The sequence below is a fragment of the Lolium rigidum genome, chromosome 2, assembly GCF_022539505.1.
Source record: "Lolium rigidum isolate FL_2022 chromosome 2, APGP_CSIRO_Lrig_0.1, whole genome shotgun sequence".
Classification (NCBI taxonomy): domain Eukaryota; kingdom Viridiplantae; phylum Streptophyta; class Magnoliopsida; order Poales; family Poaceae; genus Lolium; species Lolium rigidum.
Window position 1 is genome coordinate 276,593,839 of NC_061509.1, and position 71,567 is coordinate 276,665,405.

A 71,567-nucleotide genomic window follows, 5' to 3' on the forward strand; every position below is an offset into this window, starting at 1 on the left:
CATTAGAATTGTTGCTATATCTAGTAGGAGATTTTGCAAAAAAAAAAAAGTCACAGACTCACAGGTGCACTGCGCATTGTATAGGTTGCCCTTGTGGAGTGAGCTTCATGGTCCCATGTGGACCAACAGCCAATTGAAGATTGGCCAGAAGGCACCGATTGGTTGAGCTGAGGTATAGGACGAGTACTCGCTGGACCTGGATTTGCTTTGGCCCACAACGTTGGGTTTTTTCACGGTACAGTAGTTTTTTTGCTACAGTAGCAAGAGTACTTTTCACGGTACCGTGCTGCTATTTTGAGCTCACGACCAAAAGTAAAAAAGCAAAGGAACAAACGTCACAGAAAAGAAGCTCGCTGACTATAAATGCAAATTTTCTTTTATTCGGCTGAGCTGAAGATTCTCCTTTTTTGTTGGCTGAGGTGGACAGTTAGCCTTGCTGATTCCCTTGGTGGTCGTCACCTCTCACGTCAGAAACTGTGTGCGCGGTGGAGAAATTTCCTAGCCCCACACATGTGAACCCGGCCAAAGCCAGCTGACACGTGGGCCAGAGACAACAACTACTCGTGACACGGCGCAAGGAAGAGGTCGGGTAGATCTGGTTGGTGCACGGCTGCTGCATGCTACTGTATTTTACACCGACTGTTTACCATACTGGCCACCACCAGGTCGTGCACCAGGTCCCTGCTAATTTAAATGTGGTGGCCGTCGAGTACCCGAGACAAGCTGCGACGTGATGCCAGGACTACCAGCTAGATTTAAACATAAACAAAGGTTTGCCAAGATGCAATATAAAAGATGTGGAGCGGGCTCGATGGGTAATTATTCGTCACCCCACTAGAACATGGTCACTGTATAACATAATTGTTGAGAATAAGCGTCTCGGTAACCGCAATGAAGGACATATGAGATTTCCAAGGTGAGTTGGTTCTACCAGACCCTAAGGCAGTAAGCTGGCAACAATATCTACCTATGAATGTTGAAGTCATTGATCGCAACATATCCAAACACCTACATAAGAACCGTTAGTTCAGCGCAAGCTGAAACCTTTGATAGGGGCGAATTATTTGTTGGTGAAATGAGTATACTTGATTGTGTAGCATGGTTCCAAGTCTATCAAATATAAGAGGGATAAAAGACACGTTAGTTCGAAGTATATGGATAATTTTAAGGACATGGAGAATATTTGCCAGGTAGAGTTTGTCCAGTTTTCAGCTGAATATTGTGTTCAAGTCAGTTGAACCCGAACTTGGTTTTTGTAACCGAGGTGCATAACTATGGTTATTATAGTTGGTGTTTTATATGATGTCAGAAAACCACATCGTGTAACGCATCCCGACCAGATAGATAAATGTGCAACGGAGCAAGCGACGGGTGTTAGGCTATTGGAGAGCACCATCCGTAGTGATGCCTTACAAAGTAGGAGTAAACGGGATTACCAAACCTCGTTAACAATTCTCGAAGTCGGTGTTGTCCTGGGATTGCTTGGTTGTGTAAGGAAAAGTTTTCTTTTTGGTTTCGAATCTCTTTGGATTCAGTCGAAGTTCCCACATATTTGTAGCACTCCGATCTATTGACCATGGGGATTCCTCGAAAGAATCTGGTTAAGCTTTCTGAGCTATGAGAATATTGGTCGGATCACTCTTCACTTCACCTCATGTAGATTGAAGAATTGCCGCTAGACGAGTTGCCTCGGAATCGCCATGAAGTCCCACGTGGCCCCATAACCTACCCTGATGATGTTTTTTCTTCTTCTTATAAACGTACGCAATTCTGCTCCATCCCTAAGTTTCAAAAGAAAAAAACTACCGATCCCTAGTGTCTACACCTTTCTTATTCAAAGAGATCTAAGAAGGGATAGGGTGTTTCTGCACCCGGGTTCATATGCACTCTTTATTTGTAATGTATATTAAACATATTTAAAAATGTCAAAAAATACAAATAAAAAGTCTCGTGTATACCTTGACATGTTACATGCTCACAAAGTTGTTTTATCAAAAAATGATATGTTTTGTGCCTTGTGCAATAAAGACAAAATTTTGGTGCTAAAATAGTATATTTCTCGAGGCATTATTTGTCTTTTTTATACAGGGTACAAAAATTGTCGATTTTATGTGAAATTTTAGGTGCACACATAGAACATGTCCCTCTACATGCTAATTTTGTTTCCTAATTTTTATCGTTTTTGAAATATATTTTGTACATATCAAGTGCATATGCACCGGGCTCAGTTTTGGTTTTCACCTTTTTTATGAAAGCCCATCGAAAGCCGTTCTTGAACTTTGGAAAAGAGCCCATCAGCCGGGCCCATCGGCCCTCCCTTCAAAGCCCAAATGACATCCACCAAACCCGACCGCTCCGGCAGCAAAACCTCGTCGCCGATGATTCGCATCACCGCGCCGGAGCAGCCCCCTCGCCGCCTACCGTCCTCTGCTCCTCGCCGCCGGTCCCCCCTCGCCGGTTCCTAGTCTCCCCCATCTCCGGCTTGTCCCTCCTCGCATCCGCCGGTCCCTCCTCTCTCCGCCACCGGTGCGTAACTGCAGCAGATCGACGCCGCCGGCGGCCCGCCGCCATCTCCCTCCGGACCAGCAGGGTCCCGGCCCGCCTCCCCTCTTCCCCGTAGCATCCTACTGCGAGGGAGGCGAGAGAGGACCCGTCTCGTCCTCGCGCTCGGGCCTGTGGCCTGCGAGACAGCGGACGACGAGGGGCTCTGGAGCTCGCGGCGGCGCAGGAATGGAGGCGCCGAGGATCTGCTGCTGCTGCCGGCCTCGAATCCGTCATGCTCCTGCTGGCCACCTCCCCTACCCTGCTGCAGCCCGGTGAGCTCCCTCTCCTCCTCCACGCATTCCTTGTATTGTGGTAGTCAGTTAGTCAGTCACTATAGTTACACTAGTACATAGCTTCATTACATGCTTCCAACCATGCCATCTTATTTTGTGTATTAATAGCTAGCTCTTCATCCCTGACAAAACAAACTATCCGTATGCTTTGTCAAAGCGTGCTCACCGAGTTTCCAATAAAATGACTCATTCTAGTTGTTTTTCTCTATGCTTAAGCATACCATGTTTGTTCCAGTTAAGTGCATTTTACTTTCTAAATAATTCAGTACCTGTCCCGTGTCTAGTTGTTTGTGTTTGCTTAAGAATTACCGAATCTAAACTCTGTGTTTATGCTTTTGTGTTCGAGGTGATTGTCAACCAACTACAACATGGCATGGTGACGTGGCCCGTGGGTAGTTGCTGCGGTGGAACGAAGCCCCATCGAATGGGGGTTTCCAAGTCTGTCCTTGCCTGGAAGCAGCAGCTGCATCGGGTGATTGCCGGCTGGCCGTGGCAGCCATGACGGCGGCGGCAAGGTGCCCTAACAGCAGCAGTGGCATAGGCTGAAGCCGGCGCTGGAGATGGAGGACCTCCTCCATGCCTTGGATCCTCCCCGTCAAGCTCACATGCCATGGTAAGCTCTTAATCTGTTCTCCTATCCGTGTTTAGACCTAAAAATGCAAGGTTCCAGCCTCCTCATGCTCGTGCTTGTGCTTGTGCAGATAAGGAGAAGAGGTTTGGTGACACTCCGTTTCATGTCTTTAGTTGGATTAGGGTTGAAGATTCTAGGTTCTGTTTACGGGAGTTCATGATTTTAATGGTTTCTAGCTTCTGTTAAATATTTGTGCTACAACGCTTGTATATACACATATCATGATCACATAAATAGAATTTTTCATATATTGGAATCTGTCCATTTCCTTGTGTGGAAGAACAAGCAAACACATTTTTTCCTTTTTAGCCTTGCATGAGTATTTGTTCAAACCGAATGCCTGCATTATGTGTTAATACCTATGCTGCAGTATATTTCAACTTTGTACACCTTGTCCCGGTTATGCTGCACTTTGTTGTGCTATTGTCCGCATCTACGTATTTGTATCATTTTTTACTGGAAATTGCATTTCATTTAGTTTGAATCTTTTAGAACATTTTGTATTTTGCAAGTTTATCTTGGTAGATTAACCATGTGTTGTGTCTCTTGTAACTATAACTCGCTTCTCTACGTACTGAAAAGATATGCTAAGCTTCTGTACGTTTGGTTGCAACAGCTCCATGGGTGAGCTGATGTGGGAGACGGAGAGGTTGAGCCGGAGGAGCTGCGCAGCTTGCCTGCCTGTGGCGACCACATGCAGCAGTGCTATCTTGCCGGCGACGACGGCCAGCAACGCCGCTACACCGTGCGCCCTCCTGCTCAGGCCTTCCCGCCACCCTGACTGAGAGGGCACCCCTGCCCCAGCCTATAGCTGCAGGACGACACAAGGCAGCAGCAGCTGCTGCTGTATGTGTTCATTGATGGGCTTCTGCCATTTGGAGGTATAAATCCTTCGCTTCAAGTGTATTTTTGTTGTAATCAAGTGTTGTTTTGGCAAAGCACCAAATGGATAAAATACGTAGCATGTTTTCACCACTGTGATATTAAATCTATGTTCAGCGTCCACTTGCCATATGGTATTAAGTAAGTGCTCAAGTCAACATCACTTATGATATTTGGATTTCTTTGTTCATAAAACCCAGTAGGTACTCTTCATATTTATGCTTCATATAAATTATCAACCATGTGGTGTTGTATAGTATACTGAAAAATTCGTTTCTGCAAGTTGACAATGAAGTAGTAAAAAGAAAATTTAACTTCTGAACATTCATAATCTTCGCTCGAACTATTTCCCCACATTAAAGAAGTTATAATTCGTCATCCATTTAATTCTGGAACAACTCAGGAACCATTCGTGTTAAAGTTTGGTTGCCATGGCTGCCATGAGAGTAAACCCTCATGAGCAACACTACCTATCTGGATGATTATGCATTTTTTGCTCTTGGTACAATAGAAGCCAGCATTTAGAACTAGAATTTCGATCTTAAGTATTCAGTTCTAGGTTTAAATCATTCATTTAGTTCAAGAGTTGATTGAAGTGTTGATGCTCACTAGTTCTAGGAACCGACCGTCTAGCCGTCCTATCTCCTGATCGTGCTTTCTGTAAGTGTTAAAGTTTGGACTAATGCATATGTTCAAATATTTTGGTATTACTTGCATATGAATTGATCAATGACTCCATATTTATTCTGTCGCATTATGCCTTTAGAGGTTATATTTGTGATTGTTTAATTGGTTAGAACCTAAATTATGGTCCAGCTACAGTGATGAGCTGCTGAGTGCTGTGTTATAATGCTAATGGTAGTCATAGTAATAACTTAATGATACAATTTGTAGAATCACTCATGTGAGACTCTGATCAGCAGCTGCAACCTCATCATTTCTTAAATGACTTCATGCTTTAATAGCATCCTATGAGATGGGTGAGATGGTCACGGTGAATGCAATATTTGTTAAGATTTTAGATCTTTAGAGTCGTTTAGGTAAAAAAGTCTTCTCAAGTTTCGTACCTCGTTCATGCAAATCCTTACAGCTTTGTAAAAGATGGGCATGGCAGGAAAATAGTAGAATTTAGGAGGGAGAACAGAATTGGCTGTGTAACATGAGCTTTTTATCTCTTAGCTTCTTTAACCTTGACCTTGCTGAAACACTATAAGCCTTATAGTTTTAGTGCACTCATCTCTTACCTCTTTATCTGTTGTAGCATATTGTTAGTGGTTAGTTAAATTTTGTTGACTGGTTCTGTAATCGAATTGAATCGGATGGGTCCCAGTGGCACTGATTAAACTTGCACTGAACTACTTCATTTATTTCCCTTTTCTTAGTCGCTGGAGATGCTGATTAAAACCTGTGGAGATTTTGTTCAGATGCATGTTGCCGAGAGGGATATACTCCATGAAATGGTGAAGATAGTTAAGAAAAAGGTATGTCCACACAGTTCTTGTCCTTCCATTTAAATAATAAGATTTCAGTTTTGATTTATTTTTTGTTTTGTAGCCTTGATTATCCTGTAAAAGAGAAGATACCCAGTCTGATAGGCGCATGGCAAGAAGCTTTTGGTGGTGCCCGTGCAAGATATCCACAATATTATGCGGCATATGAAGAGGTGCTGTTATTATTCACGTCACATGTATTTACATTTTGTTTATCTTTCAACAGTTTTCACCATCTGTAGTACTTCTTCCAAAAAGTATGAACAAAATAATACAAAATTCTTGTGTGCATGCTGCTAAAGTTTGCTGAAGTTTGTTTCTTTTGTTCAGTTGAAGGTGTAGGCAGTAGAAAGAAGCATATATGCATGTATGGATGCAAATTTGTTGGAGTTAGATGAGCTGTTCATCATGTTTATGTTTTCCTCCATGCATTTAGTTGGGTGGTCCGAGCTAGCACACACCGTAGGCTGCGGCAGTCTGTACTGACATACAGATGATCAGATGCTAGCTAGTAGTGTGTTAGCTAATTAGGAATAAGAGCATGCTAATTAGAGTGTATGTGTTCATGGAGGTTAGTCATGCCAAGCCGTTAGTGTCGCATGACAACATACATGTGTAGCAATGGCACTAACATGTGAATGTGCTGTTGGGCTGGTCTCATGTCTGTGCGTGGGTTTTGTTACAAAGCATTGTGACCAGTTTGTTTATTTTGACAAGTTGAAAAACAATAGCTGCTGGATTTAGTTTCGCACTTGACAAAATTATATTGATCTTGACTCGACTTAAATAACAATACTATCTGCTAGGTATACATATAGTCAATAGCAGTACATCCACATTCCACAGTATATATTTATTCATAGTATTACAGCAACCACAAGTGTAATATTTTGGACCTGATTCCATAGGCACTAAAATGCTTCCACTCTATTTTTTTTTTCATACTTCTCGTATTATTCAAGTCAAGATTGTTGCCTACAACTAAAAGATTAGTTGTGCATGTTTGATAATTTAAGTCAATTGCTGCAGCTTATTGTTGGAGCAAAATAGATTCAGAATGGCGTGTGATCGCTCCCGCCGAGAGTGGCTCGCCGTGGCGCAGGGATGGCGTCGGGAGGCACGGTGGAACGAGCCTGTGGCCGCTTGACCAAGCTGCTGCTGTAGGCGGTCCAGCTGGAGCTTCTGCCTGGGCGACCTCGCGCCCAAGCTGCTGCCGCCAGCCATGTCCCTAAGGTGCTGCTGCTTCTGGCCACCAATCCGAGCTGCTACTGCCTGTGAGGTATATCTTCTCCCCCTTCATGTGTGTAGGCAGTAGATGTATGCTTTTGCCAGCCTTGACGGATGTAAATTTTGTTATGCAATGCATAGGAAATAAATTAGTGTGAAGTGCTATTATCTACCGTTTGTTCTGGATCGTGTTTTGGTTTGCAATTGGTTGCCGAATTGTGGCTGAGAAATCGAATTCATTGTGACTAACACGTGGGATGCAACAGTTTCGAAAACGTTGATCATACTAGCTGGTATCCTTTGTCAGTTCCGCATTTTTCAGTTGGTAGACGATTGGAGGTTCAGGGGTCAAATGTAAAACTATCAGCACTGACTCTTGCAAGCACTAGTCATTTTGTTTTCTACTACCTCTGAAACTCTCTTTTTTCAGATAGGTAGTAAAACTGAAACCCCGAATGAAGGCTTCTTCTACAGCTTCTACATGTTGTTTCCCGCTTGAATATTGCTGATAGATTCCCGAGTAGTTACATGCTGTCTGACCTAGTAACCTAATATAGTGTTATTTCACGGACTGCAGCAAGCCAATTGTAGAAGCACTTGTTAGTGCAGGTTATTGCGCCCAGCTGCTCACATTCAGGCAGACTGCCCAGTGTCCATTTTCTGTGGCTGTCATGGCATGTTCGGTGAGGAGTAATAAACTGGATATTTGGAGCACCTGCCTTACATTTTTTTCTACTACTTTAATCAAATTGGCAAGTATATGCAATGCAGAGTGTATATAAGCAAGTCTCTTTACCTTAATGAATCAAACTATATCTTGTTCTCTTAGGTGCAAGCTTTGCATTCTTCCTGAGGATGCAGTAATCTCAGCTTCACCATGGGGGAGTAGTTCTTAATTAGGGTCACGATCCCATTTGTACTCAATTCAACAATGGACAACAGCTCAGGGTGAAGTGCTCTTCTTATCTGTTTTTTTTTTTTGTGATCGTGTTTGCTGTGAAATTGGTAGCCGAATTGTAGCTGGGAGCGGAAGCCATATTCATTGTGACTGACATACGTGTCAACTTGGGATGCAACGGTTTCGCAAACAATCTCCTTTCTTGAAATATCTCTATAGCTACTTCCGGATTTATCTAACTATGTCAGGAGAAGATATTAGGCCATCGAGGATTGTTCAGTGATGCCTATCATGGTTTTAAAGGCGCTAAGGCGTCTTAGAGTGGTTGGGGGCGCTCTGACACCTAAGCGATGAACGCCTAGGCGCCTAAAGCGGTTGATTTCCAAAGCGGGGGGTGGGGGGCACCTAGGCGACGCCTTGAAAACCATGCTGCCTAGGCGATTAAAGTTATCCGATTAGCGATTCAGTGAGTGCATGCAATATTTCCATACTTTTTAGAGGGTTGCTTCTCCCTGTAGAGGTTTGGACGGAAATTATTCATGTATGTTTGTTAATTGTGCTCGTGAAATTGGTAAATGTTGTGTAATATCTGAGTTATATCTTTTCCTTCAAAATATCATGTCTTCAGAACTCTTACCAGAGTCAGACTTCAACAGATTATGGTGTTAAGACAGTTTGCACTGATCCAATTGTAGAATTTTGTTAAGCCCAAGTGTATTAGTATGCACTAATGCACATGTCAACTCGAAGAGTACAAAATTGTACAATTCTTCTTTCATTTTTTTGTTAGAAGTACTTCCCTTGCACTATGTTGCAGGTATTTTATGATTTTGATTTACTGTATGCTTTTGTCTGAACTCTGAATAGACTTATTGATGCTTTAAACTATGAATAGACTTATAGATGCTTTAAACTCTGAATAGACTTATTGATGCTTTAAACTATGAATATATGTTATTATTTAGTTTTGTTTATGGTTTTGGTTGAACTATGAATAGACTTATTGATGCTTTATTGCTTATGTGGCATTTGGGTGGGTGGGTTGTTTAAACTTTTGATCAATGACTAGGAGTTTGTGGACATATCAGATATGCACTGCCTATATTGTGGTTAAGAAAACGAATCCCCGGAACCATAGAATGTGGGCATACTTTGGCAGGTTCTTTGTGAAATAGATCTGAAAGTATCTGGGTTTGATGAGTAGGAAAAGGGTTGGATTTTAACCGTTGGACAATTTTTTTGGCCGTGCTTTTCTCCATTGGCTGGTTATATGCTCTTAAAGCATACTGCCTGTTCCATAGATATCACCCGCTTGAAAGTATTGTTAGGTAGGTTACTGTCAGCCATTTTGATTTGATCACATACAATACTTTCAGATTAGGAGAGACACCGATGCCCATTTTACATAAATAGTTGTGATTGTTCTTGTACCTTTGGCATTTGCAGAGTATCTCAGCCATGCAAGCTTAAAGGTTCACCAAGTTTAGCGGAAAAAAGACCTTATTGACAAAGACATGGCAATTGTAAGTTTCCTCTTATTCTTTCTGCTAGCCGCTTATTTATAGTTCTGTACTATTTTCACTTACATTTTGATGCTTCTTTTTCTGTTACTGTGAAGGAAATGACAATCGGAATGTTGTAGTTATACGTAAAATCTTGTTCACAAATTCCTTCTATAATCTTGAGCTTGGTTATTCTCAAATGTTCCCTCACATATGACCTGCACTGCACGCCATGTAATGAAACTGTCTGGTACTTAACTGAAGTGTTTACTAGCTGTCTTGGTTATTATTAGCTACTATCTCTTGGGCTTAATGCTTGAAGATATTTTTATTCTCATGCTTGTTTAAGATAACAGCATTAGAGCTAGGTAGTGAATATACTAATGCCCTTGCATATATTTAGTTGTTTATATACTTCCAGTTTTAGATCTAGTAGTTTAAGTACAAGTATTGAGAGAGTTAGGCATGCCATCATATGTCTATAGGCGTGAAAATTTCGTTGACATTTGTCAGTATTGTTGCTGTGTTGACACATACAGGGGCTTCATTGTCTCTTTGGTAATTGATACTCGATAGTATATACTAATCCAGTAAACCTGCATGTTATTAACTGCTAAATCTATAAAACAACGTGAGAGCTTGTCCTCTTTTATGGCTCCCATACATGATGATTTGCCTGCAGCGCAAGTATGGTTGTATAGTGAAGGATAATGGGAGGTTCTGTGCTTGGAGGTGTACCTATACTTGACTAACTGAAGTAGTGAAGTGTAACTGGGGCAACTCCATCTGTTCCGCCATCCGGCGTCTGCGACACCTTTGACTCCATCTCCATCCGTAACACCCGGAGGAACCCAAGCAGAAGCGGCAGCAGGCATGAAGCATATCATGTACAAGGAGCCTATGTGTTATGTGCATTGTGTGTCGAATATATCATGAATTTTCGTGGTTATTCTTCCTGTGGCTTGGGCTATGTATGTATTGTGTGTGCTTTATGCTTGTGTGAGAGCAGCCCACCATTGATGTAGCCGGTACAGATAACATGTGTGTGTGAACTCAATGGTTCTTTTTTTGTTGAATGAAAGCTATAGTATGTACCTTTGTATAAACTCAATCAGATAGCATGTACTCCGTCTTATTTGGTTCAAACCATTCTCTCTCTAGCTGGTGTAAACAATGTATTCCTTAAGTCGGGAACAAGTTTTATGAGTAGGAAAAGGGTTGGATTTTAACCGTTGGACAATTTTTTTGGCCGTGCTTTTTTCCATTGGCTGGTTATATGTTCTTAAAGCATACTGCCTGGTTAATGGAATGACATGTTTCCAGTTTTTTTACTACGAAAGATAACCAAAGGTCAAAAGGTCTGGTTGGACTATATGTTTTGATGCAAAAAATACTAAGCCCAAGTACGTGTTTGTTCAAGGATGCATGCTTGTATTTCATATTTGGAAGCCAAACCATTCTCTATCTACACAGAAGCAGCAGCCACATTCGTACTCCCTCCTCAAGAACTCCATGGATATGGTGATGATGTCGCCTCTCCGCCCCATGTGTGTCGACAGCGACATGGCCACCGGCAACCTCACGATCAAGTGCTCTGCCGCCGTCATCGCTTCCCTCACCGATGGCACGCTTGCCTCCCCCGTCGTTGTCGCATGCAACAACAGCCGCGCGCGCCCTCGCCTTCCTTCTCCGCGCGCGCGCTCCGTCAGCCAGTGGTGATCGCCGAGATCGTCGTCGACATCCTCCACGCTCTGTCGCAACAAGGCGCCGGCCGCCGCCTCGTTTACCGACATGGCCGCGTGGGTGCTGCTGTCCCTCGTCATCGCCATCTCCCGGAGCGGAGCGCCTCTCGCCTCCCTCTGGGAGCTCCTCTCCAGCGCGGCATGCGTCTTCGTCCGGCGAGCAGTGAGACAGTGAGAGTGAGACCTACCGGCGTCGCTCTGCCCGACCAGGTGTCGCCCAGCTTGGCGTAAGACATGGATGTGACCACCATCCGCGGAGACGGCACGCTCGTCATTGCGCTCGTGCTATCATCCTCGGCATGCTCACGCCAGCGAACCCTCTTCAGCCCTACCACGCCCACGGTCGCCCCGGTAAGCCCGCTTGCAGCCTCGCAGCGACCGGCATGCCCACGCCCGAGCTAGTACGGCTTCGCCGCGAACGACATGCCCAAGATTCCAAGAACCCGTGGCCGAAGCTGGCGGAACCGCTACCGCGGTCAGTGAGAGCGAGACATGTGCTCGTGCACGCCCTCGGCGGCGCCATGCGCGTCCTGGGCGATGTCATTGCTTGCAGCTCTGTCCATCCATCCACGGCAACAGCTGAGCACGACAGCTTCTCCAACATCACAACAACAAGGAATGAAGCAGACTGGATCGTTAGCTTTGTCTTCAGGTATTTTGTCACTCGGTTGTGCCACGAGCAACGGCAGTGTCATGCCCGTACTTGTACGGTTGTACCTCGCTGGGCTTGGGTCCATGACCAGAATCGGTGACTGGGCTGGTGGCTACAAAACCAGCGATGCACAACAAGATGACTGAGCGTCGTGTCGAACAGAAAGAACTGAACCTATCATCTCTTTCCTCTATCCTCCTTCTGTTCTTCTTCCTCAAGGAGGTGTAGCTACTCTCCACAAGCGGCCTGTATCCATCTCACGCCCCGGCGATCACCGGCGGCGAGGTCCAAGTACGGACATGACAGACTGCAGCTCTGCAGCAATTTTTTCAGGGAAAATCTCTGCAGCTGCATATACACAAACAGCAATCAAAGCGGCTCGTTTTAAACCAGTTGCAGCCCGACTTCAACCCTCTTTCGGTTTAGATTTTACAAGGAGTTCAAATCCTTCCCGGTTTCAATCTCTGACTTGGTGCCCTGTAAATTGAATTCCCGAGTTGCAGCCAACCAAGAACTCCAGGGAAGCCGCCAGTTTTCAGCGGAAGCCAGGGATTCCTAGGATATCAGTTTTTAAAGAGGAGCCCAGCAACTCGCGAGTCATCCGCGAGCCATGGGGGTGAGTTCCTTGAACTGTAGTTTCTTTTCCTCTAGTTATTCTGTTTGTGGAGAACCCATCCCCTAATCAAAGTTGCTTCCTTAAACCTGTTTATGGGGGGAAAATCAAATATCTCTTTGGACGACATAAAAAATTGCATCCTTACACGAATATGGAAACTGTAACTCTGAGCTGGCTGAATCAAAATTGCTTCTTTCTTAATTGCAATGTTTTGATTGTGAAAAAATATCACCAAGTCTGTACCTCTTGTACTACATGGAAATTACATCTTTGTGATCGTATAGAAATTGCAACTCAGAGCCAGAATCAGAATTGTAAAATATCATCTATTTTGTACCTCTTGTACTATATCGAAATTGCATCTTTGACTGTATAAAATTTGCAACTCTGTGGCTGAATCAAAAAAGCTTCTTTTGTTCTCAATTTGCATTGTTTTGTTTGAAAAAATATACATCATTATGACTAGTGTAATTGCATATGTGAGATTCTCAATGTTTCATCTTTGAGTAGTGTGAAACTAACTCTTATTTGCCTCCATGCGAAATGCAGAAAGGCAGTAGAGATGATAGGATCAGCGCATTGCCTGATGACATTCTGGTCAACATTATTGACCGACTCAATGTCCCAGATGCTGCAAGAACCAGCATCCTATCCAGGAGGTGGAGTCAGCTCTCTGCTAAACTCTCTCGGCTGATAATAAATGCTCAGCACTTCCTACCTGAGGGCGTGTCAAACGTCAACGTGTCTGATGATGAAATGGTTCGGGTGAATGCTGCTGCAGTTGAAGCGACAAAGAGCATACTGACAGGCAGAAGTCCAGGTGAACACACCATCCGCTTCCTGTCTGCTGCGTTCTACTTGAGAGATGATGTCCCCATATCCATTGGACAAGCTATTGGTCATGTGATGGAGACACACTTGGTTGAGATGGTCCAGTTCAGTGTTATGACAGGGAAGGTTGGCACCGATGACCTCAATGATGATGAGCTGATCATATGTGGGAGAGAATTCATGCGGTTCTTTGATGCCTGTCAAAATGCATTTGGTGGTCTCACTAGTCTTGACATAGAGAATTTGAGATTTGGCGAATCAGACATACCCAACATCCTCATCACTTGCAAGCGGTTGAAGCATTTGCGCATGCTCAATTGCGACTCGGGTGATCCCAGTGCGCTGAAAGTTGAGCATGCTCATCTAAGTGAACTCAGTATCATCAATTGTTTCTTCGAACAAGTTATGTTGAACTGGCTCCCTCAACTCACACAGATGACATTTGATGGTTGGATAAATTACCAAGATCCACTAGTTCTTGGCCATGTCCCATTGCTCGAGACTTTAAGCCTCACAAATACTGGCTATAGTTTTCACAACCTGGTCAAGTTGAGTGAGTTTATTAGCAGTACCTCTATACGGGATTTGAAGTTGGGATTTAGATCCGAAAAGGTAAGGCAGCTATTGTCACTTTGCTAGCTGAGGCTTCATTTATTCTCCCCTCATCTCATCATGTGTTCATTTGTTACAGATTTGGGTGCAGCCAGAATGTCCAACGGAAAGTCTGGCATCTGTTTTCTGCCAACTAAGGTTTGTGAATCTGGTTAATCTTCCTGAAGGGTGTGATCTCACATGGACAATGTTTATTCTTGAAGCTGCGCCCTTACTGAAGGAGCTATACATGACGGTATGTGCTTTACCTTGAGATTTCTCTTTGCCACATGGACAATTTTTGTAAGATTTTCTCACCACATACATATATCTGCTCAATTGACAAATTATTTTTTCCTTTGTCCTATTGCTGGTATGCAGGTATGGGACCATGCATGTATGATGGAAACAGATGAGGAGACGAGGAAAGAAGAAATGTATAGCGAGAACAGGGGTGTGGAGTGGGACTCATCTGCATCTGATTTCAAACACCACAGTTTGGTCACACTCATCATCTTTGGCTTTGAATCTGAAGATTACATGGTGAGTTATCTCAAACGTGTTATGGAAGCAGCGGTGAATCTAGAAGACGTGTTCCTCTATAGTAGTTTAGAGTGCAACCACTGCGATGCTAAGCCGGCCAGGTTCCCTCGGACTAAAAGACAGAGGATGTCACTGAAGAAAAGAGTTACCGCAGGAATTGAGTCGTTTGCCATCATTCACTCTAGTCCAACGTTGAGGGATGATCATCTAGCAAAGATTGTGTACCCGGAGTGTTCACTAGAAATATCGAGAACAATGTTGCTAAGGCAGTAAGGTGTTGGGCATGTTTCTTATGTACTTTGAATAAGAGCTCCTAAGTTATTTTTTGTGTGGGTTATGTAACTTCTTATGACAAAAAGATGATGGTTATTATCATGAATTTAAATCGTGTCTCTCCACCCTCTAGATATGAGTAGATGTTAAATCTATTACTCCAGTATAACTACATATATCAAAGCCGTACACTTTTGATGAAACCACAAAAATTTGAGTTAATGTAGATATATTATACCCTATATCAAACTGGACTTCGAAAAGGCCTATGATAGGGTCAACTGGGAGTTCTTGAGGGAGGTACTCCTGAGAAAGGGTTTCTCGGCAATGGTGGTGCCCCGGCTATTGCGGTTGGTGTCTGGGGGGGGGGGGGGTAGACAGCTATCAATGTCAACAGGGAGATTGGTACATACTTCCGAAGCGCTAGGGGAGTGAGGCAAGGGGACCCACTATACGCTCTCCTGTTTGACTTCATGGCGGACTCCTTGGCTGCAATTTTGACGTGTGCCAAGGAGGCGGGGCACCTACGAGGGGTAGTGCCTCACCTAATTCCGGGGGAGTTACCCATCTCCAATACGCGGATGACACTATGGTTATGATCGAACCGACACAATTGGGAACTACGAACTTGAAATTCCTGCTTCTATGCTTTGAGAATATGTCAGGGCTGAAGATAAATTTCAACAAAAGTGAAGTCATTGTGACAGGGGTCTCCGATGACGATCGGATTAGGGTGGCGGATGCGCTGAACTGTAAGCTAGGGAGCTTCCCCATCTGATACCTGGGCTTGCCGGTCAGCGACAAAAGACTTTCGGTCGCGGACTGGTTCTTCCTCACTCGAGAAGGTGGGCCAAAGGATGGAACCATGGCAAGGGCTCTTCCTAGCATCTGCGGGGAGGCTCGAACTGACTAACTCGTGCCTGTCGAGCCTACCAATGTTCGCCATGGGGCTCTACCTTCTATAGGACGCGACGCACGGGGAGATGGATGCTTCCCGGGCCCGATTCTTTTGGGAAGGGGTCGGCAACAAGCGCAAATATCACATGGTAGATTGGGCCACAGTGTGTAAGCCGAAAGTGTTTGGGGGATTGGGAATCCTCAACACGAAAGCCATGAACATTGCGTTCATGCTGAAGTGGACCTGGAAACTATATCAGGGAGAGGAAGGCCTTTGGGCAAACCTCATTAGGGCTAAGTATCTTGGCGACAAAGACTTGTTCTCCCCAGAGGTTCCAACGAGAGGGTCTCAGATATGGAACACCATCCATAAGGTGAAATGGCACTTTAAGCTAGGGGCACGACACCGCGTCCGAGATGGGAGACAGACATACTTCTGGTTGGATTGGTGGACGGGGACGAGACCTTTCTACCTGCTTTTCCCACGGTTGTTCGCCTGTTGTGATAACCACTTCGCAACTGTGGAGGGAGTGAGGACGGATGCGGGGTGGAACATTAGGTTCAAGAGAACCTTTGGCACTGACGAGATAGTCGAATGGGAGAACCTTTGCAGGATCTTCGAGCTTCACCTTTGCAGGACCAGGTGTCTTGGGCACTGGAACCGTCAAGGGTTGTCTCCACACACTCGACGTACCTCCGACTGTCACAAGTGGCGTCAGGAAGTTTGGCGAACGAGGGTGCCGCCCAAAATCCGAGTTCTCATGTGGAAATTGATCGGGGGAAGCTACCATCGGCGGAACAAGTGGCCAAGAGGCATGGGCCATCTGACGGGAGTTGTGCTATGTGTGGCATGCTTGAGGACTGCGACCATATCTTATTCACATGCCACCTGCCCAAGTTTATGTGGGCAGGGGTGCGGGAACTCCTCCCATGTAACTGGAATCCGTCAGGGGTCCGTGAGTTCATCGTGATAGTCCAAGATCTCTTCGGACCTCTTCGTAGGCTAGCTTGGTTCGCCTTCGCATCCTTAGGATGGACGCTTTGGAACACACACAACAAGCTGGCTATTGAAGGAAATGTGATCGGGCATCCAGCTGACGTTCTCTTCACCTTATCTATTCACATGCAGAGCTGGAGGGTTCTGGTCAGACAGCGGGATAGGGACCTTCTGGACGAGGCGCTAGGCGAGCTTAGGCGGCTCTACGTGAGGATGAAGACGGAGGGCACCTGACTATCTCTGTTATCATGTCGCCTGTTATGGTTTTGTCCGCAGCGTTGGACAAGGCCAGGTACAATCCTAGCCAAAGCACTGGATCAGCAGAAAAGGCAGATACTAAAAGAACAGCTGTCTACTATTATGGTTTTGTCCGTTAGATAATAATTTGTGATGGTTTAATGTGTGATAATTGGTGCAGCATGTTTAGGTTCATATGAATCAAACCCTATATATATACGATAAATACTTTCTACTCCTGAATGTAATTACACTTATATTTAATATATTACCATACGGAAATATGTACGATACTTTATTAGTTTGAGTATGTTTTACACTATATCTAAGATACTCTATCAAGTTTGGTGAAAAAATGCAATTGAACCCATAGTTTGCACTATATATCCGAAGTAAATGCATATATATACGTAAAAAATGAGTCTACGTAAAAACGTTCTGCCTATAAATTGTGGCACAGAGAATTGGATAACACTCCAAGTTGAACACGCAGAACTCAGTGAGCTCAGTATTATCAGTTGCCGTTTTGACAAAGTCGAACTCAAGTGGCTCCCAAGACTCACCCGGGCAACCTATGCCTGCTGGGTCTCTTTCGACGAACTACCGCTGTCATTTGGTCATGTCCCATTGCTCCAGTTTTTGAACCTTACAAATGTTGCTCTTAGTTTCCAGAAAATGGTCAGGTTAAGTACGCTACTTTGTGAGACATATACACAAGAGCTGCGGTTGGGGTTTAAATGTGAAAGGGTAAGTTTGGATGATTTTTTTTCTGGCTTCATTTGTTCTCTGCTCATCCTACCGTGTTTTTATTGTTGCAGATTTGGGTTGAACCAGAGTGTCTCTCCCAAAGGCTGGCATCTGCGTTCCACAGACTAAGGATTGTCAATCTAGTTAGCATTCCTGAAGGGTATGATCTCACGTGGACATAGTTCATTCTGGAAGCTGCGCCATCCCCGGAAGAATTCTACATATCGGTATGTTCTTACCTAAATCTTGTTTTTTTATTGGTTTTACACCTAGAACTTGTTCTGGTCTTTTTATATTTGAGCAGTTGCTCTATTATTACCCTTGCTTGGTTGCACAGAGTACAGATGTTCTATGTGCAGCAAAACTAACCTGTTTCATTTACCTATGTCCTATTGGCGGAATGCAGGTAATGGATCATCCGTGTGAAATGCAAACGGATAAGGAGAAGAGAAGGGAACTCTTTCTTACTGAGAAGAAGGGTGTAGAGTGGGAATCGCCTAGATCAGATTTCAAGCACCGCCACCTTACCAAGCTCATCATCTTTTGCTTTGAGTATTACATGGTGTGTCATGTCTGTCGTGTCATGAAAGCAGCGGTCAATCTGAAGAATGTGTACCTGTATGATAGGGTTGCATGTAGCAAGTGCCAACACATCAACCCTGTAAGGCCTGGTAGGCTTCCACGCAACAAGAAGAAATTGAATTTAATGAAGAAGCTATTGTTGCAGGGCATCGAGTCACCTGCCAGAATTCACTTCCTGATCCCTTCTCCTGAAATGGATGATGATCATGCTGCAAGGTTACCGTAGTGTTTCCGTTAAAAGTCTGGCTTTTCAGGAAGTTTATGTATTTCTATAAATTAAGTATTAGAAATAAACACGGTGTGCACACTGTCACCTTCACACCGTTGGACAAAGTGTCTCCGGAGATCACATAATAAAACCATTTGAGTAGCACAATAGTTAGAATAACATATACATATTCAACCAGATTACAAAGCTCACGATCACATAAAGATCATATCATGGGAGAGAGAGATAGACCACATAGCTACCGGTAAAGCCCTCCCCGGAAGAGAACTACTCACTCCTCATCATGGAAGTCAGCAACGGCGATGAATATGGCGGTGGAATCGATGGAGATGGCTCCGGGGACAATTTGGTGCCGGAACAGTGTCCCCCGAAACTTATGTGTGACGGCTGGACGGAGGGTGGACTGATTTAGGGCCGCGCCTAGGCCTGGTCTGGCCGCTATGTGGCGCCTTCTCGTCTCTTCGGCTTTTGTTTCGTCCAATTTCAAAAATATTTCATGTGCAACTTTTCTGAAATACAAAACAGCAGAAAACAGAAAACTACATTGTGACATCTTGTCAATAGGTTAGTGCCGGAAAATGTATAAAAGTGCAACGAAATATAAACAAAACATATATAGATTGGTGTAAAATAAGCATTGAGCATCAAAAATTATAAATACGTTTGCAACGTATCAATGGCTCAAGGACATGACGATTGACCTCTTTAAACCTTTTCTGATTGGGCAAGTTCAAAGAAGAAACACATACCTCGCTTAGATCCGTCACCGGCGAAGCAAATATGAGCGCCACCTCCTTCTGCAATCTTTGACGACGAGCCCGATGTGCCGCCCTCTGAGACTCCCCACCATTCCTTTGCAGATCCCTTCCACTTACCGGCGTAGGTGAACGGTAGATGTATCGCAACGGAACCTGGGATCCCGACGGCGCTTCTCCGGCGAACCCGTAGTTAGAACCCTCATCGGATGACTCAGAGTCGGTCCAGAACTTGCTCTTGCTCGCTGGCGCCGGACTCTTGGCCGTTCCGATCGACTCCGGGGGCGAACAGGCGGGATCGCCTGCCCCGTCGCCAGAGCCGCGGGAAACGGTCATCTTTTCGTGAAAGTGCATCTCTTTCCCGGCTAGGGTTTGTATGGAGGAGAAAATGAGGGTGATGAGCGCAGGACCTCTTTATATACGCCGGAGGCAGGTGAGGGGTGCGGCACGCACGCGTGGCATTGCTATAACTTCATTGCCAGAGGTGAGCGGCAGCCGCTCGGCAGGCGAGGCATCGCCATTAATATGGCGCAAATTGCTGAAGCGACGCAGTGGCGCCAGCGCGCCTGAGAAGACGCATCGAGCCTAGATCGCTACCAGGCGGGTCCGCCGAAACGTCCGAGCGAACACTCGGTTGGTCCATGCAGCGGCCGCAGAGACGTATCCGGGACGTATATTTGAACCAGGTTTATGTCTCCGCGAACAACACGATCAGTGCAGGCCGGTGAGCCTGGGCTGAGTGTCCGTTTAAGTCGCTCCTTTGGAGATACCCTAAAGACCGACGCAACGATACATTCAGGGGCTGGCTGTTTACTCGTCATGTCTTAACAAGCAGCAGCCACATTCGTACTCCCTCCCCAAAATGTGTGCTCAAGAACTCCATGGATTAGATACGGTGATGATGTCGCCTCCGCCCCATCCCCATGTGTGTCGACAGCGGCAACCTCATGATCAAGTGCTCTGCCGCCGTCATCGATTGCACAGTTGCCTCCCGCGACGTTGTCCTCGCCTTCCTTCTCCGCGCGCGCGCTCCGTCAGCCGGAGGTGATCGCCGAGATTGTCGTCGGCATCCTCCACGCTCAGCCGCAACAAGGCGCCTCCGCGTTCTACGACATGGCCGCGTGGGTGCTGCTATCCCTCGCCGTCGTCATCTCCCGCAGCGGCGGTCACCTCCCTCTCCGGCGCGGCATGCGTCTTCGTTCGGACGCTCGCCGTGAAGCCGCTCATGCATGGCGCCGCGTGGGTGACTGGTACTTTCCCGGCGTCCAGGCTCGCCATCTTCGTGTTCAGGGAAGGACGCGTCCTGCATGGCGTCAAGACACGGTCACACGGATGTGGCCACCGTCCCCGGAGGCGGCGGCCTCGTCATTGCGCTCGTGAACACCAGGGGACTTGTCGCCCGAGCTTATCGCCTTCAACTTCAGCAGAGAGCAAATCGGTGCACAAAACATTGTGACGTCCGTGAAAACGAGGCGATCAAGGCTGTCCGGGGAAGAAGAAGCCACGGTGGCTGAACTGAAGGACGCCAAGGTGGTCGCAACCGTGCGGCGCCGCGCCAATATTCCTCCTGCTCCGGCGTGCTCATCATTGCGCTCGTGCAGTCGTGATGGCGTTCCAGGACACCACGACTTCACCAAACGCTCGCCCACGGTCGCCCTGGCAAGCCCGCATACAGCCTCGCAGCGACCGGCATGCCCACGGTTACAAGAACCCGTGGCAGAAGCCGGCATAACGGCGACCGTGGCCAGTGAGAGTGAGACGCAGCTTGCACCTCTGTCCATCCATCCACGACACCAGCTGAGCAGACAGGATTACCACCGTCTTCTTCAGAAACGTGGGCTTACTTCAGATCAACCGCCAAGTGCTCTTCAACCTCAGTCCAGTTTATCTGCTCGCTGCTGTCCTGCATCACAAGAACGAAAGAAAAAAGAACGCATCTGACAACAGCAAAATGTTCAGATCAACATTCTTCAACCTCGGTCCAGTTTGTCTGCTCGGCGCTGTCCATCACAAGAACGATGAAAAAAAGGACGCATCTCACAGCAGCTGACGAACGGCGCAGGCCCAGTGATCTTGTCCTAGAACACCTGTGACCTGTGAATGCTATGACATGGCAGCGCGAGGGCCGCTGGACCTCGCCGTTGCCATCTCTGGCAGCAGTGGTCACCTCCCTCTACGTCTACTCTGCACTGTTCCCTCTTGTCTGTATTTCTTCAGTTACTGTATCATTTCACCCTGTTTTTGGCAACAGCGTGAACTCCGTCAGTTAGCCGTTCTAGTTAGCAAATAAGCAATGGCCTGCCATGTGTTGATTTTATCGTACGTGGGATGGCACGATGCCGTCCGTGATCACCGTGAGCCTAGTCAAGGACGTGCGCGCGCGAGAGGTGTTGGGGTGGCAGCTCCACGATTCTCGTCCATGATCCTAATTTCCAGCACTCATTTGTAATCGTTGAGTAAAAGCAAAGAGAAAGAGAAAAGCTGTACAGCAGTACGCAGCACCAAACAATTGCCTCTCTTGTTCATCCTTCAGTTTCGTTAGAAACGTGAAAGAGTGAAAGAGAGAGAGCAACGACATGGCGTTCCAGGACGCGACGACTCCACCAAACGCTCGCAAGCTCTGCCCGACTCCATCGTCGTTCTTCTCATCATCATCGGCGTCGAGCCCATGACTCCCATGCGCGTCCTCGGCGATGTCATTGCCATTTGCTTGCATCATCCATCCACGACAACAGCTGAGCACGACAGCCTCTCCAACATCACAACAAGGAAGGAAGCATACTGGATCAACGTGGGCCTAGTTCAGAACTTCAGATCAACCGCCAAGTGCTCTTCAACCTCAATCCAGTTTATCTCCTCGGTGCTGTCCGGCGCCGACGCCGGCACACGTCCACGACCCCGTCGTCGGCTGCTTCGCGACAGTGCACGTTCTGCTCACCGTCATTGACGTCGTTGTAGTCCGCGCGCGGCGCCGACGTCCCCGTGACACCCGTGCGCGCGCCTCATAGGCGGCGCCATTGCCGTTTTGCTCCCACCTCTGTCCACCCATACATACATACCCGAAACTAGAGAACAGTGCAAAGGCAGTACTGATACTCTGCTCATCAGTTGATGATTCTTCAAGGCGGTGAAATTTCGTGTTCAGCATCCTAGCTCGCACAGTGGGTGCGCGAATCCATATAAAAAGAACGTGTATATACTCTGCTTACCTACCAACTGACACCGCGAGCGAGCTGCCGAGCATGACGAGTCGTGACGCGGGCAGCGCCATGATCCACGCCGAGCTACTGAACATCGTCGCTGCGACACCCATGCCGACTCCAATGAAGTCGGCGGCAGCCGGGCTGCATGCCGGTAGCCTGCACATGGTCGTCCTTGTGTGGTTTGAGCAATTGAGCCTTTGAGGATGGTGACGGTCTTAAGGCGCCTCGACCTGGTTCGTTCTCGGCCAGTGCCCCGGCTTTGTTCAGCTGGGCGTTGATCGTAGCCATGAGGACTGAGGACGTCGTCGGGCTGCAGGCCGGCGGCACCTCGACGTCGGCGTGCTGGGCCTGGTGCACGTCGACGAGGATGGCCGCGAGCTGCATGCCGGTGTTTTGGGCAAGGTTCGTGGAGGTGGAGAGAAACCGCCGGCAGCGGGGCAATGCCATTGGCATGGTTCGCAGAAGCGGGATGACGCACTCTGGATAGTAAAACCAAAAACCACATCCAGTTCGTTCCGCTGGGCACTCTTTTACTCCACTGTTCGTCGAGCGGCGTTCGGGCTGCAGACGGAAGGGAAACGCCTGTGCGACCCATTCCTTTTTCCCCCCCTCTCTTCTACCTAGCCATACACGTTCAATATGTGTGCTCGCGTTCTGTAAGCCCCTAAACATAAAAAAATCGAAATTAAGGACTGCTTTATCCACTAGCAGAGAAACCCCCTTTAGAGCATCTCCAACAGGCGCTGCAAATTCTCGCGCGCTATACCGGCGATTGGGCGCGCTGTATACCGTTCGCGCGCGGTATAGCGAATTTGCCCCCGGCAGAGGCTGCATTTTGCAGCGCGCGTTGGTGTGCGGAAAACGCACCTCCGCCGAGGCGCTATTTTGCAGCGCGCGCGACCGTTTTTTTTTTAAAATTCATCAAACAAACTATGAAATTTGAACGAAATACGAATATATTAAAGTGCGACGATACAAATGCGACATAGAAAATACTAGTACTACTCGTCCGACTACTCGTCGGACTCCCAGTCGTAGTCGGAGCTGCTCGCGGTCGTCTCCGACACCGGCGTGGACGTCGACGTCCAGTGGAAGTCGGAGGAGGAGGACGAGAGGACGACGGTCGACGGCCCTGCGCCTTTCTTCTTTTCCTCCTTCCTCTTCGCCGCCGCCTCGGCCCTCGCCTTCTTCCTCGCCGCGGACTCGGCGCGGCGCTTCTCGCGGCTCGCCTTCTTCGCCGCTTTCATCGCCGCCTTCTCCTCCTCCTTCTGCGCGTAGAAGGCCTCCGTGGCGGCGACGTCCTCCGGGAAGCGCCGCGCCCACTCGACGCGCATCGCCTCGTCGCGCTCGGCGATGAGGAGGCGCTGCTCCGGCTCCCGATGGCGGCGCTGCTCTTCGCGCGTGACTATCGGCGACGGCGGCGCCAGCATCTCCGCCTGCTCGCGCGTCCAGACGTCGTCGAAGTTCATCTGGCGGCGGGGGCGGCCGAGGCGCCACGCGACGGCGTCGTAGGCTCGCGCCGCCTCATGCGCGGTGTCGAAGGTGCCGAGCCGGATCCGCTCCTCGCCGGAGCGAATCTCGGCGTCGAAGCGGCCGCTCGGCCGCGCGCGGACGCCGCGGTAGCCGGAGGCGGAGCGGCGCCGCGAGAGGCATGTCGCCGGGAGGCGGAGGCGGAGGCGGACAGGCGGCGGAGGTAGAGCGGTGGCGCGTGGCGCGGAGACGAGAGCGGTGGGGAAAGAGGCGGAGAGACACGCGGAAGGCGGTTGGCGCGTGTCGTCTATATAGCGCGCGCGGCAGCGCACGCGGCAAATTTCCCGCGTGGGATGGCGCAAACGCGCGGGCGCGGCAAAAAATTTACCGCGCGCGCCTTTTTCCCGCGTCTGCTGGAGCTTCGCGCGAGCGCTCGCGCGCGCCAAACTGGCAGGTATTTTGCCGCGCGCGCGTTTTACAGCGCCTGTTGGAGATGCTCTTAGTACCGGTTCTAAAGGGCCTTTAGTACCGGTTTTGGAACCGGTACTAAAAGTACTCCCACATTTAGTACCGGTTCCTTATGAACCGGTACTAAAGGTGCCTCCACGTGGGCACGAAGGAACCCGCGGGGCTGGATTTACGAACCGGTATTAAAGCCTATTTCGTTTAATTTTTTTATCCCTTTTTTCTAATTATTTTTCACACCCTCTTTTATTTTATTTTTTTCACACCTTTTTTTTCTTCTTTAGAATTTCTAGTATTTCCGTTAGTCTCTAACTACACTTAATCTCTAGTCAAATTACTTACCCGTGGTCAAACTTCCCGGTCGGTCGTCCATCCTCACACTACTCCCGCAATAGCACGCTTAACTTCCAAGTTTCATCCCGTTCCACTTCCAAGTGCTTCTAGAATCCTATTAACATGTTGGTCGATGTCACACTTCTTTATCGTTTAAATTCCAAATAATTCTTTTAATAAACAAAAGTAATGATGTAATAATAATATTGAATAAATAAATAAAATTAAATTTTTTAATTATTATTTTTAAAATTTTAATATTTTTTGCAAAACCTAAAACTTGAAAATCTTATAATTTGCTAAAAGTAATAGTAATATGTTAGGACTCAAAAAATCTTATAATTATTAATTTTAATTTAAAAAAACTAAAAATATATAAAATTCTAAATTTCTGGAAAAAAAACTAAAATCTTCCGGCTTTCATATTTTCATTTGGAATTTTGAGAATCTAAAAATTGGCTAACCGGGTAAACCATTTCCGACGTCGTATGCAAAAGTTAATGCGATTTTACCATTTCTCAAACTTTTTTTGCAAAAAAAGTCAAAATTCGAATTTCTTAATTTCACCATAGTAGGTTGCATAACATATAAAAATCTGAAAACATTTTATTTTTTGAATTTTCTATCATTTTCATTTGTATTTTACAAAGCAAAAAAAGGCGATCCACGTGGGGGGGTGGAGGTGCGTGGGAAGCAGGAAAAATCTTTAGTACCGGTTCGTGACACGAACCGGTACTAAAGGTCTACCCTTTAGTACCGGTTCGTGTCACGAACCGGTACTAAAAGTTTTTCAGCCGACGCTAACCCTTTAGTACCGATTCGTGTCACGAACCGGTACTAAAGGTCCTTACGAACCGGTACTAAAGGCTTGAGCAATGCAACCGGTACTAATGCACCCTTTAGTACCGGTTCGTAAGTAAACCGGTACTAAAGGCCTGGACGAAAGCCCCTTTTTCTACTAGTGATCGTATGTTGCAACTAATTAGCTTTTCATTACCCTGAAAGGATGTCGAAATTTTGTTAAATTTAGATGTATTTAGACACTCTTTAGTGCATATATACCACCGAATTTAAATAAATCTTTGACATCCTTTTGTGGGTAGATGAAATATGATTTTGCAGGTAGAGAGTAAAATATGTATTTGTAGTTTATAATGAAAATGGAAGGGTAGGTAATGGACTAGATGAGGGTAAATAGGCGCTACACAATTTTTAGGCCTTTTCAATTTTATGGATATACGGAAGCGTAAAGGTGAAAGACAACAAAACTAAAGATGTAACCGTATGATGCAATGCAAGATACAAGGTATGAAACAACACAAGTAAAGAGAGCAAAGTGAGGGAAACGAGACAACCGGGCCGTGGAGCCGAGACACAATTTGTTTACTATAGTTCTTTCCCAATGTAAGTACGTCTACGTTGAGTAGGAGTGGTACTAGAAAGGTATCAATGCCACAAAGACCTCTCCTTATTCCTCGATGAGCACCCAACAAAGGGGCCTCACCTTCTACACTTGCAAGCCGGTCGAGGTGGCAAACCTTCACAACACGATGTGGCACAACTCCGCAAACAACTTGGAGGCTCTCATCATCCTCAAGAGCTATCACACAACAACAATAGCCTCAAGAGGTTCTCTCAATAAGGATCCCCGCAAAAGGAGATCAAGGGTTTCACAACTCCATAAGAAAACTAGGAATCCGAAATTTCTCTGGTGGATAGGTAGATCAGGTCCTCCTCCATCGATTCCCAAGATTTGGGTGGATTTTTTTTTGGTGTAGGAGGGAGATTCGAGCGATTTGAGAGCTGGAGCAATGGAGGATAGAGAAAGGCCTTCGTCTTCAACGGATAGATTGATGAAGGAGGAGGCTCCCCCTTTTATAGCCCGTACACGCGAAGAGCCGTTGCAGAAAACTGGGGGCCGGATGATCCGGGGTTAGTGACCCCCGGATGATCCCCCCCAGATGGTCCGGTCCTGCTGATGTTGATGTAGGGGCCGAATGACCCCCCTCCTCCCCGCCCTCGGATATTGGGAATTTCCGGGGTTCGGACGAAGAAACTTACCGCCCCGGCATGTGCACAGTGCGCACAACCTGGCATAGAGCCCGGATGGAGTTTTCTCCGGGGGCTGAGGGAAAAACCATCCACCCCAGTTTCTTGCACGATGTGCACAACCCAACCTAGGGGACAGATAAACTTAACATCCTAGGCCGGATAGAGAAAACTTCCTCCCCTTCTTTTGCACTTTGACACTTGGCGTTGTCTTCATGGTGAGGCGCCCCGGATGATCCGGGCCGCTGCAGGCCAGATCATCCGCCCCACTGACTTATCTTTTCTTCTTCAACAAAAACTTCTAATCTTTCTCCAATGCTCATCTCCAACACTTTCTATAAATAAACCTAGGTTATCACCACACACAAGAGCCCAGTGTGATAGCCTTAGAATTTTGATGGACAAACACCGACTTGTGCTAAATTTGAATACCTACACACTTGAGAACACTTGGTAAAAAACATTCGCGTGTTGTCATTAAACACACAAAACCTAAGAAAACTGAAAATGCACTTTAAAAAACCTTATTTTCACATTTAGTGGGTACTTTAGTGATTAAATAACCTTAGAGCATCTCTTAGAGAATCTCCTGCAGATGATGTAGATGTAAAATAACTACCACATACATCATATTGGCCTAAAAAATAGATCCAACAGATGATGTAGATGTCAAAATATCTCCACCACATACCGAGCCGCGGCCGACCATCGGCCCAGCCACCGCCGCGCTCCACCGTGAGTAGACCAGGACACGATGGACCGCGACAAGCCATTTCCCAGAAAAGAAACCCGCCGGTTCCGCCGCCCTATCGCGTCGCGCACGGAGATTCCGCCCCACCGACACCCACACAGTAGCACCGGCTAACGCTTGAGACGCTGGAACTCGCCACCTGCACATACGACGCAATGGTGTGGCGGCTCGATGGCCCGCGCGGCCATGGCCGCGCACCCTGAGCACGTCGCGTCGTAGCTGGAGTACTACGCGGTGCTGGCCGCGTAGCAACCTGTGGTGGTGGCGTCCTCTGCAGCCGCCGGGGCGCCATCCTTTGTCGGCCCTTCGACGGCCACCGCCGCTTCGAGCATGGAGTTGGACACCGACTTCTAGAAGGACCTCGTCCGCAATGCCATATATATTGAACAAGTCTAAGGATATATAGTCATGTGCATTAGATCAAATTTTTTTGGAGGGGGGAAACCCGGTCCAAACTATCCAGAGATTGGGATATTTACATTAGGGTGAAATATGCCAAAACCCGGTCCAAACTGCGCAGAGAGGGCATATTTATATTAGGGTGCATTGAATCAAATGATGCCTTGCCTCGCTCCGTACTACTCTGTTGCTTCATGTTTTTAAGTCCCTGATGAAATAGAATAGCATTCTGAACATGTGACTTTGAAGTGAAAAAGATGCACTTAATTATTATTGACTCTCAACCGTCAACAAGGTTTTTTTTGGTTTTGTTCCCACAACAGAAGAACAGGGCTCTCGCCGAACAAATTATTATTTGATATCACAAGATGGTTGAGTTAAGTAAAGTTTCTTTGATAGTCGAACCGTTTCGCTCCGCGTCGCTCCCCGCGGGCGACCGGGGCGAACCCTAGCCTCACCCCACGCCCCGCCCTCCCTCCTCCTCTCCTCCCCGCCGCCGCCGGCGAGCGCCGCCGGGCAAAGCCCGCGTGGTGCCGGCGGCGGCGGGCTCTTCCTCACCCGCGCGCGGGGCTCTGCGCGGGGCAGATGCAGCCGGCGGCGGTGCGCTTCGGGGTATCCGGGATTCGGTCTGGCGACGGTACGGCAAGGCATGGCGGCGGCGGCTCATGGCGAAGGAGGTGGCGGCGCAGCGCGAGCCGGGCGAGGCGGCGCGGCCGCGGCGGCGGAGGGGGCAGCCTGGCGGCGCAGCGCAGGACGGGGCAGCTGGGCCCCGATCTGGGCCTTGCGGTCACTGACCATGGCCAGGCGGGCCTGGGCAGGTCCACCGCCGGCGGGCACCCTCCGGGCTGCACTGCGTCTGGATCTTGGTCTGGGCCAGGCGGGCCCAGATCTGGCGGCCCGGGCAGCTCTGCGTTCGTCCCCGATCTTGCTCGGGCGAGTCGTCGGATGTTCTTGCCGGCGTTCAAAGGCGAGTTCTTGGATGCCGACAAAGTGACGGGCTTGATCGACGGCGTGGTGGCGTCGGTTACGGTGCAACTATGTCCCCGGGCGTTGCGGCGGGGGTGCTCCTTTGCGGTGGTGTGCGGCCTCGGTCGGGGCCGTCTTGCGAGGAGTGAGGTCGCGGTGACGCTGCTCTTGGCGTCTGCCTAACACATGGTGGTCTGCCGGTGGCGGCATGGGTTGGCTCGGCACAGAGCTGCAGTTGGATGGCATCGGCGACGTGGGCATAGAAGCACGGTAGCACGTCTAATGGGGCCTGTTCCGGGCCTGGCGGGCGGCCGGGCCTGATCTAGGCCTAATTGGTAGTGCTACCACGTCCGGACGGTGGGCACCTTGTGTGCCGGAGGGCGGATCCCCTCCCCTAACTAGCGCTGGCCCTGATGACTGTTAGCTATGGTGTTGGCCTACCCTATCCAATCCGTCGGCGTTGCCGCGTGGTGGCTAGGTCATGGGCTCGAGCTCGTGGGATGCCGGGGCGGCGGCCCCGGAAGGCGGGCTGCACGGTTGGCTCTACGGCGGGCAACGTTGCGGTGGTGGTGGTCCCACTCTTCGGTCATGCGGATGTTGTGGAGCGGACGATGGGTGTTCCTGGGGTTGGCGGCGCTTCGGCTTTGGTAGCTCCCAAATCTTGTTTCGGAAACCTACCTCGGTGGCTACGGGCGGCTAAGTTCTCCGGGCGTGGTGTGAGGATGCTTCCGGGCGAAAGCTCAGCGCCTCGGCGCCAGCGACGGCGATGCTCGCGGGTGTCGCAACCCTCTTGGGGCGTCGTTGTGGGCATCCTCCCTGCGGGACGGCTCCGGGTGAAAACCTAGACCTTGCGGTCTCGACGGCGGCGGCGTAATGCGTCGTTACCCTTTTGGGGGCGTTGTTGTGGAGCTCCGTTGCAACTCGGGCCGGTCTCAATGTTGCCGCAAGTTTTGGTTTTCGTGTTCTTTTTTGTTTATTCTTGATCTGCTTTGTAAGAGGTTCTCCTCACCACCTTATATCGGTTCGGCCGTTGCGGCTTATTTATAAAGCGGGGCGAAAGCCTATTTCAAGAGTAAAGTTTCTTTGTGCGAGACCTGACGAAAAAAGGTAAGTCATGTTGGTCGATTTGCTAGCTGTGGTTTCATATCTCTTTAGTTCATCTTTTTACTTGCTGGGCCGTGACCAGAATCGGTGACTGGGCGTCCCGTCGAACAGAAAGAACTGAGCCTGTCTCCTTCTGTTCTTGTCTGGATCTTCTTCTTCCTCCCGCCGCCAGCCGTGCGCCGAGCTCCTCCGCCGTCACCCCCTCGCCACCCAAGGGCTCCTCGCCACCCAAGTGTTCCAGTAGTAGATTCGCCTAAATTAAGCAGCTCCCCCGGAATCGGATCAGCTGCTTTGGGAGCGGCAGTCCGCAATCAATCGGCTCTGTTCGGAGCCGCAGCTCGCAATCAAAGCGGCTCGTTTTAAACGAGCTGCCGTCCGACTTCAACCCTCTTTCGGTTTAGATTTTAGATAGAAGGAGTTCAAATCCTTCCCGGTTTCAATCTCTGAGTTGCCGCCGACCAAGTACACCAGGGAAGCCACCAGCTTTAAGCGGATGCCAGGGATTCCTAGGATTTCAGTTATTAGAGGAGACCAAGTGATCAACGCGGCAGATTTCAGCCTCGGCAGATCAACGCGGGAGCCATGGGGGTGAGTTCCTTGTACTTTCTTTTCCTCTAGATATTCTGTTTATTTGTTTGTTTAGGTTGCTCACCACATACACCATGTGGTTCTAGATATTCTGTTTATGGAGAGAACCCATCCCCTAATCAGAGTTTATGAATCTGTAACTCCCAGGCAGAATTTAAATTGATTCTTTCTGAATTGCAGTGTTTTTGTTTGGGAAAAATATCATCAACACTGTACCTCCTGTACTACATCGAAATTGCATCTTTACTACTGTATGGAAATTGTAACTTTGAGGCTGAGAAAATGCTTCTTTGTTAAATGCATTCTTTTGTTTGGAAAAATATATCAAGCTTGTACCTCTTGTACTACATCGAAATTACATCTTTGTGATTGTATAGAAATTGGAATATGGAAATTGCAACCAGTGTGAAACTAACTCCTATTTGTCTCCGTGCCAAATGCAGAAAGGCAGTAGAGATGATAGGATCAGCGCATTGCCTGATGACGTCCTGGTCAACATTCTTGACCGACTCAATGTCCCTGACGCTGCAAGGACAAGCATCCTCTCCAGGAGGTGGAGTCAGCTCTCCGCTAAACTCTCTCGGCTGATAATAAACGCTCAGGACTTCCTACCTGAGGGCGTGTCAAACGTCAACGTGTCTGATGATGAAATGGTTCGGGTGAATACTGCTGCAGTCGAAGCGACAAAGAGCATACTGACACGCAGAAGTCCAGGTGAACACACCATCCGCTTCCTGTCTACTGCGTTCTACTTGAGAGATGATGTCCCCATATCCATTGGACAAGCTGTTGGTCATACGATGGAGACACACTTGGTTGAGATGGCCCAGTTAAGTGTTATGACAGGGAAGATTGGCACAGATGACCTCAATGATGAGGAGCTGGTCATATGTGGGAGAGAATTCATGCGGTTCTTTGATGTCTGTCAAAATGCTTTTGGTGGTCTCACTAGCCTTGACATGGAGGATTTGAGATTTGGCGAATCAGACATATCCAACGTTCTCATCACTTGCAAGCGGTTGAAGCATCTGCGTATGATGAATTGCGACTCAGGTGATCCCAGCACGCTGCAAATTGATCACGCTCATCTCAGTGAGCTCAGTATCGCCGGATGTTCTTTCGAACAAGTTAAGCTGAACTGGCTCCCTCAACTCACACAGATGACATTTGATCAATGGATAGACTACCAAGATCCACTGGTTCTTGGTCATGTACCATTGCTCGAGACTGTAAGCCTCACAAATGTTGGCTATAGTTTTAACAGGCTGGTCAAGTTAAGTGAGCTTCTTAGCAGCACCTCCATACGGGTTCTAAAGTTGGGATTTAAATCTGAAAAGGTAAGTCAAGATTTTCGCTTTGCTAGCTGTGGCTTCACTTATTCTGTGCTCGTCTCATCATGTGTCTATTTGCTGCAGATTTGGGTGCAGCCAGAATGTCTGACCAAAAGTCTTGCATCTGTGTTCCGCCAACTAAGGTTTGTGAATCTGGTTGCTCTTCCTGAAGGGTATGATCTCACCTGGACAATGTTTATTCTTGAAGCTGCACCCTTACTGAAGGAGCTATACATGACAGTATGTGCTCTTACCTAGAGATCTCTCTTCACCACATGGGGCTTAATGTTTGGTTTTGCAAGATTTTCTCACCAGATAATATATCTCTGCTCAGTTGACAATTTTTTTTTGCCTTTGTCCTGTTGCTGGCATGCAGGTATGGGATCACGCATGTATAATGGAAACAGATGAGAAGACAAGGAACGAAGAATTTTATTGCGAGAACAGGGGTGTGGAGTGGGACTCGGCTGCAGCTGATTTCAAACACCAGAATTTGGCCACACTTATCATATTTTGCTTTGAATCTGATGATTACATGGTGAGTTATCTCCAACGTGTTATGGCAGCAGCGGTGAATCTAGAGGACGTGTTCCTGTATAGTAGGTTGGAGTGCGACAACTGCCAGGATACGAAGCCGATCAGGTTCCCTTGGACTAAAAGACAGAGGATATCGCTGAAGAAGAGAGTTACAGCGGGAATTGAGTCCTTCGCCATAATTCACGCTTGTTCAACAATTAGGGATGATCATCTATCAAAGTATCAGTACCCAGAGTGCTCATTGGATGTATCCAGAAAAAGGTTGCTCTGTAGGCAGTGAGGTGTTCCACATGTTTGTTACTTGGATCAAGTGTCTTTAAATTATTTTGTTTTGTTGGTTATGTAATCTCTTGTAACAAATGGATGATGGTTATTGCAAAGATGTTATCATGAACTAATATGGGTTAATTAGATCGGTGCCACTGCAATTTTGGCTCTATTTTAAAAACACAATTTCCATCTTTTGAAGAATGCCATTGCAATTCTATATACGTTTCGCGGGGCTCGGTTCCTCTGCAGTTGAGTTGCTACTGTATAGGTACTGGAGGTCATAAATCTGCCCTTCATTGAAATCCAACGGTTCTCCTTCCTTCTCCTTAATTAAAAGAACCCACACCGACCAAAGATGCCATAGCGGCCGTCCTCAGGCAACCGGCCCGCATCGGCCAGCTCGGTTGTCCGTGCCGGAGAATTCAGCATGACGGCGGAGGTTAGGAGCGCATGACTGGAGCAAGATCAGCAACTAGACCATCGTCATTATAGCCTTCCATTGTTCTACGAATGGAGAAGAATTGGTTAACTACGTTTAGATTGGCAAATCACTACTCAGAGTTTATCAAGCAGTATTGCTGCAGGTCCGGTGAAGCCTTCTTACCAGCGGAGGACGCGCTGCTCTCCATGCCGTGTACGAGGTGAGTGAGCTCATGACCCACGCCGACGCCGGCGTGCGTACCTCACATACGTGGCTGAATGAGTTGGTCGGCGCTGGCGCGAGCAACTCCAAATGTCGCGCTATATCGTATCCGCTCGGTAAAATCCACCGATATGGCGATATAGGGCGCTACTCGCGGTTTTTTCACGCTCCAGCAATGGCTGCAAACATGCAAACATGCGAGCTATGTTAATTTTCGCTTGATTTTGCCCAACCCAAAACGTCATATTTGGTGCGTCCAGCATTAGTACGCTGCATCGCTCGGAAACGCGCGTGAAGAGCCAACCGCCGCAGTGAAAAATCACACGCGTCCGTACCCTCCCCATTTTACTCATCCCTCTCCGACGCCGCCGTGTCGCCGGAGCGCCAATTCATCCCCTGCGGCGCTCTCCCGTCGTAGATCCAGCGCCGCCGCGTTTCCACCCGGCTTGCCCGCCGCCCCAGCCCGATTCGAGCTAGCTGTCGCGTCGTGTGTTGGTTCCGCTGGCTGATTCGAGCTACCTGCTGCGCCGCGCGTCGGTTCTGCCGCTCGATGTACTCCTCAAGCCAAGACGCAACATGGCGCACCGATCATAGAGATGATCATGGCAAATATTTAGATTACTCCTACTTTAATTTGATGGGGGGTTTCGTGCAAGTAAAGAGAAGGCAAGAGAGTGGCGCATTTCATTGCCTCCTATCATTCGATTCAAAACAATGAAGGGCATGATGAGCTTCAACTTGATCTCATTAAGGAGTGGTGGAAATGGAGAGGACAACAAAATTAGTGTCTACATATTTATCTACTTGTTGTATTGTTAAAACACAATTTATTGTATTTGTTCATGAACAAGTTTATTGTATTTTCTCGGCTTGTAACTAGACAATTTACTGTTGGTTTATTTCCATTTATTTGATCTTGTTGATTATATTATCTTGTGTGTATGTTGTTTTCACCGGCGAGGCGTGCTGTAATTTTCGCCTAGTAAAGGGCATTTTTTTAGCTATTTTGCGCAACGCTGCACCGAAGGACCTGACTGCGCTGCACACAAAATCTGGTTGCTGCAACCACGATTTACAGTGTCGGATTTTAGCGCGATTATTGGAGTTGCTCTTAGTCTATTCCATCGGTGTTGTGTTATTTCCCATTAGACCATCTCCACCAGCTCGCCCCATAGTGATCCCGATAACATTTTAGAGGTTCGGCGCTTTTTTTGCCACACCGGCGTGTTCAATAATGCGTCGGCACCATTCGGAGCCCAATTAAATCGCCAGCAACCCCATGCCAGCCCTATTCGTGCGGGGCGCCAAACGGCCGCGCCGACGCCTTGTGTCACGTAAGATTGGACGTGTGGGACCGTCCTGACAGCGAGAGTAGCTGCCCGTCGCGATTAAATGCATGCGCGGAGAAGGTCGGAAGTCGTCTTCAATGGGCACAATGATTCCCGATGCGACAACGCGACGGGATGCCGCCCACCAGTTTGACCCGGTGACGAAAGAGCTTCCCGCTCATGGATGCACACCACCGAGTGCTATAAACCTATAGCCCCTCCCCGTCTATGCCCATTCCCCCGCTTCCCTCCTCCGACAAATCCTTGCCGCCACTGCCATCTCCTCTCCACCTCCATGGCACTGGCAAGAACGCCTGGAGGTTGCTGATGACCTGAAGACGACAGCCGGAAGGAACCGTCACCGTCGCTCGAGGTTGGAGGGGCCGCCCTTCGGCCATGGAAGACGGCGACAATGGCGCTGGTGATCCTCCGATGAGAAGCGCTTGCGCTCCCATGCTACAGATGCGGCAGCTAGCCGACCGTGATCAGCAGCTCATCCCCAATCTTGTCACCATGACAAACAAGGGAGAGGAGCCTGCGACTCCAGCCTTGGCCACCATATCCACCGGAAGCAACCTTAGGAGATCTTCGTCTCCCTCCACCGCCACACTTCCATCTTCGACCACTGGAGCACCATGAAGCAGAGGAAGAAACCGAGATAGTGCCAGATCTGTCCGCATAGATCTGCCACCTCCCTCCCAGCATAAGCGTCATACGCCATATAGGGCCAAACACTAAACCTAGAACTACACCTATCTACTCCAGCGCAGCTCCTACCCAGCTCCGACCGGCTATTCCGGCAGAGAGGACATCGGAGCGGTCCGGTGAGAGAAAGAAGACTCTTAACTACTGTAGCGAGCTGAGCGCGAGAAGGGAGAGGGGATGAGAGCCTCTGAGGATTATACAAATAAGTGTAGGTTTTATTACAATTACTTGAAATGCGTTTGGATAATAATTTTTCGATTGAGTATGGCCCTCAACCATTCATGGGGTTCTTCAATTAGTAAACCATAGACATATTTTAGCTAATGGTCGTATAGTCAATATACCAAGTTTTCGTTGCGAACCCTGTGATATTATTACTACTAAATAAAGATAAGCAAAGTCAAAAGGTCTGGTTGGACTATAGGTTTTGATGTAAAAAAAAATACATAAGCCAAGTACGTGTTTGTTCATGGATGCATACTTGTATTTCATATTTGAAAGCCAAACCATTCTCTCTCTACACAGAAGCAGCAGCCACATTCGTACTCCCTCCTCAAAATGTGTGCTCAAGAACTCCATGGATACGGTGATGATGTCGCCTCCGCCCCTATCGTGGAAAAAAATAGCGCGCTGTTTCGACGCTAATAGCACGCTATAGCATTTCTAGACAGCCCACGCTACATCATTCTGGCGCTATAGCGTGCTATGCTATAGCGTGTAGCACCCTAATAGCGTATTTTTCGGTTGACGCTATTTTGTTATAGCGCGCTATTTTTTCCTTTCTGTCGACAGCGGCAACCTCATGATCAAGTGCTCTTCCGACGTGCTTCCCTCACCGATGGCACAGTTGCCTCCCCCGTCGTTGTCGCATACAACGGTCGCGTCCTCGCCTTCCTTCTCCGTGCGCTCCGTCAGCCGGAGGTGATCGCCGAGATCGTCGTCGGCATCCTCCACGCTTAGCCGCAACAAGGCGTCTCCACGTTCAACGAGATGGCCGCGTGGGTGCTGCTATCCCTCGCCGTCGTCATCTCCCGCAGCGGCGGTCACCTCTCTCTCCGGCGCAGCATGCGTCTTCGTCCGGACGCTCGCCGTGAAGCCGCTCATGCATGGCGCCGTGTGGTGGGTGGCCGCTACACTCCCGGCGTCTAGGCTCGCCATCTTCGGCGCCTTCGTGCTCAGGGAAGGACGAACTGGTGCCGCCCTGCTTGGCGTCAAGACACGGATGTGGCCACCATCCGCGGATGCGGCGCGCTCGTCATTGCGCTCGTGCTCGGCATGCTCGTGAACACCAGGGGACTCGTCGCGCGAGCTTATCGCCCTCAACTTCAGCAGAGAGCAAATCGGTGCACAGAGTCAGCAACAGCCACCGCACAGAACATTGTGACCTCTGTGAAAACGAGGCGATCAAGGCCGGCCGGGGAAGAAGAGGCCACGGTGGTCTTGAATGTAAGCATACCCACAGTTCATCTAAAAATCTTTGAACAGAAGATGTTCGTATAACCCCAACAATCTTCAGTCAGAAAACATATTCAAAAGTTCCATAAAAAATATACCGAGGACAGAACAAACCGGAAGCAGTTAACATGCAAGCAACACATGCTATAACAAACTCTACTGACCGTTCATCATATCATCATCACTTCAAGCTTCTATGAGCATGCATGCAAGCAACAAGGAATTGCTTCACTAACCTTCGCCTACTCCATGCTAGGGAGAAAGCATTTGGAGTAGAAAGCAACTCCATATCTAGTTTGAACATACTGACATTCCTAATCTAGTTACAGTAATATCAACATATTCATTTGCTAGAGCATACAAACAAGTCATGTTAACAGCGCAAGCAAAATTTACTGAATATTATAGCTCGTCATAGAGAATCATACTCCTAGTCATCCAACACCCTAGAGTGCATGTATGGCAAGCATCAGAACGCAGACATAAACTAGCAGTTCATCAACTGCATGCGGACTGGGGAGTACTAGCAGTGCATCAAGTGAATTTAAGTTCAGTTAAGATCATATAAACTGAACTTACTCACAATGTTGCTTCTTGCTTCTGGTTACTTCACTACTGTACTCCATACTGTCAGTTATATAGTGTGATTCCAAACTCGCAGACTGTCTCCATACTGTCAGTTATAGTGTGATTCCAAACTCGCAGACTGTCTCCATACTGTCAGTTATAGTGTGATTCCAAACTCGCAGACTGTCAGTTATAGTGTGACTCACCATTTTCCGTCATTTAGAGATTAAATCAGATGCAGAAAACCAGGGTGACTTCATTAACTTCCTAGCAAAGGAAGTTCAGAATGCAGCATAGAAGGATATAGCCGATGTTGAAGAGTTTGTGGAGTAGCTTGATGGGGAATTATCATACCTGGTAGGCAGTGCTCAAGCATTTCACGAACTATGAGAGAACAAAGCAGATGCGATGAGCGAAGCAACATTCACCTATCGGGACCCGAAGAACCTGAAAACAGATGCAGCTTTGTCCTCAGTCCCACTATGTTTATTTCCCTCAGAAAGCAAATGCCATTGGCACGGTTCGCAGAAGCGGGAAAGGCGCTGGGCTGTATGCCGGCTGCCCCGACACGGCGACACAATCGTCTTCGGCTGGACGCACTCCTGTTCGTTCCGCTGGGCACTCTTTTACTGCACGTTCACCATGCCGCCATCGCAGACCAGGCCGTTCCTCGTGGATGTTGTACAGAACAGAGGTGCAGCCTCTAGAGCAGCTCCAGGCGCGGTGCTGCGTACAGGTCTGAATTGATAACATCAGATTCTGTTGGCCTGGCACAATCTTAGGCACAAATAGAGGATTAGGACGTAAGCTGCTACTGGTCCTTGCACGCGCGCGCCGTCGCTCGCGTTGGACGTTGCACGCAGTGACGAGCGTGCCGCCGAAGCGGATGGTGGCCAGTGGCCACATCCGTGTCTTGAGTCTTGAGAGCATCTCCACTCGTCCCCCCGAGGAGGCCCCCGGCGAGCGTTTTTTCCATCCGGACGGCGAAATTCGGTCCAGTCGCGCCCCCGGTTCCTCGTTTTCGTCCGGATTTGGGCCTAAATTCATCCGGCGATCCCACGCCCCCCGCCCCCCCGGGGAGCTCTCGGGGACTCCGGACGAGTGAAAAGCGGGGAAGGGCCCGATCTGTCGGTGACTCGACGCACGAACCCCACCGCCACGTCGCTCAAAATCTCCCCCACCCCTCGTATCTCTCTCGCCGCCGGCACCACCCCGCCGGCTTGTTGCCCGGATTGCGCCGCCACTCCTTCCCCACCTGCCTATATTCCGCCGTGTTTGGACGACGGCCTATCTCGGCTGCTCTTCCGCCGGCCTGTTTTCCGGCCTGCTTGCTCGTCGTCGCTCGCGGCTCGGGTTGCCTCGACCACGCCCGTCGGGTGTTCGTCCATTTGCCTCGCCGGCCATGGACTCGGACGAAGAGGAGGAGCAGATGTTCGTCGAGCTTATGCAAGAAGAGATGGCAGCAGCCGCCCAAGACGACGAGCACATGATGATCCTTGGTTGCTTGGCAAGCATGTACGCCGGACCGGCAACTCGTCGGCGTGGTGGGTCGGCACGAGGTCGCCGGAAGTGCAAGCCGAGACAGCGAATGGAGGGCTACTCGCATGTTGTACGCCGACTACTTCGCCGACAATCCATTGCACGGTGAGAGTGTTTTCCGGCGTCGTTTCAGGATGAGCAGAAAGCTATTTCGGAAATTGTGTATGCCATCCGCCACTTTGATCCCTACTTCGGATGCAAGGCGGATTGCACCTGGTTTGGTTGGATTTTCGTCACTGCAGAAGTGCACAGTGGCTATGAGGATGCTCGGCGTATGAAGCTCCCGAGTGATACCGCGGATGACTATCTTCGGATGGCGGAGTCCACCGCCCTTGATTGTTTCTACCGGTTCTGCAGGGCCGTCATAGCAGGTGTTCGGGGACTATTACTTGAGATCACCCACCGTCGAAGACACTCGGAGGATCCTTGCAACAAATGAAGCTAGAGGTTTTCCACGGATGCTTGGAAGCATTGATCGCATGCATTGGCAATGGAAGAACTGTCCGTTTGCGTGGCAGTGGAATGTATAACGGTCACAAAAAAGGCTGCATTGTGATACTTGAAGCGGTGGCTACCCATGATCTTTGGATTTGGCACTCTTTCTTTGGTATGCCTGGATCCAACAATGACATCAACGTCCTAAACTGCTCCCCGGTCTTTTCCAAGCTTGTTGAGGGTCATGCTCCCCGGTGGACTATGTGATCAATGGTCGGCACTACAACAAAGGATACTACCTTGCATACGGTATCTATCCAAAGTGGGCAACATTTGTGAAGACGATCTCCAACCCTAGCACCCCCAAACTTTGCGAGTTTGTCAAGAAACAAGAAGCTTGCCGAAAAGACGTCGAGCGAGCATTTGGTGTCCTACAGCAGAGATTTGCTGTCGTCCGGTTCCCCGCTATGACTTGGTCCAAAGATCAGATGTGGGAGGTGATGAACTGCTGTGTGTGCCTACACAACATGATTATTGAAGATGAGCGAAAGCATCCGGTTCCTCTGACTGAGCAAGAAGCACCATATGAGAGAGAGGGTCCTCTTGCACAGCCTAATCACCAGATGCCTCCATCATGGGCCGCCTTCATTGCTATGCGCCAGGAGATTCGAGACTCTACAATGCACCAGCTGCTGCAAGATGATCTGGTGGAGCACATATGGAGGCTCCGAGGCAACGCCAACGCCGACGCCAACTAGTCTGTCTTAATTTGTTTGAAAAAGGCAACTTTGTACTGTTATCGCCGAATTTGTTTCAGCAATTTTCGTCCTCTTGTTTGCCGAACTTGGTAAATTTTATGTTGAATTTGTTTGAAATATGTCAAATGGTCGAGGTTGGGGGTTTCCTGCCGGGGGGACGGCTGGAACTTCGGCGCTCCCCACGCCAAATCTTCATCCAATCCGGACGAAAATTTCGCCGGATTTGGGTGTGGGGAGCGCCAACGAGTGGGGATGCTCTGACACCAAGTAGGGCGGCACCAGGTCGGCTGGACGCGACCCGCGAACTCATCGTCCTCCCAAGATGGCGTGGATGCCAATCATGTTGGTGGCGATCCTGGACGCCGGTGTCCATGCGCGGCTTCACGGCGAGCGTCTACACATAGGGAGGTGACCGCCGCTGCCGGAGATGCCAACTGCGAGGGACAGGCCAGAAGCACCCACGCGGCCTTCTTCTTGAGCGGCGAGTTCGGGCTGGCGCGCTCTATCAAAGCAATGGGCTCGCCGCCTTCGATCGAAGGAGCGTGTACGCGTCGAGTGCATTGATCGGTTTCTACTCGGAGAAACGGCGAGTTCGACACTTCGACATGACAAAGTCGACGGTTTTGGGCGATCTCAGTGCAAGAATGTGGTAGAATTTTCCTCCATGGTGAAGATGGGAGGCCAGAGGGCAACACACTGAAAGTGTTCGACGGGGTTGATTGACATTATTTGTCCCTCAACTGCTCTTGGTTCCATTGCTCTATGACGTACGTCCATCAAGTGTGACCGTACTAGCCATCTCCGGGTATGGGTATCAAACAGTGATTAATCGTACGTGTGCGCTCTTGAGTTGAAATAAAAAGCCGTTTCGTGGAGTCATCACCGGCGCCGCTGAAGATGCCTTCCGCGACCTCGTCCGCCCTGCTCCCACGTCCTCGGGGCGTTCTAGGTCTATGACACTACGCCTCAAGAAAGTGCTCGCCATTCCTGCCACGTCCCACGCCCACGGTCGCCCGGCATGCCCGCGAACAGGTCCTCGCCGCGACCGTCATGGCCACGGTCGCCCAGCCCCTGAGACCGCAAAAAAGTGACCTCGATCGAACGAGTCCACGACCGGTGTGCTTGTACTTCCCCATCGTCGGCTGCTTCGCGATAGTTCACGTTCTGATAATGAAAATTCGATCCCTTGTGGGGATTGCTTGGAAAAAAAAGTGCACGTTCTGCCCACCATCATCAACGTCGTGCTCGTCCGCTGCGCCGACATCCTCAAGACGACCATGCGCGTCATCGGCGGCGCCATTGCCATTTGCTTCCACCTCTGCCCACCCACACATACGCGAAACCAGGCTCTAATGAAGTCGCCGGCTGCATGGACATGGTCACCATTGGTGTGGTTTGAGGATGGTGACGGCCTGACAGGCTGCACGCCGGCGGCTTCAGCGTTGTTCGTAGCGGTGAGGACTGAGGACGACGTCGTCGGGCTGTAGGCCGGGCTTACTGCTCCGTATGTACATTCTTGTACAGATCCGTAACAACGTTCAATTTTTATTTTATTTTTGCGGGTAAACTACGTGCAATTTTTATTTTAACTTCTCTTTACCGATCTGTTACCGGCGGCTTCAGCGTAGCAGTAGCAGCACCAATTAATAAGGGATCCAGCGACCAAATCGTTGTTATACTGAAACCTACCTACTGCATCGTGTACGTCGTGCCTCCAGTGAATCAGTGATCCTGGGCAAGATGAATTGCAAGTGTTATCTGACGGATGAAGAATGAAAAAAAAAATACAGCATATGACGCCAGGCACTTGTTAACGAGCATATTCCAAGGACACCTGGGTTGCCCATCTCGGTGTAGTCATGTGTTGATCCGTTCCTGTTCAGAGTTACAGTGGCCTCGGACCTCGGTGCGTTTACCTTGATGTATCATGTAATGGGAGCCGGAGGATACCAGTGGCGACAACTACGCCATGACTTGGCAGGACGGGCCGCTCGGTGTCTCCGCTGCCGAGCATCATAACGCCGCGAGCATGACGAATAAGGGGTGCCACCAGCTTTATAATAATTTCTCGTATTTTATATGGTTTATGTAGATTTACGAGGAAGCGGGCTAAATTTCAATTACACGTCATCTTTTGCTTGTTCCTGATATTTTGCAAATACACTCAGCAACACCATTTATTATTATTTATTTTATTTTTATTGAATATTCCATCATAATGAGCCTAAGATTATCACATAGGTGCATGTTGCTATTTTAAAAAAAGTTACCAAATGGAATATTAACTTTTTGTATTTATTAATCATCTTGTAAGTACCAAAATGCTTGTCTTTTTGTGAATTAATTTGAGGTCAAATTAGCTAGGTCTGACCTAGAGGTCATGACCAGGTCATGACCTTAACAATGATATAGTTGTCGAAACGATCCAATATTATGCACACATACACGCGTACCTTGGAATGCCGAACAATGTTGACAAAAAATGTTTTCATTTTCTTTGCATGTAAAATTTATTTTTTATTTCTGAGTGCCGAAAGCTGTTTTTTTTGAAGCAAGTACAACAAACGCAATTTAAACTTGTGCAAACCCTTTCTACAAAAAATAGTAGACTACTATTCTACAAAGGTTCACATACCTATTGATGACACTAGCTTTCTGGTGATTTCTCGTATTTTATATGGTTTCATTTTGTAAGGGCACGCAGCCTCTATGTGTGTTTTTATAATTAACTAGCAAGGTGTCCCTCGCAAATGCGAGGGAAACATCTCAAAATATGTAGAAAATCTATAACTATAAACATACATATATTATGCTTAATAAGATCTTGAGTCAACACAAGTTTAATTGTTAATAAAAGAGGCAAGTGTGCGGAAATTTCTTTGTATGATCTTCTCCTGTGTTCGAATGATTACTTCAAGGTTTTAAAATCGTTGAAATAACAATATGTGCTCTTTGTATGCGCTGTTATTAGCTAGATCAATACCTAAAAATAGATTCACACATTAGCATATACAATATTTTTTACTTGATGCCACATCAGTGCATGTGAATACTCCAATTAGGGGTAACTTCTTGTCGATTGATCCGTCTAACCTCAGTTTGGCCTTATTTTTATTTGAATTACTACTTTTTTTTACTTAATTACGATTTTATTTTTAATCTACTATTAATTTATCTGAGTATAATGATTTATGCTAATTTTATCTTTCTTCTCCCTTATTCTCAACTCTTCTATTACTCTCCAGCATAATCCTCACACCACGGTTCTCCTATAGACATAATTTTCTTTCTTCAAATAGTAGTATAAATTTTTCTAGAGCGAACGATTTAAAATTGAATTAATGAAGCTTTATTACCAAATTAACATCACTCGCATGTAAGCTAGAGGCCGTAAGATGAGCACGTACAAGCTAGGTAGCAAATATGCTGGTTCATCTATCAGGTGGATAGGCTCATATGCACGTATTAGCCAGCTTGGCTAGACTACTTTCCTTAGCTAGCTAGCTTGACGTACAGATTGAATTGCTTGTGGCTACTTTCTGAAACACACACACGAGAAAGACACGATCACACGATCATGTTGCGGCACGGCGCGTGATTTGTTTATATATATAGAAGGTTTTGTGTAGCTAACCTAGTAAGATTATGACTCCTGGATTCTACACTAATCGAACTGCACGTCCGTGCTTATTTCCAAAATCGCACAACAGGAGCTCCCGTTTGCGTCGGCATGTTGCTGCATGAAGCAGGAAATTTTGACATAAAGGACCACCTGCCCCAACAAATTGTCAAAAAAGACCACCTGTGAATAAAATTGCCAAAAAAGATCACCTCACAGTGGCGGCACGTCCTGCCCGTGGTGGCAGGCCTTGCCGCCGTTACCTGTGGCGGCACGTTAGGCCGGCCGTTGTTGCCGTCAGCCACCATCAGACGAACTGCACATGCTGCTCCTGGCCGAATCGGCTATAGCTACTACTTTCTTTTTAATACTTTGCCGGTACTACTACTTCATCTATTTTCCTGTGTATATGCAATGGGTGTTTGGCAGCGTGAGCAGTGAGGAGAAGAGATCGTTGGGGATCGATATACATAGCCGCATAGCTAGCGAGGAAGAACATTGATTGACATTGTGCTACTAGTTTCAGCACACAGTACTAAGGGCGACGCAAATGGACGTTGAGCAACTGTTTGCGTCCGGGCGGACCGAAAATGCGCCAGGAACCATATTCAGCGGGACGGCGCATAGTGATCGGGCTGTCCGCAGCGACGCAAAAGCTGCGCATATTTGCGCCTGGGATGCGTAGAAGCGGACGCTGCGCGGACGCCCCAAGTGATAGCTCGCTTTTTCACCGAGCCCGCCTGGCAGCGAGCCATAGGGCTGTATCGAGGGCATCGCTTCCGCGGTCATCGCTTCCGCGTCTACGCTGCAGCCTTCCTCGGCGACCGAGAAGGATCCGAGGAGGAGGGCGGGCTTCCTCAGCGACAGGGACTTCCCGTTTGACCATCCACCACCGCCTCATCGTCGAACACGGCAGCCGCAGCTGCCCCGGTACGCCACCGGCATCATGCTCCCGGGCCTCATGGAGGAAGAGGCCCTACGACGGGCGCTCGAGGACTCGGCCACGCAACCGGTGCAACTGACGCCTCCACCTCCACCGTACAACCCATGGGGGCTCCACCTCCACCATCGGTGTGGGCTGCTCAACCTCTGCCACTTGCCAACTGGCTGTGGCCGGTACCGGAGGTGGACGAGGTGGCCGCCGACGCGCCGCCTAGTCCATGTGGACCTCGTCGCCGTGGGCGTCGATGACGTCCCCGGGCAGCGACGTGCTGTTGTGGCTCGAGCGCGCCGGGGACTCCGGCCACAGCGACCACTGGGCCTCTTCTTAGGCTGAGTGGGGGTCCGGAGGGCTAGCCGCCCGCAGCTTCGCCTCTTCCCTAAGGCGCAGGTGGCGCTCCTGCTCCGCCTGGCGCCTGGCCTCCTCATGCCGGTGCCTGGCCTCCTCTCACCGGCGCCTGGCCTCCTCCTCCCGGCGCACCGCGCCGAGCAACGCCCAGGCCACGACGTCCTCGACCGCCTGCCTAGCCTCCTCCTCCATCGCGGAGGTGCGGATCACCGCCGCGAGCTGCGGCCACTTGGCCTCCTCCTCCGCGATGGACAACGCTAGAGTGACGCGCATGACCGGGTCGTCGTCCTTCTCGGGCTTCGGCACTGGCGGCGCTGGTTGCGCCAATGACACGACGACGTGGCCCGCATCCTCGATGTAGAGCCCGATGCGGTGGCTGGCAGCCTTCAGCGCCGGCGCAATCCGCCGGCTGCTGCTGCCTCGTCGTCGTTGGCGCCGGCTGCGGAAGAGGCCCAGTGGTCGCTGTGGCCGGAGTCCCCGGCGCGCTCGAGCCCACGCCGATGGTGGAGGTGGAGCCCCAATGGGTTTTACGGTGGAGGTGGAGGCGTCGGTTGCACCGGTTGCGCGGCTGAGTCCTCGAGCACCCGTCGTAGGGCCTCTTCCTCCATGAGGCCCGGGAGCATGATGTCGGTGGCGTACCGGGGCAGCTGCGGCTGCCATGTTCGACGATGAGGCGGTGGTGGATGGTCAAACGGGAAGTTCCTATCGCCGAGGAAGCCCGCCCTCCTCCTCGGATCCTTCTCGATCGCCGAGGAAGGCTGCACCGCAGACGCGGAAGAGATGCCCGTGGTAGCGATGCCCTCGATACAGCCCTATGGCTCGCTGCCAGGCGGGCTCGGTGAAAAAGCGAGCTATCACTTGGGGCGTCCGCTTCTACGCATCCCAGACGCAAATATGCGCCGCTTTTGCGTCGCTGCAGGCGGCCCGATTACTATGCGCCGCCCCGTTGAATATGGTTCCTGGCGCATTTTCGGCCCGCGTGGACGCAAACAGTCGCTCAACGTCCATTTGCGTCGTTCTTAATACTGTGCTGAAACTAGTAGCACAATGTCAATCAATGTTCTTCCTCGCTTGCTATGCGGCTATGTATATCGATCCCCAACGATCTCTTCTCCTCACTGCTCACGCTGCCAAACACCCATTGCATATACACATGGAAAAGAGATGAAGTAGTAGTACCGGCAAAGTATTAAAAAGAAAGTAGTAGATATAGCCGATTCGGCCAGGAGCAGCATGTGCAGCTGTCTGTGGTTCAGCGGTGCCGCCTAGGGCTGTGGCGGCAGGACCCAGTTCGTCTGATGGTGGCTAACGGCAACAACGGCCGGCCTAATGTGCCGCCACAGGTAACGGCGGCAAGGCCTGCCGCCACGGGCACCGGCGGCACGTGCCACGTGTCGCCTGGCAGGACGTGTCGCCACTGTAAGGTGGTCTTTTTTTTGGCAATTTTATTTAGATGTGGTCTTTTTTGACAATTCGTTAGGGCAGGTGGCCGGTCCTTTATGTGAAAATTTCCATGAAGCAGAAGGTGTTGACGATGGGGCAATGCGAGCACGTACGCAGCCGGGAAGCACCTACAGGACCCTTGGTGAGAAGACAGAAACTAACCCACTAATCCCGCTGGACATCCTCTAGTTAGTAGAAATCCAAGCTATGCTGCCTATGCATGCTAGCTACAACCCATGCACGACACGCTCACGCCATGCAGCGGCTCGCCGTGCCCGCGTCGGCGACTTCCCGCACATGCAGATGACCCTCTTCGGGAGGACTCCGTATGATGATGGTTTTCCTGAACACGATCAGGATCTTCTACCAGAGTTGTTTTGTGAGGTACATGTCGGATCTTCCTACCGGCCAGCCTATGAATCTGATCTCCTACTTCTAATCGGATCTTTTCTATTTTAACAGCTTAGGTGTCCATCTTTAATTATTGTGACCGATGGGTTCCCTTGGTATACCTAAATAAAAGAAACTCTTACATGTCCATCTTTAATTTAATGGTCAAGTACGTGACAGCTTGTACATCGTTATATTCTACGTAACACTTTTTTTCTTTAAATCTAAACCGTTATAATTAAGATCAACGACTCAAATAATTTTAGTATATGTGGATTAACGTGGTGGCTTTATTAAACATCCGCATTTTGCTTTTAATATATAATAGATAGATAAAAATCTGTATGGACTATTGTTTTCATATATTTTATATGAAGAAATATTTTATAGCTAATTCTTATAGTCCATGTGTTGGTTCAAGTGTGGATGCCATGAAGCTATCCCATAGTGTTGTGTGTGGGAATAAATTATAAATCTTCACGAAGCAATAATAATCAAGCGAGGCATTTCAGCTTGAATGAAGCTTGAAACATTGTCATCAAGATAAAGCAAAATACGCAAGACGAAGATATGGCCTCGCTAGGTTTTTCCTTAACCAGTCTCAAGGTGATTGTTGGGAGACATGGTTATAAAATACATAGCCGCACTATCAAGAGGGGCTTTCGGTTTGAGTAACTTGATCACATCATCTTACGGAGCTTAATCCGTTTCATACTTTGCATCCCCTTATTCTTGTTGACTCTTGGTATTTCTCTGTGCGAGATTTTTGAACTTGTTGCTAGCTCTTTAGCAAGCCCAAGTTGCATAATAAATGAGTAGACCGCTTTTTCGTGACGGTTCACATGTATGCGGATGACCCTAGCTTTATGGTAATTTCTCATATTTTAGACGGTTTCATGCCAACTTATAAAGAAGAGGGCCAAATTTGAACTACATGTCATCTTTCGCTTGTTCCTGATTTTTTTTGCAAATACACTACCCACCGCCCTTTTTTCTATTTATTCATTTTCATTCCATTTAATATTTCGTTATAATCAGCCTAAGATTATCACATAGGTGCATATTACCATTTCAAATAAATGTCACCCTTCTTATTTCTGCCATGTCAGCATTCATACTAGTGCATCATTTGATATAGCTCCTTTTGTTGCTACGCTGTGTTTCTTCATGAGACAGCACAAATTTGCATTAAGAAAAAAACTTTTTCTGTTAAAGGTAGCTTAAATCGCGGCGCGTCGTTGTCAAGCGTCCAAAATCTTAAGTCGTGAATATTCACGCTGCGCACACGCTATACATGTAGTATGTAGTGTATGACTCCATCTGGTTTCTACCAACTAGAAGACAAAGTAATGCCTCTTTATAAGTTAGTCACAACTCCTCTAGCTTAGCAAGGTGAAATTAAACAATGCAAGAAAACACATATCTGCACCTGAGTTTGTTGGCTTGGGCCACTCTGCGGCTGCGCTACTGGGCCAATTTGATTTGTCACTCCTTCCATCCACGACCAGCTAGATGGAACGCACTTCTCTCAAAAAAAAAGCTAGATGGAACGCACGAGAAAAGAAAAAAAGAAGCTGAGAGTGAGACGGCCAGCTGGATGACATGCAGTCTAGTACTACTAGCAATGAAGGCATTCTCTAATCATTGCCTTGTACAGCTACTCCACTAGTCATGTATGTATATGCATAGCTCATAATCTACATCTACTAGAAATCTCTGACGAAAAAAGAAGTTACTGGATGACGTGGTTTGAAGTGGAATCTATGATCGCGGGCCCTCACTCTCGAGAAACTATCCCCTAGTCTTTGCTCGCAAAAAAATCTCCCAATAAAAGAAATCCCCTTCTCTTATCTCTAAGACTACCAGCGACGATCGGTTGTGCACGAGAGGGATGGGCAAGGTGCCACTTGACAGCGAAGTGCGAGGTATTCTGGTTCAAGAAGATAGGTTCCTTTTGCAAAGAGGTTAGACCTTTCAGACGCGCACATGGCGGCAGCGCGCCTTGCAGTGGCTGTAAGGCCGCCGCTCCGCCATGTGCACCAGAACATTCGCAGGCTCTAGCGGAGCTATGCATGCCTACCATCGTCCGAAACTCACGTCCAGGAGTAGTGGAAGGGCATGGCTAATCGAAAAAACACTCGCGCTTGCGGTCGAGGGGGAGAGCGATCTGGTGCTTCGTGATCATATCCAATGGCGAGGGTTACTACTATTGAATATGCTTACTTTTGTTTACATCTAGAATCGACACCGTGTTGGTAGACGTGGTCAGTGGCATAGTGGACGATCTCAACGTGTGAGTGCGTGTCGATGCATAGCCCTCACGTGTCGTCTCGCTGTCTGAAGAAGGTGTTGCTCACAGGTCGAAGCTCACTAATGCGGAGCTCGTGGACGAACTCATCTACATGCTGGAAACTGGCGTCCCTCCTCCCACCCCAGGCACGCCTGCCACTCCGACATGGCGGCGTGCCAACGGGCTCTCTCTGCCAGCAACGCAGCCTCCATGTTGTCGTCGTTGCGAGCTTGGTCCCTTGCCACCCCTCTGTTGCTTGTACCATCGTCGGAGCCAAAGGTATTAGGGCATCTCCAACGCTATGACCCAAACCGGATGCGTTGGTGGAGTGCGGGTCCGGAGGGCTCGCTGGCCTGCGCAAGCGTGCCAGCCGCGCCACCTCCTCGAACCACAAGTCCCAGTAGGGACTCGTGTCACTGTAGGGGAGGTGCACGTCGCCCCACGGCATTGGGGCGCCGGCCTCCCAGAAGATCTGCGTCACCACGACGGTGACGTAGATCCGGTCGCGGATGGCCGCCGGTGCCCCCATGTCGAAAGCCGTCGGCGCGGCTCGCCGGCTGCTGCCGGCCTCGTGGTCGTTCGCCGATGGTGAGAACTCGCGCTTCGGGGCCATGGCGGCGCGGAAGCTCGAGCTCGAGCTCGTGCGTGTGGAGTGGGGGAGTGGGGACTGGATAGGGACAATCCCCCTCCCTAGTCCTGTTATCACCAGAATTTGACCAAGTCAGAGGTGGGCCGCGATCAGGATGGACTTGAAGATATACATATAGAAAGGATATGTGGATCGGCCTTGTTCACCAAGTTTGGGCTAGTTAGCCCGTGTATCTTTATAGTAGGTTACGTAGAGATTAGAGTTTATCTCGTGCACGGTTTAGTGCACGCCCACATTAGAAAGTCCCCTGGACTATAAATATGTACCTAGGGTTTATGGAATAAACAACAACCAACGTTCAACACAAACCAATCTCGGCGCATCGCCAACTCCTTCGTCTCGAGGGTTCCTCCGGTAAGCACCATGCTGCCTAGATCGCATCTCGCGATCTAGGCAGCACGAGCCTGCCTAGTTGTTCATGCGTTGCTCGTATCGAAGCCTTTTTGATGGCGAGCAACGTAGTTATCGTAGACGCGTTAGGGTTAGCATCGTTCTTAGCATCATATGCTCGCGTAGTGCAACCCTTGCGCGTCTAGCCGTCCTTGTGCCTCATCATGGGTGCAGGGGCGGCACCCCGCTTGATCTTTATTTAGTAGATCTGATCCGTTATGGTCGCTCCTTGATTCATCAAGGATTAGTTTAATATCTCGCAATAGTTAGGCCTTACAAAGGGTTGGAGGATCCAGCGGCATGCGGGGTGTAGTTTGCTGCCCCTAGACAGGACGTTCCGAGGATCAACCTAGTGTTGGTTTTTAGGCCTTGTCTAGGGCTGGCTTACGTTTACCGTGCGTGAGCGCGAGGCCCAATCGTGAGTAGGATGATCCGATTATGCGGTGAAAACCCTAGAGCGTCGTGGATCTCATATGCTTTATCTTGATCAAGCAGGACCACCATATATTCGGCCACCTTGGACGAATCATGGGTGGATCGGCTCCATGAGCCGATTCACAGGACAACCTGAGAGCCGATCGAGGCTCGTATTTAACGTGTACGTGTGTGCCCCGCAGGAAACTAAGCGAGGCATCATCCACACCTTCCCGACCGGGTATAGGTCGGGTGGCACGCCCTTGCGACCCGCATCGGCGCGCGACCAGGAGGCTTTGCGGGCCGTCGCTCTGAGGGACTGGGGCCAGCCGCAGCCCTAGTCATTCCCGGCTCTACGGTGTTGGCCAGTCACTGCCCGCCGGTGGGTTTCTGACGTCAACACATTCTGGCACGCCCGGTGGGACATTCGGACAATCTTCAACGACAACCACCTCGCCATCCACATCAGAGATGGCGGAAGAAACTCCGGTCACATACGAGGACCTGGCTGACAAGCCCCAGAAGAAGCATAACAAGGCCAAGGCGGTCCTCGGAACCGAACTCGTCGGCTCCTGTGGGAAGACCCGTTCACACGGCACCAAGCTCGACGGAGGCACATGTCCATTGCTTGGCGTCGATACGGTCGACCTCAGCCACTCCATAAGGGAACCAGGGTTCTCATTCGATGCCAATATGGCAGGGTTCGTGATCCGCCATGACGCGGACAAAGCGGAGAGCAGCCACTCTCGTGGCAAAGAGAAAGAGGGAGCCGGTCCACGAGACAGGCCCCGAGACGACAACAAACGGTACCTGGCCAAGGAGGAGGTGAGGAACCCACGGCGTCTACGCCCGTTTCCCGAGCATCTCCTCAGCAAATACGATCAGCCATACGACCGACGTCACCGCTACGGCGAAGGCGATCAAAGAGATCATCGGTCTGATGCAGACGGGAGGTATCGTCGGAACAACGGCCACGACGACGGGTACGAACGTCGCGCCAGGGGGAGGTCCAAGGAGCAAGACGACATCGACAAACACTGGAACTGTCCCTTCTTCAGGCACTGCTGGGATTCAGGAATAAGCCGATTGCCAACAATCGGCAACTGTCCAAAATGCACACAGCGAAGGAGAAGGACGAACGAAGTTGTAGTGTTCAAACGCCTGGGGCCTTTCCCACCTCAAAGTAAACGGACTGAGTCATCTCGGGAAGAAGACTTCGAGGGGTCGGATAGAGAGAAAGATGAGTACCACCAACCAAGGTGGTGCCATGGTGGACTCAGCCAGTCTCAGGAGCGCCGGGTGCAACGGCCGCGAAGCTTGGAAGAAGCCGAGGCACAGTACCTGTACATGTTGAGAAGAGCGCGGCCCGATCTGGCCGCGAGAATCCAGCAGATAGTGGAGGCAAGGGCGCACCCGCCGAAGAAGGTATGGCGCCCCAAACAGGCTAAAGCCGATGCACTGGCATCGGCTGATGCCAAGGCAGACGCATCGGTACACACAGACATGGCCCAGAAGTGGGCAGCATACGAGCAGCGCCATCCAAAATTGTACCAAGTCAAGCACGAACGCGTTACCCTGATCGAGAAGGACAAAGGTTCTGCAAGAGATCAGGAATTTACCAATGTTGAGTGGACCCGGGGGGCAAAACCCGTGTCCTGCAAGGGGGCAAAGCAACCAGGGCCGGTGAAGGGATTCGACTTCGATTTGAGCAAAACGGAGCAAATTTTTGATTGGCTCCTGAAGAAAAAACAGCTGAAGTTGCCCGACGGCCATGAAATCCCCACATTACAAGAGGTAACCAGCAGACCATACTGCAAATGGCATGACACGTTCACCCATGCCACCGATGACTGTGAAGCTTTGCGCGGACAGATTCAGTTGGCGATAGAGCAAGGCCGGTTACTCTTCGATCAGTTTGCCATGAAAGTTGACGCGCAGCTATCCCCGGAGGTCAACATGGTCGATCTCGGCCATTGCATAAAACGCGAGCCAGGTGGTTCGTCTGATATTGATAGGGCAGGGCTTGCAGATCGCCGGTGCACGGATAAGCCCGAGAGCATTCGCTCCCGCAGAAAAGGCGAAGAAGAAGCCGATCCACACGATCGGCCCCAAACGATGAAAAGGAACGCCGACTACAGCAGTCGGCTGATATCGTCCTCAACGGACGCTTTACCTATTTTCCGCATTAGCTTAGAAGGCGATGGAAAGCTAGGGAACGGGTTTGCGTCGGCTGACCAGCTAAAAGAGGTTGAGGGAATCCAGAAAGAGATTAAGAAGTTGTTAGACACCGAGTTCATCAGGCCATGCAGGTACGCCGAAGGAATTCCCAACGTTATACCTATGGAGAAAAAGGATGGCCGGTGGCGCGTTGCCATAGACTTTCGAAGCCTCAACATTCTGTGAATAGTCGGATCGACAACCACGAGGGAAGACGATTCCAGCGATCGGCTGAAATTACTCACACCACCCTTGTTTACTATGTGCTATTTCTCATGATGGGTGGCTGAAAAAGCCGGTATCTTCAATCCCTTGAAGGATTCGGCTCGGGGGGCAGGCACACGGAGAAGGCACAAAGGCTCGAAGTGGGGAGGCCGATTCATGGATCGGCCTGCTAAAAAAAAAAAAATCGAAAATACAGAAATTTTTCGGCACGGTCGATGCGTAGTCATCGACTTAAGGATTCAAAGCCGATGCACAGCCATCGACTCAAGGAATTTAAGCGGAAGCTTAACCAGGGCAGGCCTTTCATTGAGATTGCCTGGCGACTCGGGCCCTCTCTTCAGTGACTTCCAACCCTGGCCAAAGCGGTCATCCAGGTGGGTTGAATGTCATTCTCGCCAGATGTTGCCCAAGCAAGTTGCAGTACCTGGATTACATGGCCAGGCAGCTCACCGCGGAAGCTCTCTGGTGTTAACAACCGAGTCGGTCAGAATCGGCTGACGCTGTACCACAGTGGAGGGGCTGATAGTGGCCCAATGCAGCGGTACAACTTCACTCTCGCCTTGATCGAAGGCTCGGGGGGCAGCGAGCCAATGGTGTTGAGATGGGTTGGCTCTACATCGTAACCAGGTTGAACGAGAGAAGTTTGAAGGAGGGGCCATCATCAGTGGTTAGGCCTCAGACCAGTTCATTACGGCACAAGGGCGTAACATCGTTGGAAAAGCTGTGGGCAAACACTTGTTGAGCAGAGGTATCAGCTTCAACGTCCGGGTCGTCAGGGTTTCTAGAAGCATTAACCCAGGAGTTGTGTTATCAGGACGAACATCATATTCGGATGATGATTAAAGTCTAAGGGCCTTGGGATCCCAAAGCTACGCGTTGGACCTGTTCGATGGAAAGTGTGGATCTGAATCCTATGGACTGCAGGTTGACGTCTGAGGAGTCAATCAGATCGATCTTTTTGCGATTTATTTGGAAGCTGATGTCTTGCCATCGGCTCATCAAGCAGTTACCGGATTGACAATCGGCGGACTCAGCGTAAAAGGAAATCGGCAAATCAAGTTAAGGGAAGTTCTTCATTAATGAACAAGATTTCTTACAAGGGGAGAGCCGGTTGCTCGACGAAGGGAGAATAAAGGAAAGGTCTATTGACTAATCTACTACTGATAGGTCTACATTAGTAGATCCTAGTCTATGGACCATCACTGCCCTCGTCATCGTCCTCAGAACCCTCATCGGCACTGCTGCCGATGGGCTCCTCGTCGCTACTCCCATAGCCCTCTACGGGAGCCTCATCCTCGTCTTCATCGTCACTGCTGTCGTCGTCCCACCACATGCGGAGGCGCTTCGCTGGCGGATAGCCCTCCAGGGAGTCGTCGTCATCGTCGTCATCCACCTCTTCCTCCTCTTCAGAGGTGGGGCAGCCTTCCCAGGGGACGTCCTCGCTTTCCGGTTCCGGTTCCTCGTCGACGAGGAATTGAAGATCTTCGTCCCCACTAGTCAGGGGCTGGTCGTCTTCAGACCAGGCGGAGGAGGCATGGTCCTCCAGGTCCCATTCTTCCGGGGCACGGATGTCCGGCGGTGTCTCGCGAGAGGAGGAGGACCCGTAGGAAAGCTCGGAGGAGGAAGAAGACATGGTGGTGTAGGGGGTTTTGGGTGCTAATGCGAAGGGGATGAAAGATGAGCAGGCTGTTTAGAACGGCTAAATAGAAGGGATGTGAGGGAAATTTAATGCCACAGCAGTTTCCAAGGAAGTGATGCCTAGCAGGAAAATTTTGCGGACGCGTGGAGAAGTGGAAGGGGCAAGGCATCATAATGGAAGATTCTGCGGTGATTTCTGCTCTGCCACGACATGACCCGACGAGATATAAGCATAATGATTTTGGAAATGTCATTTCCAAAACCAGGGGGGCATGTGTTATCACCAGAATTTGACCAAGTCAGAGGTGCGCCGCGATCAGGATGGACTTGAAGATATACATATAGAAAGGATATGTGGATCGGCCTTGTTCACCAAGTTTGGGCTAGTTAGCCCGTGTATCTTTATAGTAGGTTACGTAGAGATTAGAGTTTATCTCGTGCACGGTTTAGTGCACGCCCACATTAGAAAGTCCCCTGGACTATAAATATGTACCTAGGGTTTATGGAATAAACAACAACCAACGTTCAACACAAACCAATCTCGGCGCATCGCCAACTCCTTCGTCTCGAGGGTTCCTCCGGTAAGCACCATGCTGCCTAGATCGCATCTCGCGATCTAGGCAGCACGAGCCTGCCTAGTTGTTCATGCGTTGCTCGTATCGAAGCCTTTTTGATGGCGAGCAACGTAGTTATCGTAGACGCGTTAGGGTTAGCATCGTTCTTAGCATCATATGCTCGCGTAGTGCAACCCTTGCGCGTCTAGCCGTCCTTGTGCCTCATCATGGGTGCAGGGGCGGCACCCCGCTTGATCTTTATTTAGTAGATCTGATCCGTTATGGTCGCTCCTTGATTCATCAAGGATTAGTTTAATATCTGCAATAGTTAGGCCTTACAAAGGGTTGGAGGATCCAGCGGCATGCGGGGTGTAGTTTGCTGCCCCTAGACGGGACGTTCCGAGGATCAACCTAGTGTTGGTTTTTAGGCCTTGTCTAGGGCTGGCTTACGTTTACCGTGCGTGAGCGCGAGGCCCAATCGTGAGTAGGATGATCCGATTATGCGGTGAAAACCCTAGAGCGTCGTGGATCTCATATGCTTTATCTTGATCAAGCAGGACCACCATATATTCGGCCACCTTGGACGAATCATGGGTGGATCGGCTCCATGAGCCGATTCACAGGACAACCTGAGAGCCGATCGAGGCTCGTATTTAACGTGGTGCCCTGCAGGAAACTAAGCGAGGCATCATCCACACCTTCCTGACCAGGTATAGGTCAGGTGGCACGCCCTTGCGACCCGCATCGGCGCGCGACCAGGAGGCTTTGCGGGCCGTCGCTCTGAGGGACTGGGGCCAGCCGCAGCCCTAGTCATTCCCGGCTCTACGGTGTTGGCCAGTCACTGCCCGCCGGTGGGTTTCTGACGTCAACAAGTCCACATTTAATAGGACTCTGCGAGCACTGACAGGTGGGCCGGACACGCAGACCAGGCGGACGCGCGAGGATGTCGCGTGCCATCCGCGGCCACGCAAACCTGGCCCAGATTTGGGCTGGGTTTGGGTCATCCCGGACACCGCGGAAGTCCGCATTTGGGATGCGTCGCCGCATTGGGCCGCGTTTTTGTCCGCGTAGGCGACTGGACGCCATGTGGCCGGTCGCTGCCCTCGTGGCCGCCTCGGTTTCCTCGCGGGGACCATTAAACACCGACGATCAACCTTCCCGCGTCAGGGTCGATGCGAACCGTCGCGTCCTCTCACGGACAAGGCGCCCCCACCCGCGAAAACCATCATGCCGCGAGGCGCCGGCTCGCCTGATTCGCGCCCTACGCGAAGGGGACGGCACGGGGATGCCGGCGATTCTATTGGGTTCGAAAACTAGCCAGCGCCGTTTGGGGCGCACCGGTGCGAGCCTAAAAACCATGTCGGCCCCCAAAACGCTATCGGGGCCGCCGGTGGAGATGCTCTAAGGCTATCTCCAACGGGGGCGACGCATTCCGGGCGAACAAAATGATCACGTGTATTAGTTTTCCGACGAGTCGTAAACACAAAATTGGTCGTTTTCTTACCGCGCGTTCGTTTAAGTCTGGGGTGCTTCCAGCGGAGCGACGCATATTACTTTTTAGCATATTTTTCATTCAACTGATGCATAAAGTACATATGAAATAAAAAGTAAAAAATGAGCAAGGCCTAGACTACTTGCTGCCCGCCCGACGGCCCGGACCCATTGTTGCCTCCCTCCCTCCTCAGCGGCTTCTCCGCCGCCTGCCGCTCCATCCACCGAGCGGTCGCCAGAGCTCGGTGGGCCGTCGCGTCATCTTCGAGACGCTGCCGCGGCGCCTCATTGGCACCATCCTCGGTCTTATTCAGAATCTCGAAGGACTCCACTAAGGCCCTCTACTTCGCCGCCTTCTACTCCGGGCCAGGCCCGCTCCAGTCGATGTCTTCGTCCTAGTCTCTGAGGTCGCCGCCTCCTGCTCCGCAGCGAGCGCTGCGCGGTCCTCCTCTTCCTCCTGCTCGGCGTCAGCCATGAACCCCGCGCTCATGGCCACGTCGATAACATCGTTCACTCTTTCTTCGTTGTCGTCGTCGAACGAGTCGTTGTTGTCGACTAGGGGAGGTGGAGTAGGTGGAGTAGGTGGAGACGGAGGTGGAGACGGAGTAGCCTGGTGGCCGTCGGCGCTGCTCACCGTAGAATATTTGGTGGCTACGACGGAGGTGAAGGCGGTTGTGCGGCAGCTAGAGTTTTGTGGGAAGGAGATGAGGTAGCCGAGCAGGAGGCAGAGGAGGACCAACGTTCTTTGGCCAACATACGAAGTACATGAAAAAAATTACAAGGAATTACACACAAATATTTTAGACAATTTCAAGTGAGTTGAGTTTTGTGATTGTTATTTAAAAACCAGTACGTGCTATGTAAGATTTGATGCCAACTAATGAACCCGGGAGCGCAAAAACATACCTGGCCATAAGAAGACCAATAAATAAGTAGTGAAACCATCTTAATTAGGACAAATGCTTCAAAATATATTTTGTATCTTCTAGATTTTTTTTTATTTGGTGCATTGGTTATTTTCTATTATATTTATTTACACCTAAAATAGAAAACCATGTATTCGAGAAACTTTTCGTGAAAAAAAAATTATTCTAGAAACTTTACTCAAGAAAAGTATTCAAAAAACCTATATTAGCTAGTTCTAGAGGCAGTTCATGATACTTAAGGAAACTCATGGACATCATATTGATTTGAACTTGTATTATGGCTTGTTTAGTTTTTAAAAATATGATTGAAATATCGTAGTTGTTAATATCATATATCGAGATAATAAATTGTAAATTCCCAAAGTTAAAAAGTTTGGTATAAATAAATTGTAATTGCAAAAAAGTAACCTGCTTCCTCTCGCTGCCGCCCATCCTAGCCTGCAATGAACTAGTAGCACGCTCAGACATAAATTCGGAACATCTTCCAAAAAAGAAGGGAAATCAAAACTTAGCGGAGCTTGCTTGGTGATGAAGGAGAGTGTGGAGCTCGTGGAGGCTGCGGGCGGACGTCGGCGGCGGCGGCGGTATTAGGGGAGGCGGTGTTTCTCCATGAGGCGAGGAAAGAGACCGCACACGAGGAAAGAAAAGCTCATAGGGGATAAACAGGACATATATGTTTGAACAAAAGGAATGAGACCTACCAAAAAAAATCTTGAAGAGAGATAAACAGGTCATATATGTTCGAACAAAGGAATATGACTGACCTGAAACATACCCCAAAAAATTAAAAAATCCTGAAGAGAGACCTCCTTCATCCTTGTGGGGATTGCCTGATCCCATACCATTCCCTGATTCGGGTACCATCCTCCATTGAACCCTAGTGACCAGCCCGTCCGTTTCAGAAACAATGTCAAGTAAATCATATTCAGCCACCAACCCTTGTTTAAGCTTCCTCTAGGCAGATTCAATGTTGGCCGATCAGCCTTTCAAACCTTTTCTAGTTTTCCTTATTTTAAATTGCCACCTATCAATAGAGTTTTGAAGATGACAAGGGTTTGCCAAAATTTGGCTACCACTTGCTCGAAACCCTCAATCTTAAGCCACCACTTTTCAAATATGAATTGTTTATCATGAGGAATTTTCAAAGCACTAGTATCCACAATAAGAGGGATATGATCACTAGAAACTCTAGCTTTTAAAGATAAACTACTAGCAGGGAATAAAGAGTCCCAGCAAGTAGAAACAAAATCTCTATCTAGCAAGGCCATAATCAGATTATCCTGATTGTTAGCCCAAGAGAATTGCCTACTAGGATTTTTGAGCTCCATAAGATTGAATTTGTTAATCCAGTCATTAAACAAATTGGCCTGGTGTTGATTTATATTACCAGTGTTCTTTTCACATCTTTCTCTAATGAGATTGAAGTCACCACCAATTAAATATTCCGCCATAATGAGCCTAAGATTATCACATAGGTGCATGCATGTTGCTATTTTAAAAAAAGTTACCAAATGGAATATTAAATTTTTGTATTTATTAATCATCTTGTAAGTACCAAAATGCATGTTTTTTGTGAATTAATTTTAGGTCAAATTAGCTAGGTCATGACCTAGCCCAAGATCATCTTTTGCTTGTTCCTGATCTTTTTGCAAGTACACTAGCCACCCCCCTTTTTTCTATTTATTCATTTTCTTTCCATTGAATATTTCGTTATAATCAGCCTAAGATTATCACATAGGTGCATATTACCATTTCAAATAAATGTCAACCTTCTTATTTCTGCCCTGTCAGCAATCATACTAGTGCATCATTTGATATAGCTCCTTTTGTTTCTACGCTGTGTTTCTTCATGAGACAACACAAATTCGCATTAAGAAAAAAAAATTCTGTTAAAAAGGTAGCTTATCGCGGCGCGCCGTCGCCAAGCGTCCAAAATCTTAAGTCGCGAATATTCACGCGAGCGCACGCACTATACATGTAGTATGTAGTGTATGGCTCCATCTGGTTTCTACCAACTAGAAGACAATGGAATGCCTCCATTATAAATTGGTCCCAACTTATCTAGCTTAGCAAGGTGGGACTAAAAAAATGCAAGAAACACATGTCTGCACCTGAGTTTGTTGGCTTGGGCCACTCTGCGGCTGCGCTACTGGGCTAATTTGAATTTTCATTGCTTCCAACCAGGACTAGCTGGACTCATATTTATAGGTCATGTATCTTTAAATGGGCATGCATCAAATGTAAGATCTCATATAGACCATGAGAGGATGACATCAAGTCGTGGTGATCATCATCAAGCTTGAGAATGCCAAGTTCAAGATGAGCCTATCGGATATCATGCTTAAAGTTTGTTGTCCATTTGGTGATAATGGATATGTTAAGACATGCTTTAATGAAGCTATCCTATAGTGTTGTGTGTGGGAGTAAATTATAAGTCTTCACGAAGCAATAATAATCAAGTGAGGCATTTCAACTTGAATGAAGCTTGAAAAATTGTCATCAAGATTAAGCAGAATGCGCAAGGCGAAGATGTGGCCTCGCTAGGTTTTTCTTTAACCAGTCTCAAGGTGGTTTTTGGGAGACAGGGTTATAAGATACATAGAGGGGCTTTCGGTTTGGGTAACTTGATCACATCGTCTTACAGAGCTCAATCCGTTTCATACTTTGCATCCTCTTATTCTTGTTGACTCTTGATGTTTCTCTATGTGAGATTTTTGAGCTTGTTGCTAGCTCTTTAGCAAGCCCAAGTTGCATAATAAATGGATTTCATATGCATCTTGTTTTGTGTTTTCAAGTTCGGAGGATTTATCGGTTCTTCTTTTAGGGAGGTTTCATACCTCTCCTTATTTGGTATTTTACCTCTTGCTCCTTCTTAGGTCTTAGAGCATCCACAGTCGCGTTCCTCAAAAATCATCCGACACAACAATTTGGGGTGTCTTTTGGAGATCACAGGACAAAAAAAATTAAAAATTCTACGAAAAAAGAGACCCTTACCTAGCCGCATGCCTCGAACAACGTCCGGATGTATGCATGGTGGCAGAGGGTGCCATCACATATGAATAAAAGTAGGTGAGAGAAAGTGTGGGTGGGTGGGTAAAAGAGAATGACATCGGGAGACTATAGGAGACTGCATGCATGCTTTCATTCTACGATAAATTAGTGTCGACCGTCCCCAGTCTGTCCCTTGTGTATATAGTCTCTACCAAAAACACCAGAAATAAAATGGGACGCTATTTACCTTTGGAGGACATGAAGCTATGTTTACGAAGTTGGGCATGATTCAGTACATGATCAGTGCTATGTGTTTGATTCTGTTTCATCATGATACAAAATGCATCTTCATCATACTGAATTGACAAGAGCACTTTAGGCCATTTATAATTTTTGTACATGTAATTTTTCTGTTGATCCATGGTTTATGTTCATGCTCTAATTCTTTGGAAAATCTAGAAAGGTTTTGTACCCAATTTAAACACGATTATAATTTTCTCATTATTAAATAAATCTAGAGAACATTTGGGGATCACAGACTATAGACTCGTATTTTTATCTGTTCGAAATGATAAAGATTAAATGAGCTTATTTTTCGTCCATGTTAGAACATTATGTTGAGTTTTGTATTGTTGACACTGATATGTATTAACATCAAACTCCATTACGAAATTGATGCTTTGAAAAGTATAATTGACCGGAAGTTTCTTATCATTTTTAGGGAAAGGTTGGCACCCATAATACAATGGCATTGCTATGACAATTTTGGAGGGCTTCCGAATTTGAAAAACGAAACACTTTCACCCTTAGATACATCTGAAAGATATTTCTGCAGGTATTTGTTAAGAGAGAGAGAGTACACAGGAGAACTAAACCGTGCTCAGAAGAGCCCAACACGAGGAAGAATGACTCGGATCTGATCTTTACTGTTAGAAGCCCAACCGACTTCCAGACTCACTCCACTGTCCACTCTTTCATCGTCTCAAAACGGTAATGCTACACCTACGGGATTATCTTACGGGAAAACTGTTACGGGATTACGTGTAATCCGACGCGGAGGCCAGAAGCGAAAATAGAAGGAAGTGTCCGGTAAAAAAAAGGTGGTCTAGGCCTTCAGGGAGTTATGGAGAAAAAAAACACGGAGAAGATCACGGGTTCACGACGGTTCTGCCGCCGCCCTCAGTGCTGAGAAGATGATGAATCCCAGTTCTACCCTCTCTGGGCCATGGTGATTCTAGCCCTGGTTCTCGTCAGACGTCTAGGCCGCCGCGCGGTCGTGGTCGTCGACCAGGTAGGCTGCTCCACCGGCCACCGCCATTGTCCGCGTCTTCGGCCACAACGACCTCGGCCTCAACTTCACCCTGGACACGGCAGCTATTCAACCTCACAGTCGTCGTCATCTCCAGGCCTTCCTGGACCGCGAGAGCATCGTGCCTGGCTCTCTCGTGGTGGAGGTGTCCTACGCTGCTTACGCTGGCGCGACGCTCCCCGCTGGGCTCCTGCTTTCGTGCTTGTCAGCCTCACGGCGAGGGGTGTAGGCGTTCGATCGCGGTTGGATGCTTATTCTCATCGAATTGTATGATGTTCTACAAATTGTTGAGAAAGAATACGAGCATGAATAGAAGGAGGGGGCTCCTTGATTGATCAATCTGGAACGACAAAGCATAGGCGCGGTTCTATTCAATCGGGAACGATCAAAAGCAGAAGGAGAGCTACCGGAATCTTCTCGCTCGTGGGCCAGTTCTTTCTATTTTTGCGCCGAGCTATCGATCGTGGCTTCCACGTGGACTGCACGTCATCCCGTAACAGTTTTCCCGTAAGATAATCCCGTAGGTGTAGCATAATCCGTCTCAAAAATAGAGACTCCCGCTCTTTCATTCGGGTTCGGTAGCGTCGCGTGCCATCTGTTTGATAAAATCCCCGGCCCCGCATGTCGCTGGAGCGCGGGCTGCCGCTGCTGGAGCGCGGAGGCTGCCTCGGCTGCGCGCGACAGCGGTATCTGGGGCCACGCCGCCGTCGCCGACTTAGCCTCCGTTCCCCCGCATGTGCCGCATTGTCCTATGGCCAACTACGATCCCGCACGACGGCGTCGACCCGGCCAACATCGTCCGCCGGCGCGCCTGTGCCGAATGCCGATACGCGGGGACGGGTCACGCCCTACCTGGTGGTCGACCACGCGCTCCGGGGCCTCAACCTCGGCCACCAGCGCGGCTCCTCGACAACCACCTCGGCAAGCGCCGCTTCAAAGCCCACAAGGCCACAACAGCCTCCTCCGCGGGGTGGGTGCTCGACCTCCTCCGAGGCCTCCTGGACTGGTACTCGGACAACATGCTCACCTCTCTCATCGCTGGCGTCACAGCCATGCTCATCATGCTCGTCGTGCTCAACCTCGACAAACTCGATCGGGGCTGGAGAGGGGGCGCATCAGGTGCTGCGTCAAATTCAGTACTGTACTCATAGAATTTACACCAACTGGTGCCTGAACTTTTCCAAATTGCTACTACTGTCAGACTACATACCCTGTTGAAAGATCCAAAATGGCTCTGTGCACAAGGCTGGATGTAGCGCATCGTGGAAAGGAAAAGTTTCAGGTAACCTTTTTTATTCCTAATTCTGACTAGTTTAGGTTACAAAAAAGTTTAATTTGATAGAAATATAATAGCAGTCTGAACATGTTAATTTGAAGTAGTAAAAAAGATGCATTTAATTGTTATTAACTGTCAATCAGGGGGTCTGTGCTCTTGTTCCCACAAAAGAAAAACAGGACATCTCTCTGTACATGATCTCAAAATTCTTTTCTGGGCTGACCTCCTTTCAGGTTCTTGGAAAAATCAATGCGCAATCACTTTTTTGGCAGATATATAGCTGCCCCTTCAGATTCTTATCTTTCTACGTCATCCTTAGTATATTGAAGAAGAAATACACATTGCCGGTTGTAGACCGGTGATTGGCCATCTGGGTAGGACTGCGGCTCCGGCTACGGCTAAGGTGGTGGTGGAGGCACCGCAGGCAGCGCGCGGCCGTTGAGGTCAAATATGAAGTACGTCGTCTTCAGACAGCGCGGCATTTTTGAGATGGAGAGGAGACAATGCCGCGGCGGCGGTGGTGGAGATGAGAGGATAGCACCGCGGTGGTGGACGACGTACGTACTAAATAGTGGTGGCAACTACCCGCATCTACGACGGTGTAGGCGACTGGACGCAGCGTGGCCAGTCGCTGCCCTCGTGGCCGCCTCTGTTTCCGCGCGGGAGACCATTAAACACCGACGATCAACCTTCCCGCATCGCGGCCGATACGAACTGTCGCGTCCTCTCGCTGACAAGGCGCCCAACCCGCGAAAACCATCGTGTCGCGAGGCGCCGGCACGCCCGATACGCGTCCAACGCGAAGGGGCCGACACGGGGATGCCGGTGGTTCTATTAGGCTTGAAAACTAGCCGGCGCCGTTTGGGCACACCGGTGCGAGCCTAAAAACCGCGACGACCCCCAAAACGCTATCGGGGCCGCTATCGGGGCAGTGGAGATGCTCTAAGACCATCTCCAACGGGGGCGACGCATTCCGGGCGAACAAAATGATCACGCATGTCTATTTGCGTCGAGTCGTGGACACAAAATTGGTCGTTCTTTTACCGCGCGTCTGTTTACGTCTGGGATGCTTCCAGCGGGCCGGCGCATATTATTTTTTAGCATATTTTTCATTCAACCGAAATGCATAAAGTACAAATGAAATAAAAAGGAAAAAACGAACAAGGCCTTGACTACTTGCTGCCCGATGGCCTGGACCCATTGTTGCCTCCCTCCCTCCTCAGTAGCTTTTCCGTCGCCTGCCGCTCCATCCGCCGAGCGGTCGCCAGAGCTCGGTGGGCTGTCGCGTCATCTATGAGACGCCGCCGCGGCGCCTAGTTGGCGCCATCCTCAGTCTTCTTCAGAGTCTCTAAGGACTCCACTAAGGCCCTCTATTCCGCCGCCTTCTACTCCAGGCCAGGCCCGCTCTAGTCGATGTCGTCGTCTGAGTCCTCTGAGGCCGCTGCCTCCTGCTCCGCGGCGAACGCCACGTGGTCCTCCTCTGCCTCATGCTCGGCGTCAGCCATGAACCCCGCGCTCGTGGCCACGTCGATAACATCGTTCACTATTTCTTCGTTGTCGTTGTCGAACGAGTCTCTGTTGTCGACTGGGGGAGGTGGAGTAGGTGGAGACGGAGTAGCCTGGTGGCCGTCGGCGCTGCTCATCGTAGCAGAGTTGGTGGCTACGACGGAGGTGAAGGCGGTTGTGCGGAAGCTAGGATTTGTGGGGAGAAGATGAGGTAGTCGAACAGGAGCCACACTGGTGAGTGCTTGTTTGCTTGCAGCGAGCTCTTGATGGAAGTCACAACGCCGGAATTGGCTGAAGCGCTGGCTCTTCGACGCGCTGTTTCCCTTGCTGGTGACGAAGGTTTCGACAAACTGATGGTTGTCTCTGATTGCTTGTCCTTAATTCAGAGAATCAACTCCTCGGAGGTGGACAGAAGTCCTATTGGCGTGGTCGTACAGGACATCAAGTTTCTGGCGACCAATTTCCATGCAGTATCTTTTTCTCATATTTTCCGTGAGTCTAATATTGCGGCACATACTCTTGCTCGTTCAGCAGAGCAGTTTGTTTCAATTTGCTTTAGAAACTCTATCCCGGATTGCATCCGGCAGACTATTTGTAATGATTTGCCTTAATCAATAAAGTGCCGTAATTGCCTCAAAAAAAGGAGGACCAACGTTCTTTGGACAACATACGAATTTACACTACGTCGCGGGTGCTTTCAGCTTTGTTGTTCTACACGCGAAGAGGAAAAATATATTCCGCATAATTCAGATCATTTTATCTGGATACACACTGATATGATCTCCATATATATATTTAAAGTTACGCTATAAATATGTTCTATATTAGGCTACAAAAATACTCCATCCTTTTTGAGAGTTAAGGTGTATAAGATTAGTCAAAAAGCAAACCCTACTAATTTGATTAAATATGCGCCGAAAAATATCAACATCTACAATATTTAATAGACATACTAAGAAAATATACTGTATGATGATGAATCTAATGATATTGATTTAGTTAGATGTTTATATTTTTTATATAAACTTTTATCAAACTTAGAAGAGATTGAATTTTGATTAACTTATATGACTTATATTTTTGGACAGAGGGAGTAATAAATTTGTGTCTCTTAAAAGAAAAGAAAAAACACTATATTTTATCCCTGCATTTTTCTTTTCTGCGCAGGTCATGGGGGGGAATATATTTTGACGAAATTGGTGTCGTAAATAATAGATTTTAAGATGTACTCATAGGATTTATTCACAAGTTTTGGAGCTTTGAAAATGTGTTTGTTTTAAGAAAAGGGCTCTAGGTAGCCCATAAACTTTTGATGTGTATATATAGTTTTGGTCCAACACATTATGGTCCCTTCTTCAAGTTTTGCTCCATATATTTCTAACAATTTTTTTAGACATTGTTGGTAATCTGGAGTAGTTGTTTGGAGTAGACGAGCTAAAAAAATGTTTATAGCAAATAATATTCACTATATATGTTAGCTATATCTCCCATAGGAGTTCTGTTTTTTGACAACTTAAACTCACTTTATTCATTCGAAATAGAGGTTATATCGTTCACAAAAAGTGAAATAAGAAAATCCGGGGGATCACTGAGCCAAACTTGCTCCCTCGATCCCCTAGCTACCCTAGCTAACTCGTGAGCTACACAATTCGCTACACGATAAGGATGTTCAAAAATAACTCTAGGAAATTCACTAGCTAGAAAGTAGCAATGCTCCGCAATGCCGAGAGAGTTGCCTCCCTCTATCATGATATTAATTACTTCAAGGCAGTCTGACTCAAGTATGATCCGGTTGCATCCAATGGATTGTGCAAGGATAAGTCCATCTTTCATTGTGCGTGCCTCCGCTGACATTGCATCATGAACATGCTCAAGTTTGAGAATCTTTGTTGCTACAAAATTACCAAAACTGTCACGTATTACCGCTCCTGTTGTGCCCTCCAACAGATCGGCATCAAATGCTGCATCCACATTGATTTTAACGAAGTCCTTTAACGGCTCACCCATCCGCCCTTCTTCATTCTAGCTTTTCGAGAGTTGGAAGCCAAAGAATTATCGTACATGGCATCGATCGATCTTCCTGCCCTCTCCGGCACCTAGGCAATATTATCATTCACTACTCTAGGCCTCTCCCACCATAAGTACCAGCTCGCCACAACAACTAGCTCGGGTATCTGAACCTCTCCCCTTGCCAGTGGGGTTTGTTGTTGTGTACATCACTACAGGAATCTGTCAAGACGCCGACGGCCCACAGCCCTCGGCGTAGAACCGCCTCGCCCTCGGCATACTCTACGCCGACGGGGGCCCTCGGTGTAGCTCCTCGGGGAAGGTGGGCCTCGGCACATGCCACGTGGCCCTCGGCGTAGCCCCGCCCGTCGGCGTAGACGGAGTAGACCGACGGCTGGCCTCACCCGTCGGCGTAGTGGCCGTCGGTGCAGGTCGCTAACCGGCAACGTCGAGGTGACGGCCGTTACGGCTACGCCGAGGGCCACACCGTCGGCGTTCGTTGACGCGTGGCGCCACCTGGGCGTGCCTGCCGCTCGATACGCCGAGGGCCGGCCCGTCGGTGTACGTGGACGCGGGCGATACGCCGAGGGGCTCACCGTCGGCGTAGCGGTGAGCCTTTTGGTCCATTTTGGACGCGTGGCGCGACCTGGGCGAGCGCACGGTACCCCGAGGGGCCCACCGTCGGCGTAGCATGTGCCATATGGTCCAAGTCGACGCTACCCCGAGGGGGAAGCCGTCGGCGTAGCATGTGCCATTTGGTGCAATTGCTAGATTTCCTGCTGTTTCGCAAATTTTCCAGATTTGGCAGGATACACAAGCACATATAATTCACATGAAATTCATAGGCATGAAGTGCAAATACATATAACATCAAGTGCATACATAGTGTCATAGTGCCATAGGTTGCATACATAGTGTCATAGTGCCATAGGTTGCATACATAGTGTCATAGTGACATAGGATGCATACATAGTGCCATAGTGTGCATACATGCATGGTGCCATAGTGTGCATAAGATACATGGGACTACTAGAGGAGCTCGTCGCCGCTAAACACCGGCCCGGGCCGATTCCTTCCGGTAGAAGCTGCGGAAGAACCACCGGGAGAAGGACCGGGAGAAGTACCGGGAGAAGTACCGGGTGTAGCACCGGGAGAAGGACCACCATGATGAACCGGTGTCATGTCCCTCCCACCACCCTGGTTTCCGGAACATCCCGTTCCCTACACACATGTTCCCGAGATGTTAGCAATTTGCGAGGCAAAGGAAAGCCGTAGTATTCGGTTTGGCGAAGAACTTACCGTTGTTCTCCCATAGTACTCCGCAGCGAAATTCTCCTTCGATGGCATGTTTGGCGCCGGCCCCGGAAAGGGAGGCATCGGCCCTAAATCCGCTGTCTCGTCCAGTTTGATTGCCCACAAACGACGCCTCGCAAGATAGTTTACATGTCGGTCTTTGCAGTAAATGAAGCATCAAACTAGGGGAAAGTGGGACTTGTCATCATTTGCGAAAACAAAGGTTGGAACTTACATGTATATATGCCATGTACTCCATGAACTGCTGCTGGTGTTGGTTGAAGGCCACCCGATATTCTTGATGAGCGGCCACGTAGGCCGCCTCGAAGTCAGCTACAATTTCACAAATTCATGTCTCGTTAGCACTTAGCAATGTATGAACGAAAGTCGGAAAGAGGATGAAAATGAGAGAAACTTACGTCGTATGCGGGTTGCCGAGCCCGGCGACGAGGCGGGAGAGGGGGCTGTCCTTGGTGAGGCCCGCCTTGAGACGCGTGAAGGTCGTGGTGAGGGTATGCTTGACGGCCTTGTTCATCATGGCGAGACGGCCATGCGGCAACCCTCCGGACGACAGGACCAACGACTCCTCGTCGACCTCCGCGCTCATGGGGTCATCCACCTCCGGGTGACGATGCCTCACCATCTCGCAGTAGTTCTCGACGTCCTCGGCGTAGGTGCCGAAGTACTCAGGGAGCGAGGGCTGAGGCTGCGAGAGATCGGGCTTCTTAAGCCGCATCTTGTTGTATATCTCGAGGTCGACATCTCCTCATCGGGTCCTAACGCGGCCCTCTCGCATCGCGAAAGGAAATATTGTGAGTACCAACTTTGAACCCGAAGGAAAATAAAATGTATACATACCGTCTTCCCCTTGTAGCGCTCGTAGCCGAGGTTTCCCCACGGTGTGTGCCACCGTCGCCTCGGTTCTCCGCGTTCCGCCTCGCCACGGCTGCAAAGTCCTCGTCCATCTTGAGCCACCTCGTCCTAACCATCTCCTCCCATGCCTCGGCATGCGGCTCGGCCCAATCGGGGATAACCTGAAAATGCAATACTCAACTCAATCTAATGCAATCGCAACTTAGTAGCAATGTAGAATCTCATTGACATTTTACTCACCGACATGTAGTCCTCCACCGTCATCTCGTACTCGGCCTTAGCATTCTTACCGACAATGTCCGGCTTATGGACCCTCTCGCCTCTCTCCGCCCGAAGTGACCCGCGGACGTGATCCTTTGGTTGTACCACACCTGCGGTGTCAACCTCTCACAAGTCGCCCGCAAAGTCCTGTTCGCGGCCGTCTCCTCAACCTCGGGCGCCACACGATAAAAACACTTCAATCATGCAAAAAACAATTGTGAGATTCATGAGTTAGAACATTGGGGTCATCAAATATGAACGAAGCTCGAGAAAATATGTCTTACCCAAAACTTTCTCATCACGGCCTCAGCAGCCGTCGGGAAGCCTACGCCAGGGGCACTCTCGTAGTCCGTCCAAGTAGTGGCTAGCTTCTTCTCGCCAGCTGGGACAGTGCCGAGGGGATAGTACTTGCCCGGCCAGAACTTCCTAAGCAAAGCTCCAATCATGCTGCTAGGCTGGCGCGCCTTGACCCCCGGAGGAAATGTCCAATTGCTGCACATGAAAATCAAACATTAGCACATGAAAATCAAACATTAGTACATGAAAATCGAAATTGCCAAATTAGTACACTTACTCAGGGCCAGCAGGAATAATAAGGGTCTTCGCCTCATGGGTCTTAGGCTCCTTCCTCTCCTCGGGGACTCTCGCTTCCCCACGAATCTTCAGTGGCTTCGGCCGCCCATCCTCCTCCGGAGTCTCAAACCCGCGGCTAGAGTCCTCCTCGGCTCTAGACTCCGTCTCCGCCTCCTCTGTAGACGGCCCCTCCAAAAAGAACCCGGAAGCAACGTCGCCTGAAGCCGAGGGCGGTGGCTCAAAGTCCGGTCCTCCCCAGCCACCTCCACCTCCACCTCCACCTCCACCTCCTCCCAAGCCACCTCCACCTCCACCACCTCGTCCCCGTCCTCGTCCTCGTCCTCGTCCTCCTCCTCCTACCGCAAAGTCCTCGTAACGCGGATTGCGACGCGGTTCCCTCTCACTCCTTCTAACATTGTTCTTGCGTTGTTGCATCTTCTTAAGCAAGCTCGACGAGTCCTCCTTGCCGCCGCTCATATTGTTCAATCACCTGCATTGAGAAAGAGAAAACAATTAAGAAGCATGTTCAAGAATATATAAATAGTAAGCATAAAGACACTAAACAATTAAGAAGCATGTTCAAGAATATATAAATAGTAAGCATAAAGACACTAAACAATTAAGAAGCATGTTCAAGAATATATAAATACTAAGCATAAAGATACTGAACAATAAAGAAGCATGTTGAAAAAAATATAAATACTAAGCATAAAGATACTAAACAAATAAGAAGCATGTTGAAATATAAACACATAAAAGACCCTCACCAGCCGTCATCAATCTCATCGTCAATCTCATTTTGTTTCTCATTGCCACTATCACTATCACTATCTTTTGAGTAGTAAGTTGGATTTTGATAGACGGGTGGAGGCTCATCATCGCTATCATCTTCCACTTGTAACTTCTCGAGCATATCTATGTCCTTTAGATCCACCACTGACTCACCACGAGTTTCGCATCGTTCCCGAGGTCCTCTTCAAGAACACATTCTAACTCAAAGTGCCCGAAGTCCTCTTCCTCTTGATAGAAAATTCCCTCGTATGTTACAGGGTCAATGTTGTTGTAATCGTCCTCGGAGGGAATCGGTAGGTTACCATGTGGCGATACTCGGAACACGACTTCCCAGCCGTTGAGGGCCGCTTTCCGGCATGGGTACGGCAAATAATAAACTTGCTTGGCTTGGTGAGCAACAATATAGACATCGGCTCCGGTATAGGTGGTGGAAGGCTTAACTTCAACTAACCCAATGGACTTGGTAATTCTCTCGTCCACCTCTTGGGTCGAACCAATGACACTTGAACACAACGAGATTGAGTTGTTTGTTTGTACGGTTGAAGGTCAGCTCGTATACATTCTCTAACCTCCCGTAGTAATCAAAGGTATCGGATCCTTTAGTGAAGACACCAGTATTTATCGTTTTTGGATTCGCCCGGCCCTTCTGGTGTGTCTCTGTATGGAATCGAAACCCATTCACGTCATACTTCTCATACTTCATGACGTCACGGTTACAACCTTGGGAAACACATCTCAACTAGGAGGTATGTGGTAGGTGGTGCGTAGGAGGTATCCTACCGCCGCGCGGAGGTCCCGCGCGATACTGAAATGCGCGCCATGTAGCTGCTTCACAAAAAAAAGCCCTTCCGGCACCCCGAAAATGGAAAAACCGTCGCCCGTGGTTCGGATTGGAAATCCGCGACCGGGGCCTTGCTTCCCATCCTAAGGCCCACGCACGTGCCAAATATGGCCTCGTTCCGACAAACTATGTGGTGAAACGGGCCGTTTCCTACTCATTTCCCCTAAAAGCCATAGAACTCCGGACGAGATAGCCCAGTTCGTGAAGGGTTCTCCAAGATAATTGCCGTATCCCAGTTCCGTCTTTTGCAGTGGTC

General features: G+C 49.0%; 2 protein-coding genes and 1 long non-coding RNA gene across 5 annotated transcripts; all 3 read left to right on the forward strand.

Moving 5' to 3' along the window:
• Nucleotides 1-3,431: 3,431 nt before the first annotated feature.
• Nucleotides 3,432-10,717, forward strand: LOC124688871. 3 transcript variants are annotated; one of them, XR_006998657.1, is made up of 7 exons: nt 3,432-3,450; nt 3,539-4,349; nt 5,733-5,831; nt 5,905-6,013; nt 6,870-7,119; nt 9,412-9,488; nt 10,150-10,717. It is a non-coding gene; the product is annotated as an uncharacterized LOC124688871 (long non-coding RNA). The 3 variants fall into 3 exon arrangements; XR_006998655.1 differs by lacking the exon at nt 3,432-3,450 and having other exon boundaries at nt 3,487-4,349; XR_006998656.1 differs by lacking the exon at nt 3,432-3,450 and having other exon boundaries at nt 3,487-4,349; nt 5,775-5,831.
• A 1,648-nt stretch (nt 10,718-12,365) lies between these two features.
• LOC124688872 lies at nt 12,366-14,768 on the forward strand. Its single transcript, XM_047222487.1, has 4 exons — nt 12,366-12,477; nt 13,027-13,920; nt 14,000-14,155; nt 14,281-14,768. The coding sequence occupies exons 1-4, from the start codon at nt 12,472-12,474 to the stop codon at nt 14,713-14,715; spliced, it is 1,491 nt and encodes a 496-aa protein (XP_047078443.1). The 5' UTR covers nt 12,366-12,471; the 3' UTR covers nt 14,716-14,768.
• Nucleotides 14,769-29,886: 15,118 nt separating this feature from the next.
• LOC124688873 (F-box/FBD/LRR-repeat protein At1g13570-like) lies at nt 29,887-32,753 on the forward strand. Its single transcript, XM_047222489.1, has 5 exons — nt 29,887-29,902; nt 29,982-30,487; nt 30,931-31,824; nt 31,903-32,058; nt 32,195-32,753. Exons 2-5 carry the CDS (start codon nt 30,482-30,484, stop codon nt 32,633-32,635), a joined length of 1,497 nt encoding a protein of 498 aa, XP_047078445.1. The 5' UTR covers nt 29,887-29,902; nt 29,982-30,481; the 3' UTR covers nt 32,636-32,753.
• Nucleotides 32,754-71,567: the final 38,814 nt, after the last annotated feature.

Bases quoted from the DNA above. Each gene is read 5' to 3' on its own strand.
- LOC124688873 (XM_047222489.1), top strand. The intron at 31,825-31,902 runs GTAAGTCAAGAT...TATTTGCTGCAG, and splicing joins TGGGATTTAAATCTGAAAAG to ATTTGGGTGCAGCCAGAATG. The intron at 32,059-32,194 runs GTATGTGCTCTT...GCTGGCATGCAG, and splicing joins TGAAGGAGCTATACATGACA to GTATGGGATCACGCATGTAT.
- LOC124688872 (XM_047222487.1), top strand. The intron at 13,921-13,999 runs GTAAGGCAGCTA...CATTTGTTACAG, and splicing joins TGGGATTTAGATCCGAAAAG to ATTTGGGTGCAGCCAGAATG. The intron at 14,156-14,280 runs GTATGTGCTTTA...GCTGGTATGCAG, and splicing joins TGAAGGAGCTATACATGACG to GTATGGGACCATGCATGTAT.